This window comes from Eutrigla gurnardus (assembly GCF_963514095.1).
Source record: "Eutrigla gurnardus genome assembly, chromosome: 21".
Taxonomy (NCBI): domain Eukaryota; kingdom Metazoa; phylum Chordata; class Actinopteri; order Perciformes; family Triglidae; genus Eutrigla; species Eutrigla gurnardus.
In genome coordinates, this window is record NC_139932.1 from 17,182,219 (window position 1) to 17,236,097 (window position 53,879).

Sequence of the window (53,879 nt, forward strand, 5' to 3'; positions counted from 1 at the left end):
GACCAGGTTCAGCCGGCTCTCGCCCTCCTGCTGCCGCACGCCGGCCGTCACCACCACCAGCCGGGAGTTGGCCGTCACGGCGTAGTCTGGGGGCGGAGCCAGCGTTAATGTGAAATGAATATGAGATGGATGAGAGATGCTGGGGGGGGGCGTGATGCCGGCCCACCTTTGTCGGCGACTATCTTGGAGGTCTTGAGGAAGAGGCTGCCGTGCTGCAGGTCCATCATCTCGCCCTTCAGGCGGTCCTCCATCACGTCCACCAGAGCCAGCTCGTCACACAGGTCCTGCTCAGAGACCCCAATCCCAGACCCCGTCAGTCAGCCGGGTCCTCATTAGGAGGTCTGAGAACCTGCAGCTCTTTAGAAGGACTGTTAGTGTGTTTAAGACTGGAGTCTAGACCGGCTCCATGTCACCACGTTATCTTGTTCTGTGGCATTGGGGTTTTATTGCTTTTTGTTTTTGACTCCTAATCTGCAAAATAATAATAACATAAAGAAAAAATATATGCAAAATAATAATAAAATATAGATAATAATACATGCTAAATAATCAAATAAAATACAAGAGGGAAAAACACAAAAAATTAAGTATATATCCTGCACCATTCTCTAATCAAAATTATACAAATGTAATACTATTTTAATTATTATAGACATTATTATTATTTATAATGTAGTGATTGCTATTTCTGACAGGTATTTTATATACAAATAAATTAATTATTTATAATAATGTTGTTTTCATTATAACAATCACTGTTGAAATAATAATTTGGTTGTGTGCTGCACTTGTGTTTGTATGTCATATCTTTTGTAATGTTATTTTACCACAATAAAAACTTATTGTGTTCTAATTTCTAAGTTCTAATAAAGTTCTAATTACTGTGAGGAACGATTCATCAGCATATCCTTCCTGATGACATATTTGTACATAAATGTGATATTGGATGCTGATTGTTGCTGTATTTGAAACAGTATTTTGTATGAAACGGTATAATCGGTGACGTCTACTGTGTATGACACGTGTGTCGTGTCCGTGATGTCATCTTACCCTCAGCAGGATGCTGACGGCGCACGCCATCCCCACCTGGCCCACGCCGACCACCGTCACCTTGTTCCTGGGCGGCTCGTCGCCGCTGCTCGCCAACGGGCTGATCAGCTTCTGCAGCACGGAGGACATGATGGCGGCTGCAGGGACACACAGAGAAAGAGGACGCGGTCAGTCAAGGGGTCAAAGGTCACACAGCCGGGCTCATTCACCACGCCTGGTAACGAGTCGCCATCGTCCGTGAACCTGAGGATCAAATCACGTTCTGTAGAACCAACGGTCAACGTCACAGCTTCACCCTGCATTTATATATATATATATATATATATATATATATATATATATATATATACTGTATATGTGTGTATATATATATATATATATATATATATATATATACTGTATATGTGTGTGTATATACATACACACAGTAGACTCACAGGTGGAGCGGACGGGCATCAGGAAGCGAGACATGGCGAGGAGCAGCAGCAGACGGACTGAACGCCGGCGTCCTGCGTGTTAAATAGTGTCGTCCTATCAGGACGGCCGGCGTCTCCGTCTGCTCCGTCTGCATCACGACGTCTTAATCTGAACGCAGATTACATGTTTGCTATCGTGTCCAACGTAACTGGATGTTGTCATCACCGAGGCATCGCCGTGGAAACGGATAATCAGTAACGCAGTGTTCTTCCTCTGATGTCTGAAACTCTAAAGTGATTTTATTGCGGAGGATGAAAATCTAACTCCTGTAGTGGATCATCGATGTTACCGTCGTCATGGTGACGGCTCCCGTTGGGTGGTGGACTACGGTTTAGAAGCCTCGAGTTCAGCTTTTTTGGATGTTTTGCCATCAGTGAAGGAAGTGACCATATTTGGACTGTGGAGGAGCGACAGGTGGATCTGCACCCCGAGCAGCACCTGTACTGGATCTGGATCCATGTGGATTCTGGTGTGAAGCTGCTAACAAAGTTAGCTTCTATGATTCAAGCATAGCGTAGTGTAGCGTGGTAGAGACCTGTCAATCAGCAGCTAAGCCCCGCCCTCTAAAGCATCCCCTGCTTTCTGGTCTGGTGGACTCTAAATGGACCTGTCAATCAGCAGGTAAGCCCCGCCCCCTAAAGCATCCCCTGCTCTCTGGTCTGGTGGACTCTAAATGGACCTGTCAATCAGCAGGTAAGCCCCGCCCTCTAAAGCATCCCCTGCTCTCTGGTCTGGTGGACTCTAAATGGACCTGTCAATCAGCAGGTAAGCCCCGCCCCCTAAAGCATCCCCTGCTCTCTGGTCTGGTGGACTCTCAATGGACCTGTCAATCAGCAGGTAAGCCCCGCCCTCTAGAGCATCCCATGCTACCAGAGAGGAGTCGCCCCCTGGTGGCCAGCAGAGAGAAGTAGGACAGTTTAAGGCACTTCAGCATCGGCTTCACTTCTCAGAACTGGAGGTCGCCGCCTGGTAAATATCCTCTATAGTTAAAAACATTATTTATTCCTACTAGTCTCATCACTCGTATTTTGTAAATTAGAGAACAAACAAACCTCAACCTTCACTTTTGTGAAACTCAGACACAAAGTCTCCACGTGGTCCGGCTCCAATCAGGTCCCCCCCCCCCCCCCCCCCCTCCCTGCTATCTAAGAGGACCGAGCTGGACCTGAACTATCGGGCTCTCAGGGTGCAGATAGGAGCTGCTTGTCAAGGTCACATGAGACTTGAACGGGTGGGGGGGCACCTCGTGGGCCGGCATTCATTCAAACGGACAAAAGAGCCGCTGGACCACAACAATGCCTCGTTTTAGCCTCCGATAAACCAGTTACATAAGCAGCAGTCCACATCAATGTGGACCAGTCCACGGCCCCCCACATGTGGACCGGTCCACCTTGTGGTGTGCACCGGTCTGCTGGACTGAAAGGAGGCGACAGGCTGCTTTGTTCCCTCTCTGTGTGATTCCAGTGATGTTATGTAACGGGGGCCCACCGCCAACGCCAACGCCGTCCTCCATTTTGGTGAAAGTGCTGAGAAAGTGTTCGGTTTTAACGACCTGAGGACACAAAGTCCAAGTGGACTCCGAGTCCTCGCGGGACCAGGTTCTCCTTTCCACGTTGTAACATGGAGGCAGGTGCACAGCGTTAGTGATGGATTGTAGAATAAAAGCATCTCATCTGGATTCATTATTGTGATTAAATACATCATCATCATCATAATAATAACACTAATAATAACAATAATAATGAATCTAATCTGACTTTAATGCAGTTTTTCAACTTCAACAGCAGCACAATGAAGACGGTCTCGTGCAGCTACCGAGCATCCATCCGTCGTCAATGGCGCGCGCGCTCGGTGAGGCGCGTGCACGCATCGCAGCGATAATAAGCGTAATACTTACTGTTTGAATCGCGGGTTTTGGTTCGTCTGCGGGCTGATATCCGGTATCTGTCCGGTGGAGGAGAGTCGGAGCGGCCGGCGGAGGATGGAGAGAGACGGCTGGTGTGGAGCTGGAGAGAGGAGGTGGAGGAGGAGGTGGGGGGGGGGGGGGCAATGTGACCATGATGGTGCGGAGCATGCGTGACACCTCCATGTGTGCGTGTTCATATCATCGTCATTATTTCTATTTAATACAACACAGTTCACCAAGTGATTTCAAATATATTTTATTAGTAATTAATTCATTATAATTATTGTTGCTTGTCAGGATGTGAATAATGTCCTTCTTTCTATTTTAAAAATAGAGAACAGTATTTTATAAGTTGATCAGCAGATTTGGTGTCAAATATTGACTCATGAATGGCTGGGAAAAATCGAAAAATATCGTCAGAAGCAGCTACTTTTGGCCAAACGTAGGAATATTCAAGTTATTTAGTTCCTCAAAGCTGTGGCTAAAAATACAGAAAAATACTATAACTATATATAAAACATATAATTTCAGTTTTATTATGTATTTGTTTAATTTTAGACACCTTTTCTAACTTATGTTAGCTTTAGACAAAAAAACCTACGTTAGCTTAAGACAACAAAACCTACGTTAGCTTAAGACAACAAAACCTACGTTAGCTTTAGACAACTAGACAACAAAACCTACGTTAGCTTTAGACTAGACAACAAAACCTACGTTAGCTTTAGACAACTAGACAACAAAACCTACGTTAGCTTTAGACAACTAGACAACAAAACCTATGTTAGCTTTAGACTAGACAACAAAACCTACGTTAGCTTTAGACAACTAGACAACAAAACCTACGTTAGTTTTAGACAAAAAAAATCTACGTTAGCTTTAAACAAAAACAAAACCTACGTTAGCTTTAGACAAAAAAACCTACGTTAGCTTTAGACAACAAAATTAACGTTAGCTTTAGGAAAACCTTCACAATTGCATCACTTTACAACAATACTTGTGGTGGTCAGAGGTGAGTATTTGTACTTCAGTAGAATCTTCAGGTATCTGTACTTGTACTTTCTACTCCTCACATTTATAAAACACTCGTGACTTTAGCTTTAATACATTCGAGGTAAATTATGTATTATTATTTTATTATTAATATGATTTTTATATACTTTTACTTTCTACTTTGAGTACATCTCAGAGTACTTTTAAATGAAACAAAAAGATAACAACATCATCCTCTTCAGCCAATCACCTTCTGGCTTTTCACATACGAGGCCAAACGGTCTGTGAACAGAGACATGATGTTCGAGTCTCCCCCCCCCCCCCCCCCCCCCCCCAGAGAGGCGCTCTGATTGGTCCGTTCACAAACAGGAGACTTCCCTGTTTAACACATTCAGAGCTTTTCTTCCTCTTTGTGATGAAGAACACGCTGTTCTCTGCTGACGCTGCACATGATGTCACATGATGATGATGTACCGGCAGCCAATAGGACGCTGCGGTGCCTCTCTCCCTTAAAAGACGCCCAGTCAGCTGCCTCAAATGCCTGTGTGTGTGTGTGTGTGTGTGTGTGTGTGTGTGTGTGTGTGTGTGTGTGTGTGTGTGTGTGTGTGTGTGTGGACAAGGTCATTGCATGTGTAGAGTGAGGAGAGTGACGGAGGGATTAGATTGGCCGTTGGAGGGGGGTGGGGCTAACAGGCGGCTGTTACATAACATGACACAAAGCCCCCCCCCCCGGAGCCGTTAGGGCTCAATAATCCGTATTCATCACAATAATCCGATGATTCTTTACATATTTTTGCCCTTTTTTTAATACTAATGTTGACACAATTTTCTACTTTACTAAATTAATATTTCAATATTCATACAGAATTTATATTTATTACTCTAATGTTTTTATATGATTATATTGTATTTATATTTTGTATTTTATTTACTGTTATTCTTCTTTTGTTTTTTGTCAATCTCCGGCACATAAACACCTTCATGATTAATAAACATCCGTCTTGTTTCATCAAAAGGGAAGAAACAACAGAGAACACTGAGCTCTCACTCTTAAATAACATTAAACACAAAAATACAAAAGTTTTCTGTGAACCTTAAAGCACTAACATAATATCTTAATATGAGCACATCATTGATTATTTAAATAATGAAACAGAAATCTGATGTGATTTTCAGTTATTATTATTATAATATTATGATCGTGACCTTGCATGTGTTTCCATGGTGACCCTGAGAGCCGGTGAGGCCGCTGACTCATGACGATGACATGATTTGTGCATCGTCATGGTTTGATAATCCGAGAGGACCCAGAATCCTTCACACCGATTCATGCGAGGAGGTCAAAGATTAGATGAAGACCTTGAGGGCGACCCAGCCTCATCATCAACGTTCTTCAACCGTGTTTTGACTCCGAACTGGTGAGATGATATGATTCTGTATGACGGAGAAAACACTCGATAAAGTTTTATCAGCACCCGTACTGGATCTGGATCCATCTGGATTCTGGTGTGAAGCTGCTAACAAAGTTAGTTTCATAGTTCAACTTCACAGCTAAGTGTTAAAGTCATCTTAGTAGCTAACTAGCATTGGTAGCGCGGTAGAGACCTGTCAATCAGCAGGTAAGCCCCGCCCCCTAAAGCATCCCCTGCTTTCTGGTCTGGTGGACTCTAAATGGACCATAATGTACTAAATGAACATCATGCTGGATTGAAGAAGACATGAAACTAGAGATTGAGACCATAAACTCATGTTTACAATGTTTACTGAGATAATACATCAAGAGAGAAGTAGGACCATTTTCTCATAGACTTCTATACAACCAGAGAGGAGTCGCCCCCTGGTGGCCAGCAGGGAGAAGTAGGACCATTTTCTCATAGACTTCTATACAACCAGAGAGGAGTCGCCCCCTGGTGGCCAGCAGAGAGAAGTAGGACCATTTTCTCATAGACTTCTATACAACCAGAGGAGTCGCCCCCTGGTGGCCAGCAGAGAGAAGTAGGACCATTTTCTCATAGACTTCTATACAACCAGAGAGGAGTCGCCCCCTGGTGGCCAGCAGAGATAATGCAGCTGTAAGGCACTTCACGTTCGGCTTCATTTTTCAGAACAGGACGTTTCCTGCTGATCAGCTGATGTTGCTGCCAGTTTGTTATGCAACTAATTCTCATCACAGATGGCATCACATCACATGACCTCCATGTTCCTCCTCAGTGCCCGACTCATTCGTTAACACAGGACTCAGTGAAAAGCAGCAGTGAGCTGGTTGTCATGGCAATCTGAATAAATAAAGTCCAACTCTAAGGAGAAACAAACCATGATATGAGAGATGTGTATTGATTAAAGACTATAATAATTAGTGGTCTATGAAATAAATAACAGCCTTTTTGATGCAGCATTATATTTGTGTTTCTGTGCTCTCGCTGCGGGTCAAAGGTCACGTCTGGTCATTCTAACTTTAGCATTTGTTCCATAACGACGTCCTGTCAGATTGTCACCGTGAGTCAGAGCTTCACAAACACCAAACCGGTGATAACGGCTCCACCGGTCCGGCTGGGAGGCTTCAGGAGGAGCCGATTCCTCATGCCGAGCCAAGCCACGCCCTCTTCGATCAGCTGACCAGGAACACTGCCGTTACAGAGTGACCTCCAGAGCTCGCATGCATGAATACACCCATGATCGGGGTCTGAAGCTCCGCCAAACACTCATCCCCCCCCCCCCCCTCTCTCTCTCTCTCTCTGTCAGAAGGAATCCAACTCACAGGATGAAGCTGTGGAGTAGAGGAGTCACATGGCCTCGGTCTGGTGGGCTCCAGAGCCAGTTCCACGCCGTTCTCACAGGCCACGCCCCCTCACCTCTGTGAAAACACCTGAGCAGAGATGAAATGTGGGAAATGTGGGAAGTTAAAGCTGCAGTTGGTAACTTATTACAAAAATTACCTTTATTATAAGGGACAGTTTGATCGGAACTCACAATCTGATTGGCTGCTGCGTCAGCCTGCCGCGGTCCGATTGGTCATTTTCTTTCGAGTGCGGTGGACTGGCAAACGCCATCAGGAGACTGGAGGAAGGAAGCTCATTATCCGTCTCATTGTAAAGTTATTTATATTATTCATAAAAGTTGATGCCTGCAGCTTTAAAGAAAGTTACTGACCTTTAACCTGTCCAATCGACAAATATTACCACCAGAGAACAGATTTGTTTGCTTTAAATAATTTGTTATTGGCTTTTAATCAGTTCTAGTTTATGATATTTAATATTTTCTCATTATTTTCACTGATTAATAATGATAATAATAATAATAGTAAAAGTCTCCGTGTGGAATATGAACTAGGAAATGGTGAAAATAAAACAACAGATTGTTGTTTTAGACGGAGAAAGCTGGCGGGTGGCGTCGCGCCAACATGGCCGACCCGGAAACGACCCCCGCTCCAGTTTCCACCTAAACTGGAATTACCGCCAGCGGCTCCGGGAAACCTGCATTCATCCCTCGCAGCGTTGATGTTTTATTCAATGAGTCGGAGACGACATTATAAACACATCACACATAAATGGAATCCATTTCCCATGACCCCTTGCGACCCGCGAGCCGCCAGAGAGAGCTCCGTTTAGAGGCGAGCGCGCGGGCCTTCTAGCTCCGACGGCTCGGCTGTTTCCGGCGTGTAAGTGGAGCGTAATGAGTGTGGGGGGGCGGGGCTCTGTGATCCGGGTCACAGGGGCGCCGGGATGCAGTTCTCCGTGTGCCGCATCAGGTCTCGCTCCCCTCGGATCCACCGGTGACTCAGCTCCCCTCAGACACATTAGCCGCCCTGATGCACTTCACCATCAGACAGCCACGAACGTAGAACCGGGAGGTGAACCAATCAGAGAGCTCCCCCTGCTGGCGGCTCGAGGTATTACACCGACATACACACCGACTGCAGGTACTTGGAGATATGATTGTTGTTCGTTTACTCTGCTTCCTGCATCTTTAAACATATTTTATGTTATTTTTCATCATTTAGGTTTCGACTGGAGACATTTTACATAAAAACTATAAAGTCCAGAGTTCCTCTCCCCCCAGAAATCCTGCATTCAGACTTCAAATCAAATACTTAAAATTCTCTTTATTGATCCCATTGGGATGACACCCTTAAGGAAACTGGATTTCCAGCAGCTTACAAAACTTGAGGGATAAACAGTATCCCTCATTTATTAGATAAATATATAAAGTAGACATAAGAATAATGTAAACAAAAAGTGTAGAGAACTGTAGATGATAAATATATAGGACTGTATATGGCATTGTGTTTTATACGGTGGATAAATGACATTAGCATAAATTAGCAGTTAAATATTTTCTTCCATAAAACAGTGATGTCACCAAGTAGCTCATTAACATAATATCTGCCCAGCAGCTAGTTATCCTCCCTCAAACAAAAGTCTTCTTCGTCTGGACTTCCAGAGGAAAAGGAACTCACATCACTATTCAGCTGACCAACTGTGGGTACCTGGTGCTGGTGAAGGGGGCGGGGCGTTTCTGGCTGACCAATCAGAGCTGCTGCTGCATGGCCTGCTGGGGAAAATAAAGCGTGTTCTAGTAGGAGCCTGAAATACAAGCATGAACCAGAAGTAGAGCAGTTATGGGAATCAAGGGCATCAATGTCAACATGTGATGAAAAAATAGCAAAGAGGCGATTTTCCAGGGAATTAAATTCTTTTTATTAGAATTTCAACAATGTTCTAATGACAGGAAATGATAAAACCAGACGGGTGTTTCTACAGAGGAATATTTTGTGTCTGGCTCGTGAGCCCAGAGCGACAGTTCCGTCTCCTTGCTTGTTTCTTTCTCTTGTGAAATATACATTAGTAGTAGCAGCGTTGGAGCCGAGGACATAAATATAGAAAACTGCTGTGCGCGCTCTGCAGGTCTGGGAGGTTCAGATGTGTCGGGTTCTGGTGGAGGGACGGGCCTACTCGGTGAGGCCGAGCTTCTTCTTCAGGGACTCTGGCATCTCGGGGGGAGGGGGGCGGGGCAGGCGGAAGTAGACCTTGACGGAGTCGTAGATGAACCACTGCAGGGCGGTCAGAGTACCGATCATGATGATACGGGCCACCAGACCCTTCCACACACCTGATGACACACAGCAGACACTTAATGAGTCACGATGACATCACAGATGTAGAACAGCTGAAATAACGCCCTAATATTAGTCTGGTCTCTGGACTAATGTGAGCTACTATCTAGACCTCTGGGGGACCACAGACCCAGGACATGACATCAACAGAGCATACATTGATAAGGTATCTGGTCTGGGACCAGTATCTTGTCCGTCCTCCAGCCTGGCAGCACTGGGAGCTCCCTGCCGTTGGTCGACAGGGTTGCCGGTGCTACAGGTGGGCTGGAGGACAGGTAGACTGATCTCACACGCCAATGACTCAAGCACCTCCAACTGTACAGCCGGAAAGCTGCCGAGGAGCTTCTGTTCCAGAGAACAGCGCCCTCCAGAGGTGGATCTAAGGAGCGTGTTGAAGTGTTACACCAGTGTGGGTACAGACCTCTAGGTCCCAGCTTCTTGAGGACGCCGATGGCGGTGCTGCCCCTCTCCTTGTTCAGCACGGAGACCACGGAGTCGGCCGGGTGGGACACGATGGCACAGAACACACCAGCTGCACAGGGGGAGAAAACAAACACCCCGTCAGACGATCTGCAGATCATGAACGTATTGAACACACCTTCACGTCGGGACACTCACCGATATAACCGGCGACGAAGGTGACGACCAGCTGCTCAGACTTGCTGCACTCGCTGCGAGGTTTGGGCACCACATACTTGTAGAGCGTCTCCACGGTGCGCTCGAAGCAGGCGAACTTCATCATGGTGTAGGGGATCTGCCTCATCCACAGGGGAACCACACCCTTATAGAACCTGGAGGGGAGAACTCAGGGTCAGCCCTGTGTGTGTGAAGGACATACCAATGCATGTACGTGGTACTAATCACATGAAATCAAAATAGTCCACAACACTCACTCAGGTACCGTACTGAAGTCCAACTTTGATGTTCTTTATCCTACATGTTTTCATAATGACTTTAAATACATTTTACCACCAAACATAAGAAGAAAAGCAGTTTTTTTAAGAAGTTGCAGTGTGAAGCATACACTGGAGGATAAAAACATGCATTTAAGAAGAAAATAAACGCTTCCAGAATAATTAAGATATGGTGTCATTGCATTATTTTGCCAGCTAAATTGCATACTAGTCAGGCTGGAGTATAAAAAGTGGAAATAGGCTTAATGAAATAATGCCAGCATCAACAGAGCATACATTGATAAGGTATCTGGTCTGGGACCAGTATCTTGTCCGTCCTCCAGCCTGGCAGCACTGGGAGCTCCCTGCCGGTGGTCGACAGGGTTGCCGGTGCTACAGGTGGGCTGGAGGACAGGTAGACTGATCTCACACGCCAATGACTCAAGCACCTCCAACTGTACAGCCGGAAAGCTGCCGAGGAGCTTCTGTTCCAGAGAACAGCGCCCTCCAGAGGTGGATCTAAGGAGCGTGTTGTGGTTCACCAGTAGAATAACGACGGTGCAACACTTACGCCCAGATTCCCTCCTCTGCATACATCTTGGGGACACACTGTCTGAGGGTGTTGGCGTAGCCCGGCTGGGTCTGGATCCGGACTTTGGCAGCCTCCATGGGAGCCAGAGCGATGTCAGCGAAGAACTCTGCGCTGGCTGAGGCAACCAGGTACAGCGATGTCCTCCACAGGTAGGTGTTCTCCTGTCGGGGGGAACCACACGGACCGATCAGGGGACTGACTCTACCCCGTCACCCGGTTTAATGTCAGAGAGGTAAGCAAAAGATTTATCAGGGTTCCTACACCTTTTCTAAAGGCAAATTTAAGCACTTTCCAGGTGCATTTCCATGCTTTTCCAGCCCCTTCCAGCTGTGGTAAACTCCATCTTTGTATCAATCCAATGGTCAGTATTCAGTCTACTTATTATGTCACTTGTTCATCACATTAAATGAGATGTTATTGTCCTCTAAACAACCAACATGATGTTTGGAGACAGCTTTTTACAGAAGGACCACAAATGAAAGGAAAACTAATTCCACTAACAGATCCACAGAAATATAATCACCAACTATTTTCATCATCAAAAGGCATTTTTCATAAAGAAATGTCAGAAAATGCTGTTTTCAGTCCCTCAAATATGGAGATCTTATTTTCTCTGTTCTATCATCACATACAACACACATTTCAAGACCTTTATTCTAGATCCAAGCACTAAAATTCAAGGGTTTCCATGGATCTCCAGCACCTGTACAGACCCTGATATAAACATGTTACACTTGGACCTCTCTCTGCAGAATACAAGACCTCCAAGTGTGGACTGTAACATTGATTCTTAGTGTAGTTATGGACCTGGTACACATGAACAGAGCATACATTGATAAGGTATCTGGTCTGGGACCAGTATCTTGTCCGTCCTCCAGCCTGGCAGCACTGGGAGCTCCCTGCCGGTGGTCGACAGGGTTGCCGGTGCTACAGGTGGGCTGGAGGACAGGTAGACTGATCTCACACGCCAATGACTCAAGCACCTCCAACTGTACAGCCGGAAAGCTGCCGAGGAGCTGCTGTTCCAGAGAACAGCGCCCTCCAGAGGTGGATCTAAGGAGCGTGTTGAAGCCAAAATGCTAACGAAACATGCCGCCAAACCAAACCAAAAGCAAGGAGAATCTTTAATCCCACTCGTTTACTTCGAGCAGCTGGTCACCAAAAGATCAGAATGTGTTGTGGTCTTCATGTGGACTCACCTCTCCCATCAAGTCGCTGTAGAAGATCTTGAACACTTCGTAGAAGCCGAACTTGCACAGGCCCTGCATGGAGTAGCCGATGAAGGTGGGAGCCCAGCCCTTCGCCAGGCCTCGGAAGCCATCTTCCTTCACCGTCAGTTTAAAGCCATTGCCGATGCTCTTGTACTTTTCAGCGTCCACCTGGGAGGATAAATGATGCTGATGAAGCACTTCATATACATTATTTTTTTAAACAACTCTGGGATGTAGTGTTTTAAAATGTGTTTAAGATGCATACAGGCTTATAATATAAACTAATTAGTCAGTGAGGGTTCATGAAGGTTGCAATCTTTTCTTTTATGCTTTTAATTGTTTTGGAGGAGTTTTCTACATTGCAAACTAAACATTATTAAACTGCATTAGCTTTAATCTGAAAGGGCACAGAGAGCACCAAAGCTTTCCAATTTAACTGTAAAATGTGGGAATAATGATTCTAAACAAGGCTACTTGGTGCCTTGAATTGACATCTAGATCATTTGTGACTCAGGTTTCAGGTTGTACTGGAGACAAAGCCTCTGGGCCGAGAGGTGGGAGGAGCCGCCGGCTGCTCGCCGCTACAGTTAACTTCCATACAAACCTGCAGGCGGCACTTGACCAGGTCGAGAGGCACCACCGCCGTGTGCGTGAGGCCGCAGCTCAGGATACCACCAAAGCCACACAGGGCATAGTACTTATTGGAGCCGAACTCACAGCTGATTTCCTCTGTGGCAGAAGGGAGGGTCGACACACATGCAACGTGCGGGAGGGGGGGTCACATGCAGCACAGGACAAAAAACATAATCAACACCAGAGCCATCGATAATGGGAGAGTCGTTGCCACGGAGGCAAAGACCTGAGTGGAAAGTGGAGACTCCCATTAGTGACGGCTCCGCCACTCATCATGCCACATTTATTAGGATCACACATGAAGATTCAGTGATTTCAGTACCAACATGGATGGAACACAGTGCTGGTGTGCGACTTGAGCCGGTCACTACAAGATAAACTCACGGAACATCTTTTTCAAAAAGGCGTCCCATACGTTTCTAGAATCACCTCCTAGTGTACAAGCCGCCGATGTCAGGAAACAGTGTGTGCATGTTAAGTTTAAATCCAATCTGTACGGAAGGTCAAAACTACGAGGGATGTCAGCGGTGAAGCACCAAGGACGTTTATGAAGGATAATTCAGAATCGATGAGTCACCTGAAAATGCGGTGACAAAAATAATTGTTTTTGCTTAAAAATGAACGTGTTATTTACCTGTGAACGGGCGTTGGGCTTCTATAAAAGCATTATTAACCTGGACTGACATCCCTCATTTAACATTTTCGTGCAGCAGCACAAGTGATTTGTAGTTAACCGGCTTTGAAAATAGAAGCAAATCACCACTGTGTTCCTATAAATCTGTAAAATAATTTATCAAAAGAATAAACTTTAACAGATTACCAACAATAAATGCATTCTTTATCATATCCTTGTCTTTTTACTAGACAATAAGAGTACATGGCTAAATCAATCAATAACCAGCTGATAATGTCGATATGTTTCATATCACATCTATACTTTTACACAATCAGGGCAGAAAGTCACCCTCGACGGTGTCACAGCACGGTCAACATGCCGGACACGCCGTCCCTCATGGTGACACTCCTGACCTTCACCTACACGAGTCCTCTGGTGTGGACGGGGGTGGGGGATCATTCAACACACAGGAGAACACTGGTGCAGAATCATGCAACCATGTTACGATCAGTCCAGTTGAATCATGGGGAAATCGATACACGATGACGAGAAATAAAAACCTCCCATGCAAATTAGTGCATTTTCCCAAGACAAACGATGAATAAAACACAGCTGTGGGTTGATGGGGGCGTGACGTTAAAAAAATAAAAAAACCAAGGCGCCGAGTCGTGGAAACAGACCTGCAATCTGCATTTGACCAGATCGAGGGGAACGACAGCTGTGTGTGTGGTGCCACAGCTCAGAATCCCACCAAAGCCGCACAGGAGGAAATACTTCTGAGAGCCGAACTCACAACTGTCCGCCTCTGAAGAAACACAGGTGAAACTTTAGGAACATGACATCTCAGCGTGGGGCGAGGTTTATAAAAAATACATAAGGGGAGCACATTCTTTGAAAGGTTGACCGTCTACCGAGGTGAACTGGTTTAAGAAACACGCCTGTGCCTTTAATCCAGCTGGATGTCTGACAGGCCCACACTACCTTTATTCTACCAGTTTAAACTTGTCCACCTGAGACTGTTTAGACTGGATACAGCAGCAACGTACTAAATGCCCTCTAGTCCCAAATTGCAACGCATCACTGCTGTTGTAAGCTAGCTGTGCCTTATAAACGTATAAATGCAAAAGGGACAATAAACCTCCTTCCACAAGCTGGTGTTTCATAAACTTTCAGCTTTTTTTTTATTATTAAAATGAGGTGAAAAGACGTGTTGTTCAAGGGGGGGTTTTCTAAAATAGAATCCTTGTGGACCTAAGGGCAGAGTTTGACATTTTATTTGACATTAGACATTAACCTGTCGTAAAATACTTCCAAGTTGGAACAATTTGTTCCGTCCAATCACCGAGCAGCTCATTCAAAATCAGGGGTCACATGTTATTTCTCAATCACCTTTTCCTTCCTGCAAGTTAATTACAAGATGCTCCACACACACAAGTAGATTAAATCTCGTTTTACAGCCACTGTTTTGCGTCCACGTCCACCAGTTTGCTGCTAAAAAAGGTAAAGATATCACTTTGTCCTTCCTCGTCCTCCACGGGCGGACAAGGCCTCGCAAGCTAACAGCCCCCTAACCGTCGTATCACTCACCACTTATATAGATTTAAATAGTGAAATGCAACTGGTAACCCAACGCAGAGGAGACGCTAGCGTATGATATCTGCGTCAACGCTGAATTACGCAAATGAAAGAGGACCGCAAACCGGCGCCGATGCTAGCCCGGCTAAGCTAACGCTAGCACACTTAGCGCCTGGGCTGCGGATCGCCGCAAGCCGGGCTTTACCGTCTGCGGTGGCGGCTGCTGCCAGTCTGCGGGTCGTCTGTCCCGGTTGGCTCTGTTGGGGTTCCTCCACCTTCTGGTAGGAGAACAGCGGGGAGCTGAACGGGTTGCCCCGGGCCAGCTGCGTCAAAGCGGTCGGGAACATGGTCTCGGCGTCCTGCCCTGCTAGCGGAGCTAAAAGAAAACGAGCAACAAGTTTAGCTGCGTGTTGGCTGGAGCTCAAGACCTGACTGGATACGCGCACACACACACACGGTGACACCTGAACTGAAGGAGGAGGGGGGTGTCACGTGCTTTGTTAGCTTTAGCGATGCGTCTGAATGGCCGTTGACAGGAAATGCTCGGCTAGCAGTAAGCTAAGCTACGTACTTAGCTCACGTAGTTAACGCCAAGCTACACACATAAGGACATAGCGTCCACGTCAGTTACTGTACCATCTTTGTAACACTAATTTTAAATTAAATCATCCCAGAATGGGTCACGTAACTTTGCACCCCCCTTGTCCTTGCCTAGCATAGCTGATGCTAAAAGGCTAAGCTACCTGCTAAGCTAACTTGACCGCTCCAAGGTTGGAAGGTTCCACAGAAAAGCGGTAAAAAAAACGGCAGCATTAACACAAGTCAGTTACGTTACACACGTTTCATATAAATACTCGTTTAAACGTAATGTCGTATATGTTCCATTCATTTGTTTCTCTCTCTTTTAAATGAATAAGCGCACTCACTCTGTCGGTGTCTTAAAATGGCGCCTCCGCGTAGCTCAAACCGGCTTCTCGGAGAGGCCGAATGACCTCGCGCTACACATATGTCCTCTCGTGACGTCACTGAGAAAACTGGGGCGGGTACTTTGCCCCATCATCTCCCTTGTCCAATGGAGAGAGACGCCGCAGCTGCCTCTGGTCCAATCACAGAAGCGGATTCACGAAGAATGCAGATGGAGGCTTGTAGAGAACCTGCAGGAGGGAACTCTTCGAACAAAATGTTATTGAGGTTTCTCTCTAAATTAATTAATACGTGCGCGTGTGTGACGTCATGAAAATAGAGGAGAGATGTGCGTGCGTGACATTGAATGACTCATAAATGACAAAGCCCCTGAAAAGGTACGCAAAGTGGATTAACTACCTCTATTCTTGTCCTCAGTAATGCCACTCTGAGTGAAGCAGCCCCCTTCTGGACACGATCATGACGTCACCGTACACCTGGTCATAACTGAGGTGTGGTTGTTGTTATTACAATACTCTTAAGCTGTGGTCAAAGAGTCAGCCTCGGTCGTAGCCATTCAAGGTCAACTTTACAGCTAAGTGTTAAAGACCTGTCAATCAGCAGGTAAGCCCCACCCCCTAAAGCATCCCCTGCTTTCTGGTCTGGTGGACTCTAAATGGACCATAATGTACTAAATGAACATCATGCTGGATTGAAGAAGACTTGAAACTAGAGATTGAAATAATAAACTCATGTTTACAATGTTTACTGAGATAATACATCAAGAGAGAAGTAGGACCATTTTCTCATAGACTTCTATACAACCAGAGAGGAGTCGCCCCCTGGTGGCCAGCAGAGAGAAGTAGGACCATTTTCTCATAGACTTCTATACAACCAGAGAGGAGTCGCCCCCTGGTGGCCAGCAGAGAGAAGTAGGACCATTTTCTCAAAGACTTCTATACAACCAGAGAGGAGTCGCCCCCTGGTGGCCAGCAGAGAGAATGACAGTTTAAGGCGCTTTACTTTCCAGACCTGGAGGTCACCACCTGGTAAATATCCTCTTTAATTAAGAACAACAACATCCTCACAAATAAACACTCTTACAGGCACAGTAACAACATAATATTTTATTGAGTGGATATTCAATTTTTGTGACAGTGAATACATAATCAAGTGGAATACACATGGGACTTTCTATTAATTAGAAGACGTTAAGAAAAATATTGGGTTAAAGAAAAGATTTAGATGTATTTTGGGTTATAATAACAAGCCTCCTTGTCTCGTCAACAAAGATGGTCCAGTCGGGCACAAAACAACGAACACAGCTTCAAACCCCGTCTTCCAGGCTGTTAATGACCGACGGAGACGAGGGCAACACACACACACACACACACACACACACACATACACGCACACACGCACGAAAAATGAGCAAAGGGAATAAAAAAGTGAGTCCACATATTTTCTATGAAAGTTTCCTGTGTTTGTGACCTCACAGGAGGAGGAACCGTCCTTTCACAACATGTGGCGGAGATCCTCAGAACGGCTACGTCGCCTCGTGGGGAAAATCCATTTAGATGAGACATATGTATATAAAAAAATGAAAAAGACAAAAAAATCTTGAGGAAAAATAGGGCGAAGATGTCAGGCAATTTCACGGCGCCCGTGGATAAAAATGGCTACTTTTTGCAGATCCCTCCGACGCTTCCTGCTCTCTGGCTCTACGCTGTGCTGCCGCTCGCCACGTCTGTGTTCGAGGCGGCGAAGGGGTTGATGGTGTTGGTCTCCATGGCTTGGTAGACCAGGAACAGGAAGGCGGCCACGACGGCCAGCAGGAAGAGCTTGATCCACAGAGACACGCTGCGGTACGCCGCTTTGGGCTGACCTGCAGGGGGCGCCGCAGACACGAGCCTGGAGGAGGAGGAGGACACCGCCGTGGAGAAGGGGGAGGCAGAGGGAGGCAGGCTGGCCACTCTGTTGGCGGTGCAGCTCTCTCTGTAGGAGGTGGAGGTGGTGGAGGAGGAGAGGGTCGTCTTGCTGGTTTTGGGAGAGAAGAGGCGGTTCTCGTCGTTCCACAGGTCGCTGTACTTCACCGGGCGGCGGGCCGCTCCTCTGATGGGCCGCCGACAGGTGGCGCTGGAGAGAGACAACGATTTTACATTATGTTTTCTGAGGAAGGGATGAGCAAATAACGGTTTACAGTTACATATGCACTGCTTTTATTGTTTTTACTTGCTGCCTTTGTTTTTATACTATTTATCCATTTTTTTAATCCTTAGATGTTACATTGATGGCATTCTGTGGACATCAAAAGAAGAATTTCATTGTCCAGAGAAACATGATTATTTACTGTGCATATGAAATTAAACCCTTTGAACGTTGTGTTACATCAACCTAAATCTCTCAGTACGCACTATATAGTGAGTTCACCATGTTGTAATACTGCCGAGTGTATAAAATAAAGTTCTTATAGTGGTTCTTAAGGGTGTGATGTGTTGTAGTGACCAGCAGTCGCCACCAGAGGTCAGTGTCTCTACAGTGGAACAGGGACATCCTTCATGTTTTAATGTGTTTGTGCACGTGTTATTTATTTTCTCTCGCTGTAGTTTATTGCTGCATTTTGATCCGGTTACGAGTGATTCTCATTCTAAAAATAGTTTTCTTGGTGGTCTCTCTAATTCTGGCCAGAGGAGCGACAGCTGGGTGAAAACATTATATTAATGTGATGATATTTTAGACGTCGGGTGCTTACCTGATGCCCGTTGGACTGTTGATGTCATTGGGGAACAGCTCCTTCAGGACTTCACTCTGCTCCACATTCGTGATTTGCTCGCTGGCGGCGATCTTCTCCACCTTAGAAGGACAGGAAGAGGGAAGGAGAACGTCATTCGCTGCAGCCAGCTGCAGGTGCACGTTGGGACCAGCAGAGGGAGCCCTGCACGTTATCGGACACCTCTCACCACGTGACCACTGAAATAAAAACAAGGCCCGCCGCCTTGTTAACGTGACTAAAGCCACCGCTGTGACATCATAATCGGCCGACGTGCTTTCAAATCAAAGTCCCGGGTACCAACCGACAACGTTGCTCAACAAATGCTCTACTTTTATGGGAACCAGTGGGGGAGGTGGTGTGGAGGGGGAGGGGCCACACAACATGTGTGAGGAGGCTGCTGGACCAACCGACAGCTGTTCATCAACGGCCTCGACAGCTGCACCAACACCAACCGAGTGGAGGAGGAGGAAGAAACAGCCCAACAGAAGTAGAGCCGTACCCACGCTACACGGGCGTCGGGGGTATGAGATCCGATGTGGTCCGTCACAGACCGGCTGGGCTCTGGTCTCTTAATGGGCGAGTCGCCACACCTGGGGCTAAAGGAGACCGGGTCGACCCTGCTGAGTAGAACGAGAGGGGAGGACAGTCTGGACGGCCTGGCAGCCGACTGTGGACGCTGTTGTGGGATTAAATTAGATTATTACATGTACATTCATAGTAAAGACACGTCATGAATAGTTTTCAATCCTACGCACCGGAGCTGCTGGTCTTACAGGATCGATACCTGGTTCAGGTTCCTGAGACACCAACACACAGGACAACGTTACCGCCCAACCGGTCTACTGTAGCCACATACCACCCCTACCGTGATCCCTCCCGCCTACCGTGATCCCTCTCGCCTACCGTGACCCCTCCAGCCTACCGTGACCCCTCCCGGTGAATAATGAAGCCGGTGAAGTCTGTTTCGGCTGAACGTGAAGCTTCCCGCGTTCACCGCCACCCTCACAACACACCATCATGCGTTCATCACCGGTGTGCCGTCACCAACATCGTGAACCAAAGTGACTTGTGTAAAACATAGAGAAGAGACTAGATCTCAAGAGACTAGATCTCTGAGGCGTCTGACCTCCAGCAGAGCCGTGTCCAGCAGGGCGGCCGGCTGCGGAGACGAATCCTTGCCGGGGTTAGGAAGACTCAACCGCAGATCTTCCACTTTGAGCTACACGTTCCAACGATAAGCAGACAATGGATTTTTTCCTCATGACAATGAACAAACAGCCTGGAGACCCAGAGCTACCTGAGCAGGTCTGGACGCGATGGTGGGAGGTTCAGCCCGAGCTGGACTGTCCCGTCTGTGATAGACCCTCTTATCAGACTCCAGCTGGATCTGACTGGTCAATACAGGCCTGAGAACCTCAGGCACTATCTGCTGGGACAGAAAAACAAACAACGGAGCCATCGACAGAGGACAGGAAGTAAGGACAAGTGGGACAGAAGAGATAGAAAAGCATGAGACAGAACTGAGGGACGAGGATGTAAAGATAAAAAGTGTGAAGTCATGTTTGTTAGGTCTGTCTGCAAGACCACAAGCTAACTACTTTTAAAACGCTGGTTTTCTGAATGGAGTCTGGTTCCAACAGTTGTGTGCAGATGTATGAGGATGAAGATGAGCGGGTGACAACGACCCGCCAACCAGAGCAGAGTGGAACTGGACACCAGTGGGTTCAACCAGTTACAGGGGAGGGATGATATTCACCATTCTACGGGACAACTTCCTGGACTTGCGCTTAACTTGCAGGACTTCCTCCTCCTCACCATCATCATCATCTTCCTCATCCATCAACTGCTCTCTCTAAACACAGACCAGCAGATAATGAGAATACTAGTGCTCGACTGACAGCCCATTTATCACAAAGTGCTATTTTATTTATTAGCTAGAAAGTCTACTTGGTCACTTGGTACAACTCACATCACCTTTGGAGTCCCGCAGGGCTCAAGTTTGGGTCCTATTCTATTTTCCATATACACAAAATGTTAAAAGGCACTTCTACCAAAAACTCTGGGGATAAAATGTGGTTTCTTTTACAGCAGGAGAGGGAAATCGAACTCCCTGACAGTCATTGCCGTCTGACTTCATGGGATTACACCGATGATGCCACCTAATTATAAATTACAGGGGACCACCACGTTGACTGTACCAAGAAAGAACGGGGGGTTCTTCAGCTCCTCCTCCACAGCTCATATCAGTTTATGGTGAGTTACTTATGCCCACAAGTTCCTGAAGGCATCAGCTCCAAGGGTGCATGTTCACAGCATGACCAGCAGGAGGAGCTGTTCAGTCACAACACTGCTGGATTTCCCCCCCGACAAAAGTTAAACACTGGTATTTCCCCAAAAGAGGCTGAAACACTTCACACTATTGTTAACATCTGGTTTAAAACATCTAGTTTACTGCGTTTACAATAATGTGGAGACTCAATATCTAAAATGAAAAGGACGAGGCAGCAACCGACGTCTTCAGTGTGAAGAAGCCCTGAAGCATCCGGCGTGTTCATGGCAGCAGCTAATCCACATCATGTGCTCCTGACATGCTAGAGCCCCGAGGATACCGACTCACGCTGAGCCGGGTGGGACCGCAATCCACATAAAAAAAAAAGAAAGTGCTTCCTTTGCCGGTGACACAGGAAACTGGTCTAATCAGGTCCAGCTGCCGGGAGTCCCATCCCCATCCCAGGGTTACTACACCTTCTCCAAAGTCAAATCCAAGACCTTTTCAGACCATGGCGTCTTACCGTCTGGTGCTGGCTGCTGCTGCTGTGGGTCCGGGTAGTGACGGCCGTCTTCCCTCGGCTCCTCACGGGTCTCTCCACCACCGGAGCCGGTTCGGGCTCAGGTTCAGGTTCCACAGCGGGTTCTGGTTCTGGTGCTGCCACCACATCTGAATAAAAACACAGCGTTACGTTGAGGGACACGTTGAGATGTTCGGCGTGTCATAGGATGAATGAGGGAACGCTGTTCTCACCGTCCTCCTTGTCGCTGTACAGGTCCGACTCAGAGTTGCCGTTGTGGTTGACCTGTATCTCCGTGACGACCAGCTTGGGCTGTGCAGGACCGTCGTCCAGCAGCCTCTGCAGCTTCTTCTCGTACAGCTTGCGGGTGGAGGCTGGGAGGACGGGCAGACGGGACAAACTCAACAAGAGATAAACCATCGACTCAGAACAAACTTTGAAAGAAAAAGTATTTCTCAGGGGGACTCATATTTGAATAACACAAGAATAAAAAAGCACGCTTTAACGCTACACTGGTTACAGAATATGAGCAATGAGCTGTGACGTCACTTTACAGGCCTACTGACGTGTGTTGTCACCATAACAACCACCACCATTTTACTTCATCCCAGTCACATGTCCGCTCTACTCCGTTCTACTTCCACGATCAACAACATTCCAGAGTGGCCGCGCGGCTTTTAGCAAACACATGTGAATTCCACCAGTGTGTAGCACCACCACACCAAACCCTCCGTGCGTGTGTGTGTGTATATGTGTGTGTGTATATGTGTGTGTGTGTGTGTGTGTGAGCGCTCACCCACGATGGGCCCGGCCTCAACGCCGTGCTTCAGCAGCTCGCTCTTCAGGCCGTCGTCGCTCAGCGTGGTGACGTCCATCTCGTCGGGCCGAACCTTGTCTGTTTTCCTGGTGGCTTTCTGTGGAGGGGTGGGGGGGTAGGCGGGTGGATAGAACAGCCGGGTTGGTAATGAGAAACTATCATGGATTTATTGTTTTCTGCCCCGAGGCGATGCAATCAGCCAGCCGACGGTTTAGTTTCTGGTGCTGCTCGGCCGGCCAGGGTTACAGGATGTTCTCAGGAGGAAAAGACCATATTTGGACTGCCTAGGAGCGACGGGTGGATCTGAAATTAGTGTGTTAGATGATACCAAAGGGTTATATTTTTATTTGCATATATTATTAAATTGAATTTATATATTTAATTTTACTGTGGATGTTTTTTCTGGATTGTTCTGTGTTTTTGCAGAACTGTTCTTTATTTTTATTGAACCGTTTTTGCTCTTATATTCTTGTTGAACAGCACTTTGATGGAAAGCACTTTACGAAGTGAAGCCGGAGAGGAAAAAGAAAGAGGGGGTCCCCTCTAAGCCGATTGCTGCAGGCGTCTCGCGACCGTAAACAGCAGGAAATTACTCTGTAATTCCTCCTCTCGGCTCTCAGCTGAAGGAGGCGTCGCCTCCACGTACATCAAATACACACAGAACACAAACCCTTCCACAAATTAACAAGGCATCAACTTTCGGTTGCCGAGACTGAAAACATAGTTTATTTGTGAGTAATCAGTAAACATTTCCACCCTCGACTCCTGGTATCGATCAGCGGAGCAGCTGTCGTCTTCACACGGATCCAGCTGCTCACCGGTTGTTTGCCGACCTGTCAATCAGCAGATAAGCCCCGCCCCCTAAAGCATCCCCTGCTTTCTAGTCTGTTGGACTGAATGGACCTTTCCTTCAGAATGGAGCCTCATTTACCTGAACCAGGTCCACGTGGACATCCAGACCGCCACTGTACGGATCGTTTTCTGTTGTTGCCAAGGTTACAAAGTAATTTGCTCATGAAAACAGGAAGTGGATCTAAAAATATTATTCCTGTCAGATCACAGTCCTGTACCAGGAAGCAGAACTTGTGGGGTTAGCCGGGTAACTGCAGGTGTTCTCACGATGGTTCACTTCTTATCAGGTAGATCGCCATGGTAACGGACGCTGCACACCTGACTTGGAGCAGGTTATGTATCGAGATAAGAGCTCAACTCGTAATAAAAAGCACCAACTACCGAACAATCAGAACTGGACGAGCTGAGATAATAATACACAAATAAGAAGATGGCTGTATAAGTTTTACATAATTGGTTTTAATCTGGTAAACATGTAAATAGTTGTGTTATACGCCTGTAGAATGCATGAAATCCTTATTCTGGACTACTGAGCCCAGCTGATCAGGCGAGGAGGACATTAAAAACACCAAACCAAAATAAAACTACTCGTTGTAATTCTCTGTCTGACCAGCAGCTTTCAAAAATGAACATCTGGGCCTCAAAGAAACTCCTTCATTCTGGCTGCAACTCAACGGAAAATGTGAGGAATGCCAAAGACGCTACGCTGCGCGGTGCGCCGCCGGCGAGGGGGGGAGTTTCACAGCACGCCATTAAAATGTGTAGAGTTGTCTCACTCCAGTCCGGGCCCTCGGCGGGGTTTAGATCTGGATCTGGAAGCGATCCAGGCTGTTTCATAACAACGAGAGCGCGGGACCAGAGAAGGAGGAACAAGGCCTCCATGTGATGCAGACCACACCCTGGCCCTGAAAGCCGGAGCTCAGTGGACTACCTCACTACAAAACCAGGTCAGACCTTCCTTCACACCTCTACAACTCTTCCAAAGTCAAATTCAAGCACTTTCCAAGCATTTCCAGGTGCATTTCCATGCTTTTCCAGCACCTTCCAGCTGTGGTAAACTCCCTATTTGTATCAATCCAATGGTCAGTATTCAGTCTACTTATTATGTCACTTGTTCATCACATTAAATGAGATGTTATTGTCCTCTAAACAACCAACATGATGTTTGGAGACAGCTTTTTACAGAAGGACCACAAATGAAAGGGAAACTAATTCCACTAACAGATCCACAGAAATATAATCACCAACTATTTTCATCATCTGTTCATCATCAAAAGTCATTTTTCATAAAGAAATGTCAGAAAATGCTGTTTTCAGTCCCTCAGATATGGAGATCTTCTTTTCTCTGTTCTATCATAGATGTCATCACATACAACACACATTTCAAGACCTTTATTCTAAATCCAAGCACTTTTCAAACCTTGACAACACCACACTAAAATGCAAGTGTGTTGGAGGATTTCCAGCACCTGTATCAACCCTGTACCCAGACTCCCTGCTGCTGCAGCAGCAGCAGCAGCAGCAGCAGCAGGAGGAGGAGGAGGAGGAGGCGGCATGCCAGGACCCGTGGCTGCTCGGCTGAGTAACAACGGAGTGGTGTGTGGTTCGCCGCTATTTCACTACACTAACTGTTTGCATTGTTGTCATACTTTTAACTTTAAATCTCCTAAAAATGTCAGCGACGCAGACGGGAGTTAAATTAAACTCCAAGCTCGAGACAGACGAGCGTTCGAGCCTTTTATAAAGTCGGCTCAGACTTCACAGAACTATTTGAAAAATGCCAGGAATTCATTTCTCTCGACCTCCACCTGCAGCCTGTAATCACTCGGACACGTGAACGCCGAGTCCCACGGGATAAACATCTACGCCAACCGATCACACATGCCATGCCGTCGCCTCGCTCACACGTGGGGGGCCTCCTCATTTCCTCAATGAGGAGGCCCAATGAGATAACAGGAGTACAAGCTGGAAGATCTTATACAGCAGGCTGTGATTCATAGAATCCTGAAATCAAACAGAGGAGCAAAGACCACTAATCCACATAGGTAATGCTCAAATATTTATTCGTATAAATATATATTTAAGGTGTAAAATGCTACGAGGCAGCTCAACATGCTTTTGCACAACTTCTGGGCTCTTCAGAAAGGAAGGATATAAGTGTTGATGACATCATGGCTCTGAGGTATGCAGGCGGGATTGTCATTCATAAAACGACAGAGACTAGACCTCCACACCCCCAAACACAAACCAGTTCCCTCCAACAGTAACTGGGCGTGGTCTCACTCCACGCAACAACAGGTAAAATCTGATTAAATCAGCCAATTATTCAAAGAGGCTGAATCAGGGATTATCTCAGGGAATATCTACGATGTGTATTCAGCCTCCGCATGGTGGCGTTTATTCTGAGTGAAGCGGGACATTCAGTTATCCCAGATTGTGTTAAAAAACACTCAATAATTTAGTTTTTTTATGACATGGTAGGATTGCTTCTGTCTGCTCCTTCTCAATGTTTTTGATTTCTGGCATCTGATTTATGTTTATTTCTTTTACAGTAAGTTGAATGCTTGAGATGAATAGATAAATAATGGAAAATAATTGGGGATAATTGTGAATATAACCATGACATCGCCTACCAGCTGCTAGCATGGGAGAGATGAAAAACAGCCCAATTAAAAATGTATTCAGGATTAAAAAATACCTGTATTTGTGCAGGGAGAGTTTATCATTTATCATGATGTCATTTAAATGATTTGATTGTTTTTGTTCAGTATAAACTGTGATTGCGGCATATTGGGGGGAGGGGGTGATAAAGTGACCCCCTAAAAAACACCACAAACCAGTTCACTCCAACAGTAACCGGGCGTGGTCTAACAACAGGTAAATCTGATTAAATCAGCGAATTATCAAAGAGACTCCATGAATGGATTCGTGCATCGTTTCAGAATATAAATATAACATGTTTAACATGGTATAGAAACCCAAAAACATGACTGTTTTAGGGTGGGACCCGAAAATAAAGACCTGGGTGGATGAAGGAAGCACGTGTTTTTATACTCAAATTAAGTTTTTAAAAAGTTTGAAGCAGCTGAAACTTTCATCTGTTATTACTTTAGTGACGTCATTTTCGTGCCTGAATATAAAAAATAAAGCATAAAACTACTTTTCTAGCCGAGTTATCCCAACTTCACCCCGGCGGCCATAGCGGACACTCACCCGGCCGGAGGAGCGGCTCCTGCTGGAGACGACGGGCGGCGGCAGCTCCTCGTCGCTGGAGAAGAGGTCCAGGGTCGCGGCCGGGACCTGGTTGTGGTTCTGCTGGGTCAGGTTCTTCAGGTAGAGCTGCACGTACACGTCCTTGGTCGGGTTGCCGCTCGGCAGCTCCACGTTGTGGGCCAGCAGCTCGGACTTCAGCTTGTCCTTGGTGAGCGTCGACGGGTCGTCCAGGTAGTCCGGCATGTCGGCGGCGGCGGCGGCGGGCGAAAGGAGCGAGGAACACGGGGCGCGGAGTCACCGTCGCCCGGGGAAGTTAGCTAGCTAACACCGGAGGAGGGGGGGGGAGAAAAGCGGGATAAACGGAGTAGGCTAGCGGCTAACCTAGCGCCTCTTACCGGAATCAACTCGCCAAACAAATATCAACTAAAAGCGGGAAGAAAAAGTAAAAGTAAAAGGAACGTAAACGAGCGTCGCTCCGCTTTGAATGGAGGAATAAAAAAGTGCTCCTTGTTGTCTGCTTTGGCTGATCACTGCTGCCACTCACGCGAGGGGGGCGTGACTTCCGGTGGGGCCCGCCTCCCATTGGTCGGCCGCCGCTGGAAGGTGCGTCCTCATTGGCGGAACAAACATGCAACTATTGAAAACGAACCGCACGTCACGAGTTTGTGACCCACAATCCAATCAGTTTAAATAGCACGTTATATTCATGGTTTATTATTGTAGGGATTTAGGATGATTAATGGGCTGTTCTCACTTTACATTTTAGTTTTTCTTTTACATCATATGTGAAAGAGATTTTTTTTAAATAAAATTATTATATTATGAAATTATATTCATGGATATATTTATTATGATATACGGTATGATTATTGTGGTGTTATCGCTTTAAATTTGATTTTACATTAAAGGTGGTATAAGTAAAGTTATTATAAAGCACGTTACATTCATGGATTTATGTATTATTATTATTATAAGGGTAAACAGTATTATTATGGTGTTATAGCTTTAAATGTTTTTCCTCGTACATTGTGTGAAACAAAGTGCTTATTTAAAAAAAAAAAAATTATTGAAAACAAAGAACCCAGTTTGCTTTGTGCATTACTTTTACAAATAAAACAGTAATGCATTTATTTCATCACAGGACACAAAATAAAGACACAAAAAAAAGGGGAAAAAAGGAGAAAAAAAACAAGCAGCATTTTCTTCCCTTTCCGCTTTGTCTCGAAACAATATTTTATTTGAACATGTACTTGCTTTTACATACTGGACCATTACAGAAACTCAAAGCGATGTTTTTGGGAGAGGGAAAAAAAACCAAAGCGCCTAATTTTTTTTTAGCACAAACCGTGCAAATTACATTAGTATCCTTGCAACTATGAACTGAAAACAAAAAAAGCCTTGGTTCAGCTCATGAAATATCTTGAATTTTGAAAGAATAATTAGCGTCATGTGGTTTTGGGGGTTCAAGGCTTTGAGCACGTTAAAACAAGTTTAAGCAGACAGACAGAACTGAGCTTATCAGAGAGAAAGCAGGCAGCGATGAGCCGACACTCACAGCTCTACCGCTTTACTCTACAGCCCATGCTGTCCACATGACTGCAGAAAAACTGTGTGTGTGTGTGTGTGTGTTCGTCTGTGATTGACAGGGCAGTCAGAGTATCCACATCAGGTCCTGGTGGATGGAGATGGTCTGGACGCTGCTCCTCGCTGGGGCCAGATAGAAACGCTGGAACACCCCTCCGCCCGTTTCCTTCCCGTCTCGTCTCTTCCGCTCATCCTTTTTTCCTAAACAGCACTGCTTCCCTCCTCATGCTTTGATCTCGGGGGGCGCGGTGTACAGCGGGTCGGGGTTCTCCGCCACCAGGTCCTCTGGAGGAGTCGGACGAGACGGGAGGCAGAATTAGAAAAATCACACTTGGATACGGAATCAAGCATCAGAGAACCCTTCCTGGTCTCCACCAGGGGTCAGAGGCCATCATGGTCCTCCCGGGGTCGTGGCTATCTGGCCTTTCTGATGTGCCGGTGAGAGCCAGGACCCAGGAGTCCAGATAGTGTTTAAATTAGAGTTAGTCATAGAAATACAATGTAATCTTAGTTAAAACAGTTATGAGGTACTTTAACATGCATCAATGAGGGGCGGGAGCTCAGAGGAGAGCTGCTTCTTGTCACAAGGGACAGTCGGTGGTGGTGGTTCGGGATCCGATCAGGATCCTCCTGGACGCCCTCCTCAACTAGCACGTAAGCCCCGCCCCCTAAAGCATCCCCTGCTTTCTGGTCTGTTGGACTCTAAATGGACCATAATGTACTAAATTAACATCATTCATCATCTGGACCATTTTCTCATAGACTTCTATACAACCAGAGAGGAGTCGCCCCCTGGTGGCCAGCAGAGAGAAGTAGGACCATTTTCTCATAGACTTCTATACAACCAGAGAGGAGTCGCCCCCTGGTGGCCAGCAGAGAGAAGTAGGACCATTTTCTCATAGACTTCTACACAACCAGAGAGGAGTCGCCCCCTGGTGGCCAGCAGGGAGAAGTAGGACCATTTTCTCATAGAGTTCTATACAACCAGAGGAGTCGCCCCCTGGTGGCCGGCAGAGGGAATGACATTGGTCTCACTGATCAGAAACAGAGGTAAATCATGGCACAATCCAAACGGGATTCCGTTGCCGTTGACTACCGTACAGATTTCTGGTGTGAGAAGGGGCGGGGCTTCATCTCTGCCAGACAGCTTGTTGTGGATCCGACTCCATGCACAGTAAATGACTTACCAGGAAGGACACACTTCCACAGGCCGTAGGTTTTGCCCACAGCCGTCTGCCACAGCCGGAGCGTGCCGTCCTCGGAGCCGCTGGCGTACAGCTCGCCATCCGGACTGAAGCGGACACAGTGGACCGGACCGAAGTGGCCCTTGTAGGACTCTGCAGACGGGAGAGGACCAGTAAGTATGTGACTCTCTCCTGACCCGAGTCATGACTGATTACATTAGGACTGACAGAGAGTCTCACCCAGCTCTTCCTTGGTGCCGTAGTCAAACTTGTAGAGTTTGAAGTCTTCTCCCCCGGCAACAAAGAAGTCTTTCTCCGGGTGGAGGGAGGCCGAGTTGATGGGAGCCGGGGCCTCCACCGTCTTGATCAGGTCCAAGCTGGAAAACATTAGCACGCATTCCAACATGTAGATCAATATCTCAGTCTTAAACCTGCAGTTAACCCTCTGCTTTTACACATTAATGTGACATTTTACATAAATGAATGCATAGAAAACTTTTTTCATAAGGGATCTTCTTCTCATGGATCAGATGGGAAAAACAGCTGGACACATTTAAAGAGACGCTAAGAAGACCTTTATTCCTTATTGTTTCCATTAACTTGTGATATTTGTCTTAATGTGTGAAACTGATGGTCTTGAATAGAGATTTTCCTGGTTAAATAAATATATTTACTGCACTTTGCTGAATGGATCAAATCTTTGGGAATTTGATTCAAAACCAAGTCGACTGAATAAATAATAATAATAATAATACATATAATTTGTAACATTAAAAGCAACTTCACGACTCCACCGAGTTGAAAACTGGAGGCTCCCATTATGGAGTGCGTGCTGTTTGAGTCCCGGGTGTGTGCGGTGGGAGAGCGGCGTCGTTACCTCAGAGCGTTGTAGAAGGCCACCGTCTTGCCGTACGTGATGACCAGGATCTCGCCGTCGGGCATGTACTCCATGCTGCTCACCGAGGCGTCGAACTTCAGCGTCTTCACCTCCTCCATGGAGCTCCGGTCCCACAGCCTGCACACACCCATCATGAATCACAGTGGACTGCATGGAAGTGCAGCCGGTGACACAAACAAAGCCGGGCGTCTCCACTGACCGTACGGTTTTGTCGTCTGCGGCGGAGAGGATCTGCTTGTCGTCGTTGCACCAGAGGGCTTTCTTTATGGCCGAGGTGTGACCGGCGATCTCCTGAGGAGCTGCAGGACGAGAGAACGCCAACGTCAGGGGAGACCAAGGATCAGGGTCGGACTGGGAGGAGTCTATTCTCCACAGTATGTGTATCATATCTATGACTCGCTACAGGATCCGTCTCAAACCAGAGGTCTTCAACTTTTCAGGCCAAGGACCCCCAAGGCCTTCAGAGACCCAGTGGAGGGACCCCGAGGCCTACAGAGACCCGGTGGAGGGACCCCCGAGGCTCCAGAGACCCGGGGGAGGGACCCCCTGCAGTCACTCTGCAGACCCTCTAGGGGTCCTGGACCCCCCCCCCCCTGAACTCTGAGGTTGAACATCTCTGGTTTAAACTCCACAGGTTGCTTACCTGCTTCAGGGCTGCTGAGATCGTAGATACGAATCAGTTTGTCGTTTCCTGCAGTCAGCAGGAAGTTGCTGTCCTGAGAGGAGAGAGACAGATAACCGTTGACCTTTAACCCCGAGGACGTGTTTGACAGTTACAGGTTCATTTATGTGACTATGCTCAGAGGAAAAATGCCCCTTTGCTTAAAAACTACCCGGTGAGTTGCCGGTTAACGGGCAACAGAAGTTTCATAAAACCCAAATAAAACCACACACATGCTGAACAGAAACCATCATTGCTGTTTGAGTGGTTGTTGCATGCAGACGGATCACCGACCTGAGTGAAGTTGACGGACTTGACGATGTGTTTGTGGGCCAGCGTGAGGACCTCGTCTCCGCTCACCGCGTCCCACACCTTCCTGCAAACACACCAGACCATCGCCAACGGTTACCAATTCATTATATTTATCCGTCCCGTACAGACCGGACCGGAGCGGACCGGACCCCCCCTCACTCACGCTGTGAAGTCGGCCGCGGCGGTGGCTGCCTTGGTGGCGTCCGTGTTCAGAGTGGCTCCCCAGACAGCACCTTTGTGACCCAGAAACGTTCCGATCCAGTCCCCTGTGTCTCCCTGGCGCAACATGGGCTTACCATCTAACAGAAGGGGGGCAGAAAGGTCAACCAAAACCTGTAGACCACCACAAGGCCACTACAGGTGTCCCTTATACACAGGGTATCAGGGCTCCTTCTCCAAAGTCACATTCAAGCACTTTCCAAACATTTCCAGGTGCATTTCCATGCTTTTCCAGCACCTTCCAGCTGTGGTAAACTCCATATATCAATCCAATGGTCAGTATTCAGTCTACTTATTCTGTCACTTGTTCATCACATTAAATGAGATGTTATTGTCCTCTAAACAACCAACATGATGTTTGGAGACAGCTTTTTACAGAAGGACCACAAATGAAAGGAAAACTAATTCCACTAACAGATCCACAGAAATATAATCACCAACTATTTTCATCATCTGTTCATCATCAAAAGTCATTTTTCATAAAGAAATGTCAGAAAATGCTGTTTTCAGTCCCTCAGATATGGAGATCTTCTTTTCTCTGTTCTATCATAGATGTCATCACATACAACACACATTTCAAGACCTTTATTCTAAATCCAAGCACTTGAAAACCTTGAAAACACCACACTAGAATGCAAGTGTTTTCAAGGGTTTCCAGCACCCGTACGAACCCTGAGGTGTCCCATATGGTCTGAGTTAGCTTCCAGGGAGTCTTCCGAACACATTTTAATTCATTTTTTATATTTAACAACATTATTCGGGGTCTCACGTCACGGCCGGTCTCACCTTTGCAGGCGCTGATGAGGAAGTACCCGAAGGGGGTGATTCCGCTGAAGGCCAGGTCCACCACGGGCCGGGTGTGACCTGAGCAGGTGAGGGGGGTCTGCCTCATCGCCATGGTCCCTCCAGGCGGGGGGGGGTCGGGGTCGGGGGTCGCGCTGTCGGGGAGGAGGAGACCGGGCGTAACGCTAGCGGGGCTAGCTCGTTAGCTCACGGGGGCTAAGCTAGCCGGCTAAGAGGCGCTAACAGACTAGCTCTAGTATTGTAACTGGTTTGTTTCCGTTAGCACGCCGTTAGCTGCCGGTTGTTCTGCGGCCGTGGGTGAGTGAGAGTCTCCGGGGTTTGTCACACTGAACGGCGGGTCTCCCTCCCAGCGAAGGAATGGCTATCGTGCTAATAGCTACAACATTGCAACTAACTAGCAACGTGCGACGCGGCGTAGCTAGCGCAGAGATGATATAGCCGGCTGTTCCGCCAGCCACAACAAAGATAATGCTTCCGGTGTGGCGCTTTCACAATAAAGGCGTCACATAGTCAACCTGACTACTGAGGACTGGAAAAAGCAGAATATCCAATGTTAGATTTAGATCAGATTTTATATATTTTATTCAAACATGTCAAAATGAATACAGAAAATAAAATATTACACATTATACATTATTTTGACGAAATGAAGTGGGAAGAATTATACTTATTTAATCCCACCCCTTCTCCATAATTCATATCCTCTGTCATACATATATTGTATGTTAAATACATAAATAAATTATACATTATAATATAAATTGCCACATGAATACAACCATATAAGTCAGAACACATTAAGCCACCTGCACCCCCGACTACAGCTGTTTATTTCAGGTATAATTTCAAAATATATATATCTTTTTTTAAAGTATGTTTTGTTTTCAAACAAGCCTGGAGACAGTTATACATGTGGTTGTTAGGCAAATAGATCATATATTTACTACACTTTGCAGCGTGTAAGTCGATGCTTTTGCTTAAGATTCTAAATTATAAAAAACAATTTGCTTCTGAAGACATCATTTAATTTCAACAATCCTGTGGCAAAGCCATTAATGATAACGTGAATGCTAGTGTTTGTGGGATTTATGACTCTTCAGAATCTTCCCCCAAGTGCCCTTTTTACACAGTAATACAAATAAATGTAATTATAGTTCATATGTTTCCCATGTCTGTTATTAATGTAAACTTTAAACTGTGTGAATGAAATCAACTGATTTTTGTATTTTATTTTGAAGGCTGGACAACTTCTTCTGCGCGTGCTTCGTGGCAGGATAAACGCTTCTCCGGCGGACGGCTGCCCCCTGCAGGACATGAACGGACACACAGGACACTCCTGTTTTTAAAACGTGTAGCTGTTTTCAAGGATACTATAAAATGACACTGACAACAAAATGCATGATGAATATGGATTATTTTGGATCAGGCAGCGTTTTTCACGATACAGTATTGTTTTTGTCACAAATATCTCAAGAATAACATTTAAATATTAAATTATTGAGAAAAAAAACCCGTTGTGCTCCCTTGACTAATTGGACCTGTTTGAAGTTGTAGTCAGTCATCAAATGTATTTCTATTTTTGTGCTCATATAACGAATTTAATCACACATTTTGGCCTATAAATACATTTTGCCAGGTAGAAAAAAGTCACATAATTTGAGCTGAATAATTTCAATATAATTATAGTGAATATAAAGCTCCTATAATTAATAAAATAATATTTTCTAACACTAAAGAAGGTGTCTCCCCTTTGTATAATATGTGTATATTTTTTATTTATTTACGTTGGAGGGGATGCTTTAAACTTGTTAATTATTCTTAATAATAATGTTTTTAAAAAAAACTTCATGTTTATTATCAATGACTGTCTGATCTCCATCACACTTCCTGGTATTTCCGTGACGCGCGGCAGAGCCGAGGATCCGGATCCGATCCGGATCCCGCAGCATCAGCATCATCATCGACAGCAGCCTCAGCATCAGATGGCAGGCAGCGGGAGCAGTGCCTTGCCCCGCGGCTGCGGGCAGAGATGGCGTCCAGATGCCGGTGAATAAGCAGAAAAGCGGACGGACAGAGCGGAGGGAGGAGGAGCAGCAGCAGGAACAGCCGCATCACTCCGCCGGAGCAGATGACAGAAGAAGAGCCGGCTGATGGCGACGCGTTCACGGACCTCCGCGCGGTGACTCCGTACTTTTATTGTTCACATGAGACTGGGAGGAGGGGGGCTTGTTTGTCCATCTCAGCGGTTTCTCCCTCCGGCGGGGCCGACGCAGGGAGGAGAGGGGGGGTTAGGGAGGCGGGGAGGAGAGAGCCGCGATGGCCGCCGGCGGAGGAGCGGGATGCGGGGACACGGTGGAGCAGTGCCGCGCCGAGGTGGAGCGGCTGACCCGGGAGCTGGCGGAGGCCAACCGGGAGAAGGTGCGGGCGGCGGAGTGCGGGCTGGTGGTCCTGGAGGAGAACCAGAGCCTGAAGCAGCAGTACGCGGACCTGGAGGCCGAGCAGGAGACGCTGAGGCTGGAGCTGGAGCAGCTGCAGGAGGTGGGCTCGGCAGGGGTACGGAGACGTAAACATCAGCAGTAAGACCTGGTCTCCGGTCTCTGGGGGGTCCCGGCAGGGCGGGGTGTCATCGGTGGTATCCGGTCCTTCTGACGGTCTATTATTATAATCAGCCTCTAAATACGGTTTATTATAGCTGTTAGTTGATTTATTATTCTCATGTCAACATTATTATCTAATGTTTTATAGATTATGATTTTCAGGTAAGAACTTTATCTATATTTGGGCAAACACAACTTCCTGTATAGAAACAGACTTCCTCCTCCAGTGTCACCCCGAACACCCAGACCAGAGACCTGAACAGGTAGACCAGAGTACCTGTAGAGACCAGAGTACCAGTAGAGACCAGACTACCTGAACAGGTAGACCAGAGTACCTGTAGAGACCAGAGTACCAGTAGAGACCAGACTACCTGAACAGGTAGACCAGAGTACCTGTAGAGACCAGAGTACCTGAACAGGTAGACCAGAGTATCAGTAGAGACCAGAGTACCCGTAGAGACCAGAGTCCCCGAACAGGTAGACCAGAGTACCAGTAGAGACCAGAGTACCCGTAGAGACCAGAGTACCTGAACAGGTAGACCAGAGTACCAGTAGAGACCAGAGTACCAGTAGAGACCAGAGTACCCGTACAGACCAGAGTACCCGTAGAGACCAGAGTACCAGTAGAGACCAGACTACCTGAACAGGTAGACCAGAGTACCTGTAGAGACCAGAGTACCTGTAGAGACTAGAGTACCCGTAGAGACCAGAGTACCTGTAGAGACCAGAGTACATGGAGAGACCAGAGTACATGGAGAGACCAGAGTACCTGTAGAGACCAGAGTACCTGTAAAGACCAGAGGACCCAAGCAGGTAGAGACCAGAGTACCTGTAGAGACCAGAGTACCTGAACAGGTAGACCAGAGTACCAGTAGAGACCAGAGTACCCGTAGAGACCAGAGTACCTGAACAGGTAGACCAGAGTACCAGTAGAGACCAGAGTACCTGTAGAGACCAGAGTACCCGTAGGGACCAGAGTACCCATAGAGACCAGAGTACCTGTAGAGACCAGAGTACCCGTAGAGACCAGAGTACCCGTAGAGACCAGAGTACATGGAGAGACCAGAGTACCTGTAGAGACCAGAGTACCCGTAGAGACCAGAGTACCTGTAGAGACCAGAGTACCCGTAGAGACCAGAGTACCTGTAGAGACCAGAGTACCTGTAGAGACCAGAGTACCCGTAGAGACCAGAGTACCTGTAGAGACCAGAGTACCCGTAGAGACCAGAGTACCTGTAGAGACCAGAGTACCCGTAGAGACCAGAGTACCTGTAGAGACCAGAGTACCCGTAGAGACCAGAGTACCTGTAGAGACCAGAGTACTATTACATTGATAACTCTGCATCCAAGAACATAATTTCCCAGCATGCATGTCTGCATGGGAACACCGAACTAACCAGTTTGTTGGCTTTAATACAGACCGAGGTCGGCCTCACAGGCTGACTGTGCAGTTACATCCTGAAGGTCAGTGTGTGTGTGTGTGTGTGTGTGTGTGTGTGTGTGTGTGTGTGTGTGTGTGTGTGTGTGTGTGTGTGTGTGTGTGTGTGACTGAGCTTGTTTGGGACTGCAAATAATAGTTTGATTATCGATTAGTGCAGTAGTCTGCTTTACTCTAGGAGTCGCCCCCTGATGGCCAGAGGAGATAATGAGCGTTTAAGGCACTTCAGCCTCGGCTTCACTTCTCAGAGTTTCCCTGCTGCTACAGACGCGGTTCACTTGTATTTGATGATACAGACTCCGCCTCCTCCGTCTGGACTCGCAGCACAGACGGATGTCGGGTCGCGGAGTGCAGATCTAAAGTTATATAAATAGTTTCTTCTATAAATGATTTACTTCAACACTGACGCATGTCGGCAGAAGCATTACTATTTCATAGCTACGCAAGCTTTTCATTTGCTGTCTGCTCACTCTGTGAAAGGTGATAAGACGGAGTTTTACTTTGTCTCGTGTATGAGGCTTTTTTTTCCTGTTCAGCCACAGTTCACGTCTGTCTTTCATTCACTGGATGAGATCGGCTGACGGGAGGTTTCCAGTAGCAACCTCCTTTTTAGACGGGAGACGATAACCGAATCTCAAATATCTGGACCATCAGAAACTTGGAGGAAAACTAAAGCTGACCAGCAACAGTCCCCATAATCACGCTACCATCGCTAGCGAGGTAGCGTGCCATGGTAGCGAGGTAGCGAAAGCCATGGTCGCCATGGAAGCCATGTTAGTGATGGTCGCCATGGAAGCCATGTTAGCGATGGTCGCCATGGAAGCCATGTTAGTGATGGTCGCCATGGAAGCCATGTTAGCAAAGGTCGCCATGGAAGCCATGTTAGCGATGGTCGCCATGGAAGCCATGTTAGCGATGGTAGCCATGGAAGCCATGTTAGCGATGGTCGCCATGGAAGCCATGTTAGCGATGGTAGCCATGGAAGCCATGTTAGCCATGATCTCCATGGAAGCCATGTTAGCAATGGTAGCAAGACGGTCAAGATATTGGTCTGCCTCGAGTTTTCTCTGTCTATTCTGGGTTTTTTCTCCAGATATTAAAGATGTCTGGCCGCTATAACTGAGTCCCGAGACGGATTTTGTGTCTGAGATGACAAAGAAAGGACGGAGACGAGAGCTGCATCGTTAAACGGTACCGTTAAAAAACGGCCCTACTTGTTTTTGTTACAGTGTGACTCATCAGTCCATTGAAGCGCTTCTTCTTCTTCTTTAGAGGCCTGAACTCACAAACAGGAAGACATTTGAATCCAGAAATCATCTTGAAATCATCATAACCTCACACGTCCTGAATAATTCAGCACGTCTGCTCTTTGTGTGCAGACAGACATGATGCCTCCGAGCCTCCAGCGTTGTCACGCCTCCAAAATCACATCCTCAATCCAGCACAACGCAAGTAAACAACAGCTATCACAAGTAACCTTGACGACGATTCTATCTATCGATGAAAAGGATGCTGAAATAACTCCATCATGATGGTGATCAGTAAAAAGTGCTGAGTCATGCTTTGTTAGGTCTGTCTGCAAGACCTCAAGATAACTACTGTTAAAACGCTTGTTTTCTGAATGGAGTCTGGTTGGTGGCTATGCTAACGTTGTAGCTGCTCTGTCAACACTCCAAATAGAACTTTTTGAACACATCTATCTGTACTTCTACTTGAGTAGAGAATGTATCAATATTGGCCACCAAGTGATGGTATGTAGAGAGTGCATCATGTTTGTGTTGGTCAAACTTCTCAGTGGAGGCTTAATTAATCTGTAACGCATCACCGGCTCAGCGAGCAGAGACCTGCAGACCAGCCCCGGGTGTTGGGGTCCCGGCGGACCGCAGCGTTGAACTGTACTTACACTCTGCTCCCGTGGGGAAAAAGTCATCGTTATTCCTGCAGACATGCCTACAAACAAAAATCACACGTTTGCTGGATCTTTTCTCTGAGCAAACACATAAAACTGCAGGAGGCCATTTAAAAGAGAGAGAGAGAGATACTTCCCCCTCATATCCGTTGTCTCTCTACACCCGAGGTTCAGCCAAGTGCCTTCTCATTGATTTAGAGTTCGATGTGTTTCTCCCCTCGGAGTTCAGAGGAGCAGCTCATTGAGCATGACGCACCTCTTTTTTACGGACCTAAGCTTCCCGTCACAGCTGGAGGAACCAGAATAAAGTATTTATCTCTGATTTGATATCAATAAGCAGATGAAAAGGATGCTGAAATAACTCCATCATGATGGTGATCAGTAAAAAGTGCTGAGTCACGCTTTGTTGGGTCTGTCTGCAAGACCACAAGATAACTACTGTTAAAACGCTGGTTTTCTGAATGGAGTCTGGTTGATGGGTGCTAGGCTACGCTAACATTGTAGCTGCTCCATCAACACTCCAAATAAGGACATCTAGACATGAATAGTATATAAATTGCTTATTGATTGATGTTGATGAGTATTTTGATGAGTTCTTGTTCTTTTGATGGGCGTATCGTTCATTCATACACACCTTTCTCCTCCATGTGTTCCAGGCCTTTGGCCACGCCTACTCCACCCAGCGTAAGGTGGCCGAAGATGGCGAGACCAACGAGGAGACGCTGCTGCAGGAGTCCGCCACCAAGGAGGCCTACTACATGGGCCGCCTCCTGGAGCTGCAGGCGGCGCTGAAGCACAGCCGGGCCACCGCCTCCAACGCCCAGGCCGACAACGAACACCTGAGCACGCTGCTGCAGGAGCTGAGGGAGGTAACGTACAGCTTCATACCCAGATTCACTCATCGTACAACAGGTCCATTTAGAGTCACACAGACCAGAAAGCAGGGGATGCTTTAGGGGGCGGGGCTTACCTGCTGATTGACAGGTCGCTACCACGCTACCAATGCTAGTTAGCCACTAAGATGACTTCAACACTTAGCTGCATGCTGCTTCCAGTCGTTTTCTCGGGTCGTCGTGCCGTAAACATGCAGCTGCAGCTCTTTTCCCTCCGCTGACTCAGCAGAGCAACGAGATGTTGGAGGTGCAGCGCGGCCGGATGCGAGAGGAGATCCGGGAGTACAAGTTGAGGGAGTCTCGGCTGCTGCAGGACTACACCGAGCTGGAGGAGGAGAACATCTCTCTGCAGAAGCTGGTGTCGACGCTCAAACAGAGTCAGGTACCGGCGACTTCGGTCAAACAGGGACTAGCCGACCTCCTGATTGTCTCCCAGTCATTTACCCTACTGCTCCGGTCCAGGTCGAGTACGAGGGCCTGAAGCATGAGATCAAGGTCCTGGAGGAGGAGACGGAGCTCCTCAGCAGTCAGCTGAAGGATGCGCTGCGTTTGAAGGACATCTCCGACGTCCAGCTGGAGGAGGCGCTGGAGTCCCTGAAGAGCGAGCGGGACCAGAAGAACCACCTGCGCCGGGAGCTGGTCCACCACCTGAGCATGTGTGACGTGGCCTTTACCGGCAGCGCACACCTGACCTTCTCCTCTGCGCCGCCAAGCGGCAACGCCACCCCGACCACCCTGATGTCGCCAAATGCAGAGGAGCCAACCAGGTAGAGAAAATGTGATGTTTTGGTGACCACGCAGGTCAAAGTTGACTCTCCTGGGTCTTAGAGACGTGTTCTACCTCTGATCTACCAGGTGTAATGGCCACCTCCAGGCCGGGATCGGAGCGGGGACGGCGGCAGTGCCCAGAGCCAACGGGGAGTGCCGAGGTCCGGGTCGGAAGGCTGAGGGGGCGGGGTCAGACCTCTTCAACGAGATGAACCTGACGGAGATCCAGAAGCTCAAGCAGCAACTGATGACGGTGTGTAACCACATAGCGACTACCTGCAGACAGACGTACTTAGCCCAAACTGCTATTTTTTCTGAACTTAAACAAGTAAACCTTATGTAAAGTAAAGATACATTGGAACAAAAGTGTCAAAAGTACATTTACATTTAGGTCATTTAGCAGACGCTTTTGTCCAAAGCGACTTACAATAAGTACATTTGTCAAAAGAAGGAAACAAGGAAACCACAACGAATCATTGCCGATAAAGTAAGAGCTAAAAATAGAACAAGTGTAGTGTAGTACGTTAAGAACAACAGTGCTACGATCAGAGTGCTATAGGTAAGGGTTTTTTTTTTTTTTTTTTTCGGGGGGGGGGGGGGGGGGGGGGTCATGCTAGTCGAGGTGAAGTCTGAACAGGTGAGTCTTGAGCCTTTTTCAGAAGATGGCAAATGACTCTGCTGTCCTGACATTAGTCGGGAGTTCGTTCCACCACTGAGGCGCCAGAACAGAGAAGAGTCTGGACTTTGCTGAGCGACATTTGTTTGATTTCAGCGATGGTGGTACCAGCCGGCCAGCTGAAGTAGAGGAGCGAAGTGCTCGCTTCGGGGCATGAGGTTTGACCAGTGTTTGAAGGTAGATGGGTGCCGTTCCATTGATGGCCCTGAAGGCCAGTGTCATCGTCTTGAATTGGATGCGTGCTGCAACAGGGAGCCAGTGGAGGTCACGGAGGAGGGGGGGTCACATGGGAGAATTTGGGTAGATTGAAGATAAGACGTGCTGCAGCGTTCTGGATACGCTGCAATGGTTTAATCGCAGAGGCCGGGAGTCCGGCCAGGAGAGAGTTGCAGTAGTCAAGGCGGGAAAAGAGAGGAACAGCTGGGTGTCATCTGCGTAGCAATGGTAGGAGAATCCATGCGATGTGATAACAGAACCTAGTGATCTGGTGTATAGTGAGAACAGAAGCGGTCCTAATACTGAGCCTTGAGGGACACCCGTGTCCAGAGAACAGGGTTTGGACATAGAGCCATTCCATGTGACCTGAAAGGTGCGATTTGTCAGGTATGATGTAAACCAGGCGAGAGCAGAGTCAGTTATGCCAAGTTCAGCCAGAGTGGTGTTGTGGAAAATTAATCTGCCCAATAAAGATCAACAACCAGGATCAGCTTTTTCTCCGAGGTTTATTCCACTAAGTATTCTCATCTGCAGAGGAGGTTCACCCCTGCCTTCTGATGCAAAGGTTCAGAATCAGCAGGAACGACCCTGAGTCCAACAACAGTCTCCCTTTTAAGGAGGAGGAACCAAAGGACGGATCATGTCCTATCTTACAAAGACAAGATGTACAGGCAAGGTCAAGATTTACAGAACACAGGCGTCATAGTCCTGAAATTATCTTATGTCAATGTGGCACTCATGTTCATATCATCTACAAACAGGCATTCATTTTCGTCATAGCATAACAGTCAGATGAGGAGATGCGGATCGATGTCTGGCCTGACAAATATTCTGATTATAAAGTACAAACATCCAAAATTCCCATTACAGTGGAGAGGAGGATTTGGACTGTGTCGAACGCAGCAGATAGGTCGAGGAGAACGAGAACGGAGGAGTGGGACGAGGCTCTGGCGTCTCGCAGGGACTCGGTCACTGTGAGGAGGGCCGTCTCAGTGGAGTGAGCAGTCCTGAATCCTGATTGATTAGGGTCTAGGAGGTTGTTCAGCGAGAGATAGGATGACAGTTGGTTGTAGGCGGCACGTTCACGTTAAAGTACACTCTTTACTCAAGTAGAAGTACAGATAGTTGTGTTAAAAAACTTCTATTTTGAGTGTTGATGGAGCCGCTACAATGTTAGCGTAGCCTAGCACCCATACACCAGACTCCATTCAGAAAACCAGCGATTTAAAAGTAGTTATCTTGTGGTCTTGATCAATACTTTATTCTGGTTCCTCCAGCTGTGGTGAACCTATCTGGGACTGGGCAGCTAGCGGCCTACGCCCCTCTCAGAGAGCCACACCTTCACTCATACAACCCGGGTTACGTAACTGCTCAGAGAGTTCCAGAGAAGCAGCTAGCGTGACTCTATCAACACCGCTAAAGCTCACTGACAAAATATTGATCTTCTCATTTCCTCAGAAAGAAGGAAAACAAGGATATATTCCTGAACAAATTAACTATTCCCATCTGAGTCGATGTAGAATTGTACCAAACAGCTCATTTAGGAGTTGGGTTCATTATCCAGCAGCAGACCTTCTCTCTCCAGAGCCCAGGCTTTTGAATTATTTACAGTAAAGCATGCTGACATACAGTATCCTCACCACTCTCTCACTCTGTCTCACTCCTTACTCCGTCTCCTCCTCTTACACAAAGTCACACACTTATCCTCGTTTCCTTCCAGGCTCCGCCCTCTCCATCGCTCCCAAACTCTCACAATCAATTACTCAGTGCATGAAATCACCACCGGGCTGGATGTGTGTGTGTGTGTGTGTGTGTGTGTGTGTGTGTGTGTGTGTGTGTGTGTGTGTGTGTGTGTGTGTGTGTGTGCCGGTGTAATCCCGTCTCCGTGGTGATGGGCAGGGCTGCAGGAAGAGCTTATTTATATCTCAGCTGACACATGACACTATCGACCACTCTGGTGGGTTTGGTTGCTGCTGCTGCTGTTGTTGTTCAGGATGCTCTTTTTAAAATTAATTTGTTTCTGATGCTGCAGATTTGCTTGCTGGATCTTTAATATTCACTTTTAAGGAGGAGAACATGTGGTGCCGTACACCTTTGTGTTATAATGCAGTTTAAAGAGCATGTTTCCAGGTTAGCTCTGGTTTAAAAAGAAGAGGAACGACACTAAAGTCTGATTATTTAACTGTGTGAAGGCGCTGTGTACTTTACTAGCGCTTCCCTCCTGATGTATGAAAATAATAGTTTAACCTACTCAAGATGTTTGAGTTACATTATTGCATGTTAAAGGTTCTCTAGTTTATAGAGCTGGACCCGAATATTCAACTATTCAGATAATTGTGATGTAAAGGATGCTGAAATAACTCCATCATGATGGTGATCAGTATAAAGTGCTGAGTCATGCTTTGTTAGGTCTGTCTGCAAGACCACAAGATAACTCCTTTTAAAACACTGGTTTTCTGAATGGAGTCTGGTTGATGGTGCTAGGCTACGCTAATGTTATAGCTGCGCCATCAACACTCCAAATAAGGTAATCTAGACATAAATACAGCAGAGACCTTGTTGTGAGGTCTAACCCCTTTGCTGCCCCCTGCAGGTTGAACGTGAGAAGGTCTCCCTGATGGCGTGCCTGCAGGAGTCCCAGACTCAGCTCCAGCACACCCAGGGGGCCCTGACGGAGCAGCACGAGAAGGCCCTCCGCCTCAGCCAGAGAGTCGCTGCCCTCCGCCGCCTCCATCGACGGGCCCGCCGCAACCAGGAAGCGCTCGCCACCGGCGACCAGCTCCACCCCGCGGCCCTGATGGCAGCGGACAGAGACGAGGAGGAGACCGAGGAGGAAGGAGGCGCCGAGGAGGACCGCGGCGAGACGTTGAACAAGAGACAAGTGTTCTCGTACCAGACGCCAGGTCTGGAGATCCTGCAGTGCAAGTACCGCGTGGCGGTGACGGAGGTGGTGGAGCTCAAAGCTGAGGTGAAAGTGCTACGCGACAGGCTGGCTCAGTGCGTGGACGCGGCGGCGGACGACAGGCCGCGGCGAGGCGGCCAGCTGACGAAGCTGGAGAGGCAGGTGGCGTCGCTGGAGAGGAGCTGCCGGGACGGACGCAAGAAGGTAACCGGCGGTCCGTTAGCAGGAAGGACAGGCAGCTTCGGGAGGTTAAAGCGTTTCCTCCCCTCCCATTTCAGATCTCTGGTTTAGAGGCGGAGCTGCAGGCGGCTCAGTCGGCAGCCAATGAGAGCCGGGCGGTGCTGAACACGGCGCAGGACGAGCTGGTGACGCTGAGCGAGGAGCTGGCGCAGCTCTACCACCACGTCTGCCTGTGCAACAACGAGACGCCCAACCGCGTCATGCTGGACTACTACAGGTCTGTGGTTACTAGGATACCTTCCTCTTATACAGTCTGGTCTCCAGGTCAAACCCCCATAATTCCCTCTGTTTTCCTTCCAGACAAGGCCGAGGGCTCCGGGGCCTCAGTGCCAGCCTTAAAGCCATGTCTTCTGACAACAGCAAAGTGCTCCTCACACCGCGCCTTGCCAGGCGACTGGCCGCCGTCACGTCAACGACCTTAACCCCGGGGGAGTCGCGGAGCCCCTCGCAGTCTCCGTCCAAGGAGCCCCTATCTGGGGACGGGGGGTGCAGGGAGGAGAAGGAGGGGGACATCGAGGTCCCCCGGGTGCCATCCGAGCAGAGCCTGGCACCCTGCACACCTCCGAGCCGCTCGCCCAGCATCAGTGCCTCTTCGTCATCCTCGTCCTCGTCATCGCCCGCCCTGGAGCCGGCCAGCGAGCTGCGCCGGGAGCCCATGAATATCTACAACCTCAACGCCATCATCCGAGACCAGGTCGGACAGCGTTCTCACTATGTGGCTGTTCCCCTCCCCCCCTCACATGTTTTCTACTCACCTCCTCCCCCCTGTCCTCCCTCAGGTGAAGCACCTCCAGCGGGCGGTGGACCGGTCTCTGCTGCTGTCCCGACAGAGGGCTGCAGCCAGGGAACTGGCCCCGCTGCTGGACAAGGACAAGGAGACCTGCTTGGAGGAGATCCTGAAGCTCAAGTCTCTGCTCAGCACCAAGAGAGAGCAGATTGCCACCCTCAGACTGGTCCTCAGGGCCAACAAGCAGGTGGGACATGTGGACGTCCGCCATCTAAACCGGCTTATCTTTAAACCAAAACATAGACTTGTGTCACAATAATAATGCTGGTTGTAAATAGACTTGCATAGCCTCTAGCTTATCTTCTGACCACTACTCATGTCAACTTTCACCCATCATCTACGGTGTCTGTGAGCGGATGATAAAGAATCCTCGATGTGCTACTAGAGACTCACTTGAAGAGCGGAGTGTCGTCTGCGAATGATTGAACGTGAGTCTTGTATGTATGTTTGTGCGTGCTCAACCAGACTGCAGAGGGCGCCCTGGCCAACCTGAAGAGTAAGTACGACTCGGAGAAGTCCATGGTGACGGACACCATGATGAAGCTGAGGAACGAGCTGAAGGCGCTGAAGGAGGACGCCGCCACCTTCTCGTCCCTGCGGGCGATGTTCGCCACCAGGTCAGAGACACGCAAACACAGGCAGCTGAAGTCCACCACTGGATACGTGATTGTGTGTCTGTATCTCCCGATGTCCAGGTGTGACGAGTACGTCACCCAGCTGGACGAGATGCAAAGGCAGCTGGTGGCGGCCGAGGATGAGAAGAAGACCCTGAACTCGCTCCTCCGGATGGCCATCCAGCAGAAACTGGCTCTCACGCAGCGTCTGGAGGACCTGGCTTTTGATCAAGAGCAGACCCACCGCACCCGCGGGGGCCGGCTCAGCCGTATGAAGACCAGCACCCCCAAAGTAAGTCCCCCAGCCTTGTCTTCGGCCTCAGCTTTGGTCCCTGTCAGCCTCCCCCTCGCCAGCACCACGTCCGGTCTTGCTGCTGACCCCACGTTGTCCCGTAGTCCATCCCTCTCAGCCCTCGCCTCCCCTACATCACACATACTCCCTCGCAGTCCGTCATCGCCGGCTGCGGTCGCCTCCTTGGCGCCGGAGAGCCCCCCGTGCCTGGAGGGCCCCCCGTCCCCTCCCTCGGCGAGGGACCCACCCTTGACCCCTCTGAAGCTGGCTCACTCCCAGTGGACCCTCGGGGTGCGGACATTTGTGGTCGACTCCCACAGTTTCAGCACCAACGTCTCCCCGGCCAGGCCCGACGCCCCACACCCCCACCCCTGTCCCCCATCCTCCACCACCTGCACCAGGCCTGCCCCACCAGGATCTGCCCCCTCCTCCCCTTACCGGTCCCCTATCCTGGGGCTCAGGCGCTCCACGTGGAGCCCCTCGCCGCGAACTCGGCCCTTGTCTAGTCTGACTCGCTCTTCCGCCCTCTACACTCCCTCCCTCTCCTCCCCTTACTCCCCCTCCAACTCCTCCCCTTACTCCTCTTCCTCCTACTACAGTTCCTCTCCTGCTTTCACCTCTTCTAGCTCCTACCTCACCTCCGGTAGCTCCGCCTCCTACGGCCACGCCACCAACTACACCCCCCTCTACCCCAGATATTACAGTTCCTACCGGCCCCGCCACTGACCCCCCCCCCCAAAAAAAACCCCACCGGGCTCCTTTTTGACATTAAAACCCGCCGGGGCGGCTCACAGAGAGGAGGACTTCCTGGTTTCCTGGTTTCCTGTGCCTCAGCTTCGGTCCGATGGGTTCTGAATGTTTGGTGACTTTTGCTCAGGGATTTGACATAAAAGGAGCACAAGTGGCCCCGCCTTCCTTCTATTCTGAGACTGCTGATTGGTCCACGGGGGAGTTAACCTAGAGACTTTTTAAGGAGTTTTTAGCATTTAGGTTCTTCAGGTCGATGCACGGAGAGACATTCAGACACTTGGCTGGAGGTTTTTTGTTGGCGGACGCTTCCATCGGTTCACATTAAGTACCGTCTCCTATATTTAGTATTATATCCACTCTGTAGTCTGTGTGCACATAAACCACCTGTCTGTCAGCGCTAACTCTCTCCTTTGGTTGATGAGGTGCTTAGAGGGTTCATATTCAGACGGGAGACGGGACACGACGGTCCGTCCTCAAAGGTAACCGCGGTAAAGACCTTGGGTTGACCTCGTCTCCTGCAAATGACGTTCCCACACGACTAAACTGCGACAAACGGTTTCCAGATCAAACGGTTTTAAACACGAACAAAACAAACCAAAAAGACGCTGCAGAACTATCTGATTCTAACATCGGTCTCCTGGCTGAAAGTCCTGCGTACGGTCACCCGGACCTCCTCCAAGATTTCCCTTCGAAACGAACTTCCCGTAGCGGTTTCGTTGTGTGGGAACGTTACTTTTCGTAGCTTTGTGAAGAAGAATAAATAAAGCAACACCTGCTCCTGTTTTGACACCTATGCACACCTGGACCAGCTGCTGTGGCCGAGTCTTCTGTCATCTCTTTGTTTGAAACTCGCTCTATAATCCAACACTTGTATCATCATCAGCTCAACCTGCTGTCCATCTCTAGCGCCACCCGGTGGTTAACATGACGCGCTGCTACTCACGTTCGGACGCTCAAACGTGGCCTTGGACTGAACAGCATCAGTCTGTTATGCAAAGAAGCAACAATAGAGTCTGCTGAACGATTAAAACGCGTTGCGAAGACAAGACAACAACTAAAAATCCCTTCCAGCTTCGCTTCATGAAGGAGGATATGATAACAATAAAACCCGTTTCCAGACTAAATCTGATCCTTGTGCAGATCTGATTGTGACTTTTGGACCTTAAAGTCGAGCTGAAATGAAAACCTTTAGCCTTTAACCCTTTAAGATCACATCCGCGATCATTTTAATGTTAAAAATATATATTTTCATTTGTACTTTTATATCAAAATCCATTACATTTTTCTTCCTGTAAAATAAAATATGACATCAGCTAGAACCAACCAATAATATCATATATCATGACATCCAACAACCAATCAGAGCTGGAGAATCAAATTCGTCCCAGTGTTAGGCCCCGCCCCCTGTTTCACTCTGAAAGACGTCGTTTCAGCCCGACTTTAAACCCGACTTCTGACAGTTCTGGGTTTTTATCCCGTGGATATTTCTTCTCAGGTTAGCGGCGTTAGCGACGTTAGCGACACTAGCGTGTACGAAGTGTTCGGGTTCCCTAGTTTTTATAAATATGCAACATGGGGCAGAAACCCGTTTGACAGACGGCAGCTGGATTCTCCAGATTTCTGAAGGGCTCCTATGAAAGTTGGATTTGCTATCAGAGTTTTAGCGACATCGTTGTGTTTTCCGGTTGCGACGGATTGGTCGTTTCGTTGAAGCCCCGCCTCTAACTTGAAGCAGACTTTGAAAAAGTGGACTTGAATAGAAGGAACGTTGGCGCCTCGTGTGGAACCTGAACTCTACGAAGGAACCCGTGTGTTCTCCTCTCTGTGACACGCCATCAAACAGCCGACGCCCACCTTGTGGTCAAATTCCGATCGAGTGAAAATGTGAGCCAATGAGAGGCGACCTGACGTCTGTCGGACGTTGTTATCTGCCCCATGATGCACCTGGACGACGGGTTAGAGATTATTTCACGTAAATGTCGGTTAAATAAATGTAAATTCGGGTTGGAGAGAAATATTAACGTTTGTAAAGGTATTTGTTCGGCTAATGACCGAAAAAAGTCTGAGGCTGATCTTCAAGACTCTGCTTCATTCCGATCAAACGGTGGTGAGTTTTCTACATATGAACGTTTCGTAAAGTAGCGTAAGCTCCGAAATAATCATAGTGTTCGGGTTCCAAGTTTGTGGCCCAGAACCAAGAGAATCGCTGGTCTAAATGATGGTCTAGAACCCATAATCCTCTTCCGGAGCTCTTGAAGAGCTTTAAGTGCCGATCACGCCGAGATGCGTCGCCTGTGATACCATCGTTTTTAGGATTTTAGTTGCGCAGAACAGTTCAAATATTCTTCGCACATCCACGACGGCGTATGAGGGCCACTGTAGGCAAAACAAATCTATAATCTGAGAAAAAAACTGGAATATTCTCTGAGATTATAAAGTAGTTAACTCCAACACCTTGAGGATCGATGGTGTCCTGTTGGACTACAAATCCCATCTGAACCTCCCGTAGATGCAACCAGAGACATCCTACTATGACCTCATCCAGACCAGGACGTTGCTTTCTCCTGATTGGCCCAATTCACAGCAACGTGTCCTCAGAGTCCAGATGCTAATCTGGTGACTCAGCGATCCGATTGATGAGGTCGTCATCTCACAAAATGTATGACTTTAGAATCTCAGAGAATATTCAAGGTTTTTTCTCGTAAATATAGGATCTTGAGTTGTTTTTTTTACCTACAATGTCGTCGTAGACATCGGAGTCCCACGTTCCTCAGCTCCGACCTTCCCGCCGTTCCAACATCCGACTGTTAAACGTGTCGGCGCTCCGCGTGTTCGATGCCTGCTTGCTTCCCCACCACTTTATATGCACGTGTACATACGAGTGTTTTAAAGCTTTAACTGTACAGTGTTACGTAAACTTTACATTAATACTTTGTGTGTTGTATTTTGTGATTCAGTCATTATTCTACACATTTATATCCATACGTTTATGGTTATAAGTGAATGCAGTATGATAACAAAGACCAATATAAATATATATAATATATAAACCAACAGAACAAAAGAAGCTTCAGTGGAACGCTGGTTTGTTCCTGTCTGTGAAGTAAGTCATTAAAACCCGATGTTTAAAAAGAACTTCAAGCTTCTGTTCTGCAAAGAACAGCTATTTGGTTTTCTGACCACTAGGTGGAGCCGTGACACTCTTCAAACCAGTTAGTTGTTAAAGCATCCTTCCCATGGAAACATGGATGTGCATTTATTGAAAGTGGGTCATAAATCTGGTTGAAATGTAAAATAAATGTACAAGTTGGTGCCTTTGTGACCGAGAAAAGAAGGCGGATCTGAAACCCGAGTCTGAAATGAGGACTGTAACAGGTCTGAAGTCTCAGTAGTAGAAGTAATAATAATAATAATAATAATAATAATAATAATAATAATAATAATAATAATAATAATAATAAATCAAACATAGTTTTGGCCCTGTTAGACACAAAACCACCGGTCACCAATTGATGACCTTTGATCCTCAATGATTTGTGGGTAAGTGCTGTCTGTCTGTCTGTCTGTCTGTCTGCCTGTCTGCCTGTCTGTCTGCCTGTCTGTCTGTCTAACTGTGTGAGTCTCTTGCAGATTGTCAGTAGCCTTCTGCCACAGTGCCGTTCCTCGTTTCCCCCCCACAGCTGAGGGTCTGAGCCTCCTCGGCCCCCTTTCACAGGTAAAAACCACATCAGGGTCTCAAAGCAGAGGGAGACAAGATAACTACTGTTAAAACGCTGGGTTTCTGAATGGAGTTTGGTTGATGGGTGCTAGGCTACGCTAACATTGTAGCTGCTCCATCAACACTCCAAATAAGGTCATCTAGACATAAATACAGCAGAGACCTTGTTGTTTGGACCACAGACAGTCTCTGGTTCCTCCACATAGTCTGGTCTGGTCTCTGGACTAATGTGAGCTACTATCTAGACCTCTGGGGGACCACAGACAGTCTCTGGTTCCTCCACATAGTCTGGTCTGGTCTCTGGACTAATGTGAGCTACTATCTAGACCTCTGGGGGACCACAGACAGTCTCTGGTTCCTCCACATGGTCTGGTCTGGTCTCTGGACTCATGTGAGCTACTATCTAGACCTCTGGGGGACCACAGACAGTCTCTGGTTCCTCCACATAGTCTGGTCTGGTCTCTGGACTAATGTGAGCTACTATCTAGACCTCTGGTCCCGATGCTACATGCTACATGCTACTACAGGTGGCTGCTAGGCATCATGGTCTCTGTAAAACCACCAGACCTGTTTCACTGTGTAGGCCGACTCTTCTGTCCCCAGCAGGGAGCAGACCCACGTGGACCACTGACCCCCCTCCACCACGAGTGCCTCCTCAGGCTTCCTCAGACCCCTCCCGGTCCTCCAACACCCCCCATCCGTGGGACCCACCTGCCCGCTGACACCCAGGACCTGGAAACGTCCCACAATGCCCGGCTCACACCTGCCAGTCGTCCCCATCCAGTCTGAATAATCACATAACAGAATCTCATCTATGAATATATGAATATATATGATCCCGATGCTTCAGAACCCTTTGAGCCCTCATGTAGACCACCCACCTGCATCCTCCTGGTCCCAGCCTTCTACCTGTCTCACTGCTCCACCTGTAGGAAAAGCACAAAGTGATGTTGTGTGATTGTTGGCCGTCATCAACACACTGCAGAGACTCTTTGACTCTTTGACCCTCCACTGCCGAAACCTGAATCCCAGCCGGCTCCCAGTCCTGATTGAATCTTTGAACTTTCAGGCTTTTAGTTGAGATCAGTCTCTGATAGTATTGAGCTGCTGGACCAGGATCTAATGGGACTGTGCTGGACTCTGCTGGACTGTGCTGGACTGTGCAGGACTCTGCTGGACTGTACAGGACTGTGCAGGACTGTGCAGGACTGTACTGGACTGTACTGTACTAGACTGTCTGGTGTTATTAACGTGAACACATGAAGCTGTGAAGAAGTGATGACTCAGCATTAATGAGCTGTAATGATGAAGATGTTTGTTTCCTCCTAAAAGTTATTATTATAATTAAATAATCAATAAACTATTTAAACTCACATTTGCAGTTTCGACTTCTGTATCTTTAAACTCTCTACATACCTGTCTACCTGCCTGTCTGTCTGCCTGTCTACCTACCTTTCTACCTCCTTACCTACCTGTCTACCTCCCTGCCTACCTGTCTACCTCCTTGCCTACCTCCTTACCTACCTGTCTACCTCCATGCCTACCTGTCTACCTCCTTACCTACCTGTCTCCCTCCTTACCTACCTGTCTCCCTCCTTACCTACCTGTCTACCTCCATGCCTACCTGTCTACCTCCTTACCTCCCTGCCTCCCTCCTTACCTCCCCGTCTACCTCCTTACCTCCCTGTCTCCCTCCTTACCTCCCCGTCTACCTCCTTACCTGTCTACCTCCTTACCTCCCTGTCTCCCTCCTTACCTCCCCGTCTACCTCCTTACCTCCCCGTCTACCTCCTTACCTACCTGTCTACCCCACCTGTCTACCTCCTTACCTACCTGTCTACCTCCTTACCTCCCCGTCTACCTCCTTACCTACCTGTCTACCTAGCTCCTCGGTGCTCTGTTGTCATGCCTCTGTGCGGTCGGATAAGGTCTGTTCATGCGTTTCATCTTCTGACCACTAGAGGGCACACATGTATAAGGATCAGCTGTGGTGCTGTGGACGTGAAAGGCTCCAGTGTTCCAGTTTAACAGCCTCAGACTCGATGGAGCTACGAGTTATTTACAATCTTCCCCCCTGATTCTATCTTCAAATAATTATTAAGAGTATTTTATTTTATTTTATCGAAAACCTGAAGAGGAGTTCACGTCCTCGCCAAGATGTTCTCAACGAGTACGAGAACGGATTCGACGTCTTCACTCAAGTAAAAGTGAACAACCCTAAAGCAGAGAGAACGCAGCTTTCAAGGCACTTCAGCATCGGCTTCACTCTTTCGTTCTGACTTGATTCTAAAACCCCATGTGGGATAAAAACTAGAGAGTTATTCTGGTTTCTACCAATCAGGAGGCGGTCCAGGGGGGGCGGCGGTAAATAAACCGGGTGCACAATGTTGTTGTCCACGAGGGGGGGGGGGGGGGGCTGCAGATGGTGATTGATTACCTCGATCGACCCGCTCCAGACAATCTCCATTAACGGTCCTACGTGAGCAGACTGTGCTCGGCCCTCTGGGAGACGGCGCCCAGCGGGCCGCGGGGCGTGGACGCCTGTAAACACACGGCGAGGCGAGAGCCACGGCGAGAGCCACGGCGAGAGCCACGGCGAGAGCCACGGCGAGAGCCACGGCGAGACGCAACGCCGCTACTGGTTTCCTCCCGAAAAACACTCAATCCAGAGACTTCCTTTTCAAACAATCCACCATCTTCTAATAAGCAGATTAGCCTACATGCGTTCAACTAAATGCCTCGTCTCCATGACAACCAGGCAAAGATAAAAATTAGAAAAAGAGAACATTTCATTTGAATACTTTTCTCACTCACTGGGTTTTCGGGGCCTTGAAGACGTTCAGGTGCGAAACTCCAGCTCGATGACCTTTGACCTCTCCTGGTTTCATTCCGTCCACTTTTATGACACGTTGATGCATCCTGTAAAGAAATCTGGGAAAACCTCTCCTCACCGACGAAGACCTGAAGAAATGGTCCGTGTGACTCGTTCTGCCAAACAAAGTCATGGAGGTCAGCGAACATCTCGGAAACTAAACTTCTCCGAAGTCCTCCGAACGTATTAATCTAGAAGTCGGCTGAAATTCATGCATTAAATTTTAAATTAAATTAATGAGCGGCTCCCGTTCAAACTTTTAATAGCCTCTCCGATAAGAGGAACGCCGTCCTGAGACCTTCATTAAAGGGACTGAAGGGACGTCTCCTCGGGGGTGGGGGGAACCAGACTGGAGACCAGGACACCAGACCGGAGACCAGGAGACCGAACCGGAGGACCCCAAAAAAAACCAACCACAGACCAGAATAAAGATGCTAGAACACTGGATTTACTCTGGAAAGGGCGGAGTCCCGGTGTAAAAACACACGTTTGTTTGTAACGTTACTCACGCTAACGACCTAATTTCTCTTCCTGCTCATAAAAAGAGTCGCTGGATATAAACATCGGCAAAGATTACTTTACAATCGTGACGGAACGTAGCTAAGTTAGCTAGCTAACTAACTTGCCAAGTTAACGGCTGTTGGTGACGTGCTTAGCTAAGTGCTAGCTAGCCGAGCTGAGGGCCGTATTGGTGATCTACCTAGCTAAGTTAGCTAGCAAGCTAGCGAGACAAGCTAACGGCAGTGTTGGTGACGTACGTTGTGCGAGACCAGAAATGTAGTTCACTATCTGTAAAACTGATGTGGAATTATTGAAACATTAATAGTGGAGGTTTAGCTCAGGAGGTAGAGCGGGTTGGCTGGCAACCGCAAGATTGCCGGTTCGATCCCCGGCTCCTCCTAGCTGAGTGCCTGGTGTCCCTGAGCAAGACACCTCACCTTAATTGCTCCTGATGAGCTGGTTGTCGCCCTGCGTGGTTGACTCCGCCGTCAGTGTGTGAATGTGTGAATGAATGGGTGAATGTCATTACTGTAAAGCGCTTTGGACAAAAGCACTATATAAATGAGGCCATTTTAACAATTAAAACGGGATGAAAATAAATGTCCGACTCTCCGATGACGAGCGTACGTGTTTTTTCTGAA

The 53,879-nt window shown here is 47.8% G+C and overlaps 5 protein-coding genes across 9 annotated transcripts in view; 1 reads left to right on the top strand and 4 right to left on the bottom strand.

The window, feature by feature from the left end:
- The window catches only part of ldhba (lactate dehydrogenase Ba), a 5,861-nt gene extending 2,297 nt beyond the window's left edge, over nucleotides 1–3,564 (bottom strand). Inside the window, exons 1-4 of the mRNA XM_084039156.1 lie at nucleotides 3,425–3,564; nucleotides 1,051–1,187; nucleotides 167–284; nucleotides 1–86 (exon numbers count right to left, since the gene is read on the bottom strand). The exon at nucleotides 1–86 is cut by the window's left edge and continues 88 nt beyond it. Of these exons, the coding sequence (XP_083895282.1) occupies nucleotides 1–86; nucleotides 167–284; nucleotides 1,051–1,179 (333 nt within the window). The 5' untranslated portion in view covers nucleotides 1,180–1,187; nucleotides 3,425–3,564. The remainder of the gene's footprint in view (nucleotides 87–166; nucleotides 285–1,050; nucleotides 1,188–3,424) is intronic.
- Nucleotides 3,565–9,096: 5,532 nt separating this feature from the next.
- On the bottom strand, nucleotides 9,097–16,128 carry slc25a3a (solute carrier family 25 member 3a). Of its 2 annotated transcripts, none has more exons than XM_084039092.1 (8): nucleotides 15,983–16,128; nucleotides 15,262–15,432; nucleotides 12,837–12,961; nucleotides 12,221–12,400; nucleotides 11,001–11,182; nucleotides 10,155–10,327; nucleotides 9,958–10,068; nucleotides 9,097–9,532 (listed from the first exon to the last, which is right to left on the bottom strand). In XM_084039092.1, exons 2-8 carry the CDS (start codon nucleotides 15,401–15,403, stop codon nucleotides 9,372–9,374), a joined length of 1,074 nt encoding a protein of 357 aa, XP_083895218.1. In that variant the 5' UTR covers nucleotides 15,404–15,432; nucleotides 15,983–16,128; the 3' UTR covers nucleotides 9,097–9,371. The 2 variants fall into 2 exon arrangements, with proteins under 2 accessions (XP_083895218.1, XP_083895217.1); XM_084039091.1 differs by lacking the exon at nucleotides 12,837–12,961 and adding an exon at nucleotides 14,162–14,286.
- A 943-nt stretch (nucleotides 16,129–17,071) lies between these two features.
- On the bottom strand, nucleotides 17,072–26,946 carry tmpoa (thymopoietin a). Its single transcript, XM_084039384.1, has 6 exons — nucleotides 26,404–26,946; nucleotides 22,318–22,435; nucleotides 21,755–21,895; nucleotides 21,525–21,670; nucleotides 18,712–18,812; nucleotides 17,072–18,095 (listed from the first exon to the last, which is right to left on the bottom strand). The coding sequence occupies exons 1-6, from the start codon at nucleotides 26,644–26,646 to the stop codon at nucleotides 17,681–17,683; spliced, it is 1,164 nt and encodes a 387-aa protein (XP_083895510.1). The 5' UTR covers nucleotides 26,647–26,946; the 3' UTR covers nucleotides 17,072–17,680.
- A 542-nt stretch (nucleotides 26,947–27,488) lies between these two features.
- strap (serine/threonine kinase receptor associated protein) lies at nucleotides 27,489–32,515 on the bottom strand. The gene is made up of 9 exons (XM_084038741.1): nucleotides 32,048–32,515; nucleotides 31,206–31,341; nucleotides 31,025–31,106; nucleotides 30,713–30,785; nucleotides 30,269–30,368; nucleotides 30,049–30,186; nucleotides 29,412–29,548; nucleotides 29,175–29,324; nucleotides 27,489–28,272 (listed from the first exon to the last, which is right to left on the bottom strand). Exons 1-9 carry the CDS (start codon nucleotides 32,157–32,159, stop codon nucleotides 28,211–28,213), a joined length of 990 nt encoding a protein of 329 aa, XP_083894867.1. The 5' UTR covers nucleotides 32,160–32,515; the 3' UTR covers nucleotides 27,489–28,210.
- A 1,486-nt stretch (nucleotides 32,516–34,001) lies between these two features.
- Nucleotides 34,002–51,171, top strand: LOC311031819 (protein bicaudal D homolog 1-like). 4 transcript variants are annotated; one of them, XM_084038331.1, is made up of 13 exons: nucleotides 34,353–34,603; nucleotides 38,666–38,878; nucleotides 39,132–39,284; nucleotides 39,365–39,669; nucleotides 39,758–39,923; nucleotides 43,156–43,668; nucleotides 43,743–43,921; nucleotides 44,005–44,398; nucleotides 44,484–44,678; nucleotides 44,957–45,108; nucleotides 45,187–45,397; nucleotides 49,778–49,857; nucleotides 50,466–50,579. In XM_084038331.1, exons 1-12 carry the CDS (start codon nucleotides 34,382–34,384, stop codon nucleotides 49,829–49,831), a joined length of 2,757 nt encoding a protein of 918 aa, XP_083894457.1. In that variant the 5' UTR covers nucleotides 34,353–34,381; the 3' UTR covers nucleotides 49,832–49,857; nucleotides 50,466–50,579. The 4 variants fall into 4 exon arrangements, with proteins under 4 accessions (XP_083894455.1, XP_083894456.1, XP_083894457.1 ...); XM_084038330.1 differs by lacking the exon at nucleotides 49,778–49,857 and having other exon boundaries at nucleotides 34,350–34,603; nucleotides 50,469–51,171; XM_084038332.1 differs by lacking the exon at nucleotides 49,778–49,857 and having other exon boundaries at nucleotides 50,449–50,629.
- Nucleotides 51,172–53,879: the final 2,708 nt, after the last annotated feature.

What these genes read in the sequence shown, in the direction of transcription:
- slc25a3a (XM_084039092.1), bottom strand. Translation starts at nt 15,403, where the DNA reads ATGTTCCCGACCGCTTTGACGCAGCTGGCCCGGGGCAACCCGTTCAGC. An exon ending in AGCAGCCGCCACCGCAGACG is followed by an intron (nt 12,962 to 15,261) that starts GTAAAGCCCGGC and finishes CTTCTGCCACAG; the next exon opens with AGGAAATCAGCTGTGAGTTC. An exon ending in GCAGAGGAGGGAATCTGGGC is followed by an intron (nt 10,328 to 11,000) that starts GTAAGTGTTGCA and finishes TCTCCCCTCCAG; the next exon opens with GTTCTATAAGGGTGTGGTTC.
- tmpoa (XM_084039384.1), bottom strand. Translation starts at nt 26,646, where the DNA reads ATGCCGGACTACCTGGACGACCCGTCGACGCTCACCAAGGACAAGCTG. An exon ending in GCAGCAGCCAGCACCAGACG is followed by an intron (nt 18,813 to 21,524) that starts GTAAGACGCCAT and finishes TGTCCTTCTAAG; the next exon opens with GTGGAGAAGATCGCCGCCAG. An exon ending in AACAGTCCAACGGGCATCAG is followed by an intron (nt 18,096 to 18,711) that starts GTAAGCACCCGA and finishes GTCTCTCTCCAG; the next exon opens with CGCCACCTGTCGGCGGCCCA.
- strap (XM_084038741.1), bottom strand. Translation starts at nt 32,159, where the DNA reads ATGGCGATGAGGCAGACCCCCCTCACCTGCTCAGGTCACACCCGGCCC. An exon ending in GCCTTCTACAACGCTCTGAG is followed by an intron (nt 29,549 to 30,048) that starts GTAACGACGCCG and finishes AATGTTTTCCAG; the next exon opens with CTTGGACCTGATCAAGACGG. An exon ending in CGGCACCAAGGAAGAGCTGG is followed by an intron (nt 29,325 to 29,411) that starts GTGAGACTCTCT and finishes TCCCGTCTGCAG; the next exon opens with AGTCCTACAAGGGCCACTTC.
- LOC311031819 (XM_084038329.1), top strand. Translation starts at nt 34,382, where the DNA reads ATGGCCGCCGGCGGAGGAGCGGGATGCGGGGACACGGTGGAGCAGTGC. An exon ending in TCAAGCAGCAACTGATGACG is followed by an intron (nt 39,924 to 43,155) that starts GTGTGTAACCAC and finishes TGCCCCCTGCAG; the next exon opens with GTTGAACGTGAGAAGGTCTC. An exon ending in GCCGGGACGGACGCAAGAAG is followed by an intron (nt 43,669 to 43,742) that starts GTAACCGGCGGT and finishes CTCCCATTTCAG; the next exon opens with ATCTCTGGTTTAGAGGCGGA.